The 69444-nt window shown below is 44.5% G+C and overlaps 2 protein-coding genes and 1 long non-coding RNA gene across 6 annotated transcripts in view; all 3 read left to right on the forward strand.

Moving 5' to 3' along the window:
- Positions 1-17644: 17644 nt before the first annotated feature.
- On the forward strand, positions 17645-20923 carry LOC131907103 (sperm motility kinase X-like). Its single transcript, XM_059258059.1, is given in 3 exon segments — positions 17645-17770; positions 19831-20764; positions 20766-20923. Coding segments are annotated over 2 exon segments (882 nt in total). The 5' UTR covers positions 17645-17770; positions 19831-19924; the 3' UTR covers positions 20808-20923.
- An 875-nt stretch (positions 20924-21798) lies between these two features.
- On the forward strand, positions 21799-29026 carry LOC131907104 (uncharacterized). 3 transcript variants are annotated; one of them, XR_009378288.1, is made up of 6 exons: positions 21799-22026; positions 22368-22539; positions 23060-23253; positions 26132-27560; positions 27891-28191; positions 28878-29026. It is a non-coding gene; the product is annotated as an uncharacterized LOC131907104 (long non-coding RNA). The 3 variants fall into 3 exon arrangements; XR_009378287.1 differs by having other exon boundaries at positions 26132-26284; positions 26390-28191; XR_009378286.1 differs by having other exon boundaries at positions 26132-28191.
- A 29387-nt stretch (positions 29027-58413) lies between these two features.
- Positions 58414-69444, forward strand: part of Dusp11 (dual specificity phosphatase 11) — a 14498-nt gene continuing 3467 nt past the window's right edge. Inside the window, exons 1-5 of one of the 2 annotated variants that reach the window (XM_059258061.1) lie at positions 58414-58670; positions 60907-60982; positions 61524-61655; positions 66668-66791; positions 67977-68037. In XM_059258061.1, the coding sequence (XP_059114044.1) occupies positions 58570-58670; positions 60907-60982; positions 61524-61655; positions 66668-66791; positions 67977-68037 (494 nt within the window). In that variant the 5' untranslated portion in view covers positions 58414-58569. Of the gene's footprint in view, positions 58671-59690; positions 59826-60906; positions 60983-61523; positions 61656-66667; positions 66792-67976; positions 68038-69444 lie in introns of those variants that run through there. The other variant, XM_059258062.1, reaches the window with a different exon arrangement.

The raw sequence follows: 69444 nt of genomic DNA on the forward strand, positions 1-69444 counted from the left end.
ACCCAAGACTTCCTGCTAAAAACTCAAAGAACTCGTATTTTTTTAGGTTCCTGTCTTTCCTTCCTGTCACCAGGTTTGCAGTGTCTTGTGAGGAAAATGACTGCAAGGATGAGAAAGCAATGTTAGCTTGAAAGATGCTCCTGAAGGGACACAGGGTCCCCATGATTTCTACACTCTGGTGATCTTCGATGGACGGGACAAAATAAAGGACCCAGCACTGTCGCCCTTCGTGACCCGGTCAGCAGCGTGTGTGCAGGAAGAATTCTGTTTCAGGAACAATTTAGACTGTGGCCAGAGCTGGCTTGTAACTCATGGTCATCCTAGAATTGCCATGAACCAGCAGCAATCCTCCAGCCTCAGCCACTTTGGAGCTGGAGTTTCGCCCAGACACTCAGCTAGGAATTGCTGCTACAATATATGTATAGAATGCTCATTTTGTAATTGTCAAGCAACGTCCATGTTCAAGGAATCGGAGAAAAAGGAAATACCAAAGGTGTCTTTCCTGATAGCTGGTCCTTCTAGTCACATCGTGTCCCAGCCTCAGTTTACTTCCTGGTAACCTACATGCTCACTAAATCCCTGTTTGCCCTGCACTGCAAAATTCCCACTCTGAATCTCTTTTTAAATTTATTTTTAAATAGTCTTTGGCTCCCTTCAGCATTCAGTCCCAAACTACCTGTTACTGTGGTAATATCTCCATGCTCGGTGTTCTCCCTTTTATTTTATTCTCTCCTTATTTTTCTATTTTCTCGTGGTCTCCAGGTCCAGGTGGCCTGTGCCTTCAGTAAAGAGCCCAAACTTGCTCCTCCAGAGCATCAGCCTCCTCACTGCCCTGTGTGCCTCACCCCTCTCTTTAGTTCTCTTTATCTAGACAGAAGACTCCAAACATTAGGAATATTGTTTTATTTCCTGAAACTCCTTGATTCTCCTGCCTCTGGCTCTGAAGGCTTGAGATTACAGGGGTGTGCCACCGGGCTCTGACTAAACTCTTTAAGAGCTTATTTGGAATGTCTCCAGGGTTGTGTAGGTACCTGTAAGTTGTTCACAAAAAATGGGTGACCTCCTCCACCAGGAAGGTGCCTGACTTTGACCCAGTGTGTGGTGTCAGAGGGAGCACAGCTGCTCCTGTGCCCTTGACTGTAACAAACAGTCCTGATCTGCCAAGGGAGGAAGACTTTCCTCTACCCTCCAGTGTCAAGGAAGACACAGTGCTGCCACGGAGCAGGAAGGGACATCTGTCTAGTAAGTCAGCCAACCTTAGCTGCTGATTGAACAGTGGCACATGTGGTAGCTGATCCCCCACCCCCACCCCAATACCCCAAACTACTATTGATCAGCATCAACTTCAAAATGCTAGTGTTGAACAGTGGGTGGAGGGCAGCTGCTGACATGAAGCATCTTGGAGCTGAGTGTTCATTTCTGCATACCCAGATCTCTCTCTCTCTCTCTCTCTCTCTCTCTCTCTCTCTCTCTCTCTCTCTCTCTCTCTCTCTCTCTCCTCTCTGCTTCAGCTAAAACAGTCCCAGGAACTCCCTGGTTTCCATGCTCCTAAAGACTCAATAACTTAGAGAGCCCTGAAGCCTTCCAGCATGGCATCTCACCAAGGAAGGTGAAGACACATTTAGTGAAAGAGAAAATGCTCTTTCCAGTGTCACAACCCTAGACAATGTCAGAGCCAAGGCCACAGTTAGGGCACCAGATCGTGGTTCAGAGCTTTCCCTTTTATCCCACATTGTTTCGACTCTTCCAAGTGTAGTGGTCTGTCTAATAAATTGTTAAAGTTTCTTTCCCTTCCTTACATCATCAACATGGGGATATGAATACAGTGTAGAAGTTGAATAATGGGATGGAATATGGTTTGTTAGGTTCAGAATAATCATGTGTGTCCAGGATCAGAGATGCTGAACATTGAGGCAAATTTGGTTTGTCAGCTCCAGGGGAACCCCAAGACTCTATCAGGTGCTGATTGTCTGAGGGGGAGAATGACATCATGAAGCAGGTGAAAGCCAATAGGAATCTCAGAAGCCATGTATAAAAGGGACAGAGTGGACACCCTGCAGGAAGGCTAGAGCAGCCCTATGGCTGCCGTCTGGGCAGCTGAAAGCACACAACCCAGACATAACAGTTCCCTTTTCCAGAGAGAGGCACATGTTTCTTACGAGTGGTCATTGACCAAGTCATTTATCATTGACTTGTGATGTTCACTTTCAAATAGATAACATCAGTGTATGTTGTACGGACAGATTAGGTCCTTGCTGGGGAAGAAAGGAGACCTCCAGACTGAGTAAAAACGGTCATTCTGAAAGCTTGTCATTCAGTCTGATTTGCAAACTGACAGCGGCTGCCATGGACCAGAGGATATGTTTGAAAAGCTCCTTTTGTGGCCCAGGTAGTAGCTCAGCAGTTAAAAACACGGACTGCTCTTCCATGCCATCTAGGTTCCTTTCCCAGCCACCATTTATTAGTACACATCCACAGGTAACCCCAGTTCCAAAGGATCCAATGCCCCCTTTTAGCCCCTTTGGACACAAGACATCCACGTGGTGCACCTCCATATGTATTTTTTAAAAAACCACCTCTAAACATAAAGGGAGGAGAGAGGAGAGTGGGGGAGCTCCATTGGGAGATCAGTTGAGGAGAGTGATGTTCCCTAAGTGTAGCTGTCTAGGGTCCAAGCCTCTTGTCTGCAGATCTCCTATTCTCCTCGAGCCCTACCTTACTTGAGCTGGGCTGGGTCAGGTCATCCTCACATTTGTTTCTTGTCATTTCTATTTTTCTGCCTAACTGTAGGAATTGTTCCATGGATAAGTCCTGACTTTGCATGCTTTGCATACTCGCGGAAGGACCTACGAAGATGAGTACTGCACGCGTAGATCCCCATTCATCTTTTCTAGTTAGGGTTCTCATGCTTATCATGAAGTAGGAATTCTTTGTGTGTCTATATGTGGAAGAGCTGGTAGTACAGAGACAGGGCTTAAAGAGCTATAATATTTTCAAACTTGTTTGGTTTTGTTTCTAGCTCAGCACCATACTTCAGATACCTGTGCCTAAAACCCACAAAGCTTCTATGTAGCCCAGGCTGGCTTTGAACCCACAAATACTCCACCTGCTCCTGTCTTTTGGGTACTAGGATTAAAGGCACATGACAGCACATCCTCTGTGCAATGATTCTGTAAGTCAGGATAATCTCTATTTCCTGTGTTCTCGTGGATATCAGGAGAATGCACAGCTGCCCAGGTCAGGGTGGGTGGTATAGTAAGACCCAACTTAGTGTGGTGTGACAGTCAGCTCTCTGTCATGAAAAACACCTGAGAAATCTAACTTAGAACTTTAAAGGTTTGTTTTGCCTCACAGGCACTTGGTCCTGTGCATTATTGTCCTGTGATGAGGGGAGGATGTCGAATGCAAGGGACACTCAGTGGAGCAAGTCCCTTTTCCATCACAGGACAAGCAAGAGAAAGAGAGGCTTGGGTGTGTAGTTCAGTTGGTGGTATGCTTGCCTAGTGTGGACAAAGCCCTTGGTTTGTTTCCAGCAACTTAAAATACTTGGTGTGATGATATGTGCTCCAAAATCCCAGTGTTTGGCAGGTGGAGGCAGGAGGATCAGAAGTTCAGAGCCATCCGTGCATACAGAGCAAGTACGAGAGATCTTGTCTGTATAAAGAGAATGTGTGTGTGTGTGTGTGTGTGTGTGTGTGTGAGAGAGAGAGAGAGAGAGAGAGAGAGAGAGAGAGAGAGAGAGAGAGAGAGAGAGAGAGAGAGGAGAAAGAGGAGAGAGAGAGCTGGGTCCCTTTCAAGGACGAGCTCCCAATGATCAGAAGCCTAGGACCACTCCTAAAGTTTCCACCCTCTAGTCATAGACCTCAGCTGAGACTAAAGCAGAAGCACATGGACTTGTGTGAGCATTGCTGATCCAACACAGCCTGTGGAAAGGTCATTTTCATAGCAATTTGATGCTTCCACATGGAAGTATGCAGTTCCTCTGCTCCCTTCCCTGCCCTGCACCCTCTGTGTCCACTTTCTATGTTAGTTCTGTGTGATACCTGAGAGTTTTCTGGTGGAGTCTTTAGATGTCATAGAGACTCACATCCTTTGCAAATACAGACACTTGGATTTCTGCTTTATTTCCCTTTCATTTCTTTTACGTGTCTTATTGCTCTAGTTAAGACTTCAGGAAGAATATTGAATGAGAGTGGGAAAATTGGGCATCCTTAATTGTTACTGATTTCTGTCTTTGAGTCCATTTGTTTGATGTATTGTTGACTTTGATATGTTGAACCATTCCTGCATTTTTAGGATGAAGCCATGTCCATCACAGAGAATTACTCATTGCTGTTTTCTTGAATTCCACTTGCAAGTATTTTATTAACAGTTGTTGCATTTCTGTTCGTCTCAGGTCAATTTATAGTGAGTTGTTTGGTGCTTCAGATTTGAAGTAAAAGATCAATTTGGCTTTTGTAGTTCCTGAGAGATTTAACCACATTTGGGTGTTTTCCTGCCTGTCGGCATCTGTACCATTTGTTCTTAGGGTAACACACCAACAATTTTCTATAATTTCCAAAGGACTATTTATTCTGTTAATGTCAACTTAGAATATGCTTAATTCCTGCTTACAATCTTTTCAAAGGTAAACAGACTTTGGTAACATATGGCTTCTGTTTCCAATTAATAATTTTCTAATATTGACCTTTTTAAATTATGGGAGACTTTTCATAATTGTAAATATACATGGTTATAAAATTGACTAAATATGACATCAGCCAGAAATTTTAACTAGCAGTCATCTGCCCATTCATTCACTGAATGAATTCACTGTCATTCATTTTTTTAAAAATAACTGGCTTCAGTCAGCTTATGCAGATCTAAGTTGCTGTGAATATTACCATGAGTGAATGGAAGGTACCTCCGGAGTTATAAACTAAGGTAAACGTTTTTATTAGTGGCCACCATGAGTTCCTACAGCCTACTCAGGAACTTAGTCCACTGCTCTGACGTCAATGTCCCATTCTTTGGTTCCTCTTGTAGGTGAATCAGAGATTCCGTAGCAGGCACAGGAGCCTCTGCCTGAGTGCTGTGGGAATCTTGCACTTGAGCTCCTCTTGTCTCTGTTCTCTCTGGTGTTTCCTGAATGGAAAACCATGCTGTGCAAAGCTGTCATGGCACCTGCCGTGTGATGCCAGGAAAACTGGCCGTCAGTGGATGGGTGGGCTGACAGAGTTTGGCAATTCGACAGGATTGTTAAAAACATTAGCGCGTGTTTTGTTCTTCCCTGTATACATTTACAAGGATGTTCATTGCACAATTTTCTGTTACAGAAGATCAAAAATACAATCAACGCCCCCCCCAACACCTTGCGAACAGGCAAATGTCTGTAAATATTGGACAGGTTAAATGAACTATGGTATGTTGACTTATATTCATTATCAGTGAAATACTCTGATGCTTTTAAAACTAGCATGGATATAAATATATATGTATATAATATGTATATGTGGTGATATATTGTGTCCCCCAATATATCATGAACCCTAATCAAACTTATCTGGGGTCAGAGAACAGAACAGCCACTAGATTAGACATAGAGGCCAGACTGTGGTGGCATACACCCTTAATCCTAGCATTCCAGAGGCAAAGATCCACTCAGCTCTCTGTGAGTTCAAGGCCACACTGGAAACAGAGCCAGGCATGGTGGCACACACCTTAATCCCAGGACTTGAGATCTCATGTCTTGCTTGGGAAAGACACATGCCTTTAATCCCAGGAAGTGATGGCAGGAAGCAGAAAGGTATACAAGGCATGAGGACCAGGAACTAGAGGCTTTTAAGCTTTTAGGCTTTTGAGCAGCAGTTCAGCTGAGATCCATTTGGGTGAGGACTGAAAGGCTCTTAGTCTGGGGAAACAAGATCAGCTGAGGAATTGGCGAGGCGAGGTTAGCTATGGCTTGTTCTGTCTCTCTGATCTCTCAGAATTCACCCCAATATCTGGTTCTGTTTTTTTTATTAATAAGACCTTTTAAAATTCGCATTACATATATATATGTGTGTGTGTGTGTGTGTGTGTGTGTGTATAGTATATATGTATGTAATATTATGTAGTATATATTATGTAATATTATGTGGCCCCAGTTGGGGCCTGGACGTAGCTGGCTGTGCCCCACAAAAGAAGGGCAGAAACCACATCCCGGAATGACAAGGCGCTCTGTTCCGGTTTTGGCAGCCCTGGGTCACCCTTTTCTCCGCGGCCTCGATCTCTTCCACCTCCCAGAGTTCTCAGCGCTGCCGCTCTGCCTTCTGGGGTCTTGTCTGTCTGTCCGGACTGGGATTTGTCTTCTGTCTGTGGAGCTCGGGCCAGCACGGAAGGCAGAGGGGGGCGGCTGCCGTAATGGGTCGCTCCTTGGTCACAGGGGCCGCAGTCCTCAGGTCGCTATTTAGTTGCACAGGTTGCTATTTAGTTGCACACAGTGAGGGATCCGGTCTGAGCTGAAGACACCCTGCCCTCAGGACCAGCTGGAGAGGCTCTGTCACTTCCAGGACTCTGGAGGCGGAGGTGTCATTTGAGGGAGTTTTCCCTGCCTGTGCCGGTGGTTAGATTTACAATTTTGTTCACAGATGCTGTGAACGCTTTACTTTTTGCGACTGTCCCTGTCCTGCTCCCCTTCCCAGATTTCAAAACTCTCGTTTTATCTCCACAAGTGAGGAACAGCTGAGCCAGGCATGGCCAGACCGGCCTCTCTCCACCCCAGAATTCATCAAGTCCTTTGTTTTATCTCCACAAATGAGCAGTACTTAAAACCCAGGATGGACCGACTGCCCTCTCCCTGTCCCCAGACTTCAGTAAGTTTTATCTCCTGGATATCCTTAGAGTCTGGCAGCGTCCCTCCTTCCGCATCCCAGCCAGAACTTGCCTGACCTGCTGAGACCGAGTCCTACACCTGTTGTCCATTTATCTACTCTCATTTCACCCTGATGCATTTTTTACACAAGAAACCCTAAATCTAGTGAATTCTTTAAAATTGGAATGGAGTAGGGAAATACAGGAAAAGTTTAAGAAATAAAAAGCCATCTCCTTGTGGCCTGTCACAGTAGGCTCCTCTGTTCTGGGGTCCTCTATGTCTCCAGCCCAGTCTCTTCTCTTGCCACTCAGTCCTCACTTTCTGATCTTTTTCTTTCTTTCTTTCTTTCTTTCTTTCTTTCTTTCTTTCTTTCTTTCTTTCTTTCTTTCTTTTTTTTTTTTTTTTTCCGAGACAGGATTTCTCTGTGTAGCTTTGAGCCTTTCCTGGAACTCGCTTTGGAGACCAGGCTGGCCTTGAACTCACAGAGATCCGCCTGGCTCTGCCTCCCGAGTGCTGGGATTAAAGGCGTGCGCCACCACCACCCGGCTCACTTTCTGATCTTCATGTGTACTGAATGAACCCTGCTTAGCTGTAATTCATGGACATAAACTACCCCAGCTCTAACTTTCCACGCTGACCCCTAGCGTGACTGAAGTTCAGGTTGTCTACTCCTATAAGAACTTGGAGCTTTCTACTGATGGAATTGATGTCAGTTATGTGGAGACTGAAGACACTTTTCAGTGAAAAGATGGAATATGAGCCTTTTCAGCCTGTGTGCATGTATTCATTACTCCTAATATTTTCATTAATATTTTAGGTTGTAGTGGTATTTGCATTACCTCCTTTGGGCTGAGATGGCTCAGCAGTTAAGAGCACTGACTGATCTTCCAGACGACCCAGGTTCAATTCCCAGGCATGCCAGGAAAAAGGAAGAAGGAAACACGTGACCTCTCTCTCCTCTCCTTTGAAGAGGTCACATAGGAAGGCAAGAAGCACTGCCTCCTCCTTCTGGCCATAGAGCCCAAGGTCATGGGCAGAGCAAATACCACTACAATAGGTCCAGGTTTCCACAAGTGCAACTCAGAGGTGGCACCCTGGGAGTCAAAAGTTAAGTCACTGGGATTCCCTGCATGAGCCAATCTCCCATGGTGGCACCACACAGGGGACACAAAATCTCTTCTCCATCCTCTGGCCACAGCTGACTGGAAGCTCTGACCATGGAATTTAGTGTCAATCTGATTGGATGGAATATCATTTCTGGGTGAGACCATGAGGTGTTTCTAAGGAAATTGATATGTGGGTCCAAAGGCTTTGTGGACAAGGTCCACTCTCAACATGTGTGGGTACAATGAAGCCAGCTGAGAACCACACTGGAAAAACAGGCTGAGGCATTTCCTCTGTGTCTCTCCTGGGACTGCCATGCACTCCTCTGTCCTTAGACCTCAGAACTCCAGGTCTCCTGGACTCTGAGTTGTGGCCTTATGTTTCCTTGAGTCCTCTGGTCTCTGGCCTCTACCTTTCAGAAGTAGACCGTGCCAAGCTACCAGTGTTCCAGAGTCTCCACCTTGGAGGAAGTCTGTTGTGGGAATGCTCAGCCATGTAGGCCAATCCCTCTAAGTGCAGCCCTGAAGAACTGGACTTAGATATCAAAGGGTGTTGCTGTCATCCTGTGGTCCATGCAGAGACTTGTCTCAAGGGGAGAACTACAGAGTCCCCTCTATGGAAATGTAGGCATAGGATGACCTCTTGAGAGCCTAGGACTGCAAGGTCGTCAAGGCACACCTGCAGCCTGGAAAAGCTGCAGTGCTGAGACTCCAACTATGAGCAGCTGATAGACTAGCCGTCAAGGTCATAGCAGCAAGGTTCTGGATAGAGTTAGGTTCAGTCGCCCCTCTCCTGTTTTTCTCTCCCTTCTGAAATGGAACAGAATACCTTACTCCAATTCCTCCACTGGTGGATCGCTGACTTCACAGCCTCGAAGACGAAATGAAGACCACTTCTACACAAGGCCTTTCCAACTGGGGAACCAGAGGTGACTTAGCTGGCCTTGTGAGCATCGCACATTTCCAGCCTGAGTGGATGATGCTCATATGCTGGAGGCCAAATATTTTAGAATGCTACTTCTTCACCCCGAGTGGCTGATGCTGACTGGGAGTTACATCTTTCTGAGTGGCACTTTCTACAGTATGAGTGGTTGATGCTGATGTACTGGGGGCCACATCTTTTTTAATGGAACATTCCCCAGCATGAGTCACATCTTCATAAGTATCTTCTAGGTCATGCACCTGTAGTAGCTTGGTGGGTGGGATTTCAATTACTAGGCCTCAGTCTTTGTGGATGACCCTGATGGGATGGAGTCTACCTCCTCACAGGGATTTTTCTGCACTAGCCACCACAGCCTAGTTGGACCAGAGTCCACCTCAATGAAATCTCTAGAAAACTGTTGTTTAAACTTTTCCAACTCATGCCAGAGGGCAATATACTGGGCCAACTCCTATTCTTGATTCCTGTACAGAGAGAGAAAATATTTAGACTTACAGTTTATATCTCAGGAAAAAAAAGTCTCCTCAGCATGGAGAGTTCAAAAACATAGTTCCTTGTGGTCTGATTTTCCAGCACAGAATCCATGCTCCCCTGGATACCCTGAGAGCCATGGAGCACAGCCCCCACATCCTTACTGAATTACCATATATCTGTCATTATGAGCAGCTAAGTCTAATATCCTTAATACCCCACTGCTCTTTTTTGTGTTTGTGTGTGTTCATATATATATGGGTGTGTGTGTGTGTGTGTGTGTGTGTGTGTGTGTGTGTGTGTGTGAGTGTGGAGCATAACCATCTACTTTAAGTGTCCATCTTCAGTTGTGGTCTACTTTATTCTTTCTGGGAGAGAGCCTTTCCCTGGTGTTGAATCTCAGTGATTTGGAGGGACTTGCTGGCCAGCACGGCACCTGTCTCTCCCCTCCAGTGCTGGGATTACAAGTGTGCACCACCCTCCTGCTTTATCACCAGCATTGTCGTCAGCATGGTTGGTTCTCGGGTTCTGGCCTAGAGCTCAAGTCCTCGAGCTGCCTGGAAAGCACTTTATGGCCTGAGGATCTCTCAAGCCTGAAGTCTTGATGCACCTTCATTGTCTGTGTCCAATAACCTGTCATCTACAGTTCCACTCTGTAGCTTTGCCAGCATGTATATTCTGTATCCCAGGCAAGGCTGAACAGGAAGCATTACACCCGCTGGCTGGCAGTCTATTGGATTTGAACTGAAAATAAAGCCTCCATTTTTTTTTCTGATGAGCACATGAATTAAGTGACATTTAAAACAACACAAAATACTAAGTAATAAACTTCTTTTACTCATTTGGAGATATATGATACAGAGCTGTTCAGCCCTGTTGACCATCAACACCAGCCCAGCAGACAGCTATAAATTAGTGTGTTGCTGCCGATGGTATGTATTCTTGCCCAACATGGGAGCACTGCCCATTCCTAGGTGTTTCTCCACGAGCTAAAACTACCTATTCCCAACAGATCCACTGCATACTACTGGGAAAGTCAGTGACTACACAAAACTTTGAGGATAAGTGCATGATCCAAAATTCCCACTCCTGATCTGAAACACTTTATGCTCTGGTGACAATGTTCACTGTGGTCAGGTTGCCTGCTCTTGATATGACAGAAAGGTCATAGATGTCTGTCCTCAAGTCATCCTCTTGGACACATAGGCTCAATCTGTGAGAATCCTCTATTTGGTGAGCAACTTTTTTGAGTAACTGGCCTTTATGCCCCCAAAATGAACTTTCCCATTAAATAAAAATCTTCACTGGTGTGGCAGAGCGCAACCCAGGGCACATTCTGGGAACCCAACACACTGCCCTCCTATCTCTGTACAGCTCACACTGACCTTGTCTGCCGTATGCCATTCATACTCATGGGGCTCTGTAGGCCCTGGGGCTTCAGCTGCTCAGCTTTGGGAAAGAGGATTTTATTTAGAGTCTGTGATACAAAGCAGAAATGGAGAATCAGGATAGTTCTAATGTCAGCTAAGAGAGAAAGAAGGCAGTAAGTTTACTATAATCTCTAGAGACTGCCTTCTGTAAGTCTAACTGGAAAACAAAAAGAACCCATGTTCTAGAATGAAGCCTGAAACAGGAGCTGCAAACCTGGGAAGTTTTACTACAAAATGGAAGCCAAGCTCATCCCTACCCTGAGTTTGCTCTTCTGGAGAACAGAGCTGGAGAGCTATGCACCTACTCAGTGCATAATACCCTGTGAAGATCAAGGAAATTATGCTAAGGAAATCCCTCCTGAGGCCCTGAGCTCCTTTGAGTCATGGGCAACTCTTCAGATCCTAGACTACTAAAGTGGAAACTAGACACGACAGATAAGACCTTTCCCATCATCCCCTTCCTCAGTCACACAGTTGTAGCTAGAGTTTTCCTGCCTGGCCCACAGTCAGGACAAATCTCTCTCACCTGCCAGTCCCACAGCCGCTCAGACCCAACCAAGTAAACACAGAGACTTATGTTGCTTACAAACTGTATGGCCGTGGCAGGCTTCTTGCTAACTGTTCTTACAGCTTAAACTAATCCATTTCTATAAATCTATACCTTGCCACGTGGCTCGTGGCTTACCGGCATCTTCACATGCTATTTCTCATCATGGTGGCTGGCAGTGTCTCTCTAATTCAGCCTTCCACTTCCCAGCTTTATTCTCTTCCTTGTCCCGCGTACACTTCCTCCTGCCTGACTACTGGCCAATCAGTGTTTTATTTACCAACCAATCAGAGCAACACATTTGCCATACATAACATCCCACAGCACACAGTGCTCTTGTCACTGGGACTTTAGAAGTCATTTCTTCATGACAGCCTTGAAGTCTTGTATTCATGTGCCTACTCAAAATGGTGAACAGCTCAAGAAAGGGCTTACTGTGATGAGACACAGTATCAGGTTTTCTTTTAAGCTACCAACCAGCTCCCAAATCATGACATGGTGTAGTTGTAAGTTTTCCTGTGTGCTGCACAGTCCTACAGCTGCTCAGACCCAAACAAACACACAGAGGCTTATATTATTTTCAAACTATATGGCTTAATGGCTCAGGCTTCTCACTAGCTAGCTTTTACACCTTAAATTAACCCATTTCTATAAATCTATACTTTGCCACGTGGCTTGTGGCTACCGGTACTTTACATCTTGCTTCTCATGGCGGTGGCTAGCAGCATCTCCTCTGCTCTGCCTGTCTCCTTCCTCTCTCTCTAGTTGGAATGTCCCCCTAACCTTATTCTGCCTCACCATTGGCCAAACAGCTTTATTTATCAACCAATCAGAGCAACACATATTCATAGCATACAGGAAGAAATCCCACAGCAACATGGAGACTTAATATTAGTATATGAATGCTCAGCCTTATCTTAGCTATTATTTTAATATGAGTACAGGCCATCTAGGAAGGAGCAGTAGAGGGACAGAAGACTTGGGAATGGGGGAGAAGGTCTGAAGGCCAAGCCTCAGAGCACAGTCCTGTAGTTGGATTTTTCTTTGGGCTGCCAACTAGCTCCCAAATAAAGATATGGAGACTTGTTATTAATTATGAATGCTTAGCCTTAGCTTGTTCCACTAGCTCTTATACCTTAATTTAACCTGTTTCTCTTCATCTATGTTTTGCCTCAGGGCTTTTTAACTTTCTTTTGTTCTCTATGTCCTACTCCATGTGTGGCTGAATGACCACAGCCTGGCTGGCTGGCCCTGGGTGTCTCCTTCTCTTTCTCCCTTGTTCTCCCTCTCTTTTGAGCTTAGATTCCTCCTCCTACCTATTTATTCTCTCTGTCTGTTAGACCTGCCTATCCTTACTCTTTAGCTATTGGCCATTCAGCCTTTTATTAGACCAAGAATTCCCTCAGTTGTTTTATGGCTGGGTTTCCCAAGATAAGGAACATCCTTGCAGTGACTAGAAAGGCTCCCTATGCTTGGGGTTAGCATTAAGACATAGGAATCGGACCTTTTGAGGGAGATTTGGAGCTTAGAGGGGGGAAACATTACATTCACATGAGGCTAGTTTTTGAAGAGTTAGAATATGCAGTCATTAAAAAGATCTTGAAGGACTGAATTCAATTCCTCTCTTAACCATGTGGGAAGACACAACACAGAACCACAGTAGATGGGGAAAGCAGTCCTCACTCCACCCACAATCTGCTGGTGCCTTAATCTTGACTTGCCAACCTCCAAAAGCACAAGTAATAAATTTCTATTTTTTTTATAACTTACCCAAACTCAGGAATTTTTGGAGATCAGGAAGAAAACAGAATGCCGGGATATGGCTCCATCCACTACAGCTATGGGAAGGATGATTTGCTGTATAGATAATTCTCATTGACTTTTTTGTTTGTTTTTGTTTTTCAAGACAGGGTGTCTCTGTGTAGCCCTGGCTGTCTTGAAACTAATTCTGTAGACCGGACTGTCCTTGAACTCAGAGATCCATCAGCCTCTGCCTCCCAAGTGCTAGGATTAAACAGGGGGAACACCACCACTCAGCAACTTTTTTTTCTTGCTCATTTTCAATTTATCAACTATCAACTCACTGGGATACTAAGAATGATTATTTGGATGAGAGTGCAGGTGCCCATCAGGGACTCATATGTTTGAGTTTTTGTATTTGGTTCTAAGATATTGTTTAGTAAGGATTAGGAGGTGTGGCATTGTTGGAGAAGGTATGTCACTGAGAATGGGCTTTAAGGTTTCAAAAGTACATGCCAGGCTCCTCAATCTGTTCTGTTCTGTTCTGTTCTGTTCTGTTCTGTTCTGTTCTGTTCTGTTCTGTTCTCTTCTCTTCTCTTCTCTTCTCTTTCCTTCTTCTTCTTCTTCTTCTTCTTCTTCTTCTTCTTCTTCTTCTTCTTCTTCTTCTCTCTCTCTCTCTCTCTCTCTCTCTCTCTCTCTCTCTCTCTCTCTCTCTCTTTCTCCCTGTCCTGCAGATTAGAATGTAAGCTCTTAACTGCTGCCTTAGCTCCATGCCTGCCAGCTGCCATGTTCCCTGCCATGACAGTCATGGGCCCTTCTAGTATTCTTTCTTGATCTATGTCACTTTCACTTTGATTTATCCCTTTTCCACAATTAAAAAACATGCATTAGTTTATATTAACTGCACATCATGAGTAAATAATCTCACAGTGACATTTCCATACATATCCATGAACTTTGAACACATTTCTCGCATCTCACTAACTCCTGCCCACTGATTCCAAGTCTCCAGTGCTTCCCTTTTTATTTCAGGCCCTCTCACTCTATGTTTTGTGGATTCCTAGTCCAAGGACTGAGAGGCCACATTTGATGGTCTTTCTTTTTTCTATTTTTTTTTGGGGGGGGGGTGTTTGTTTTTTTTTTTTTCAAGACAAGATTTCACTGTGTAGAACAGGTATCCTGGAACGCATTCTGTAGACCAGGTTAGCCTCAAATTCAGAAATCAGAGTGGCTCTGCCTCTCTAGTGCTGGATTAAAGGCATGCATCACCACTGCCTAGCTAGACGGTGTTTAAGGAAGGGCACCCATTGTGTCTGTGCTTTAGGAAAAAGTTTCCTCCTAGGTGGTTAACTTAGGCTGGCAGGTCAAAAGTCATGGCTCTGAGCAGGTCAGAGATGAGATTCCGTTCTTTTCATGTTATGTATGGAACAAGGCAGCTGAAAAGAATTCAAGAAGAGAAACAATGAAAGTCTAAAAAGAGCCTGTTCTTCAAGGAAGAAAAGAACTTTCCTTGGTGGAATTTACCACACCCTGTCCCTCCACCATCTTCTGTCCTTCTGTCTGATGGAAGCTGTCCTTTAATGGGTCATTTTCATTTTCTAACTTAAGTGGGGGTGTGATTACAGGACTAACGCTGTGTGCTATCACGCACAGAGGGTGGGGACAATAATGATTTTGAAGCAAAGGATCAGTTCTGCTGGCCAAAGAGCTCAACGAACACGTCCAGGAACAAAACTACCTAGTGCTGGAATCATGCCCAGTACTCCACAGACCCACCCCAAACACCTGTCCCTTGGAAAGGAGGGGACATTTCATTGACAAGGACAGTCTTTACCTGGTTTTCCCAAACCTGGCCTTGAACAAAACTCATTATCTTTTCTTCGCTTGTTTATCCAGACAGGGTTTCCCTGTGTGTGGCCCTGGCTGTCCTGGAATTCTCTCTGTAGACCAGGCTGGCCTTGATCTCACAGAGGTCTGCCTGCCTCTGCCTCCCAAGTACTGGCATTAAAGGCATGTGCCACCACTTCCAATCTTAATCTTTCCATCTTTGGGGGGAGGTGGTGGGTAGCAGAACCTTCATGGTTTCAACCAACACCAAAGCCCTTCAGTCTCCTTCCTGTATTTCCCAGGTGTTGATGATGAGGGAGGGCCTATCCTCTGTGGCTTTCAGAAACCTAATACCTGATAGAGAACTGGCAAGTAGGACTTCAGTGCCCATTGCTGGATGGTACCCATGTCTCCTTTTCATCATGTGATGATTTGGTTTGTTAGAGTTGCTAGCCAGTGCCTAAGTGTGGAATATGTAGACATGTGATGCCTTCAGGTGGTGGGAAGGTTTTCTTGACAGAAAACGTTCTTCTTGACCTCTTGGAAACTTCCGTCCAGTTTCTTTGGCTCATGTCACATAGCTGGTTCTGGGTGGGTCCTGTGAGGTCCATCTGATGTGTAAAACCAATGACTTCTGATGGGAGGTGACAGCAGCGTCGCTTCAAGAACATGGAAAAGGCTGCCCACCGCCCTCCCACCTCAGTTGTTGATGTCACACTCACTGTGTCCATGCCCTGTGTCTTACAGCAAACGATATTTCTGAAGCAGTGGGAACCTCGATCATGTACAAAACAAAAGCAGCCCTTGCTCTTCTCTTTGCTTTTGCTTTTTGGTTTAGTGAGACAGGGTCTCCTGTAGCACAGGCTAGCCTCAAGACCACTGTGGAGCCAAAGACGACTTGAACATCATGCTATTCCTCCTGCCTCCACTCTCCTAGTTTTAATAATTGCACGTGCTCACCTTTATGAGACTTGGGTTGTTTCTCTGTCAGTTTAGTGGCCTCACCTGAATCTACTGATATTTTAACTACCATCGGTGCCCTGAGGCCCCAGAGGCAGCACCCCACCATACAGCCCGAGGCCTAGCTGGATTTCTGGTCCCACTGGTACCAGCTCAGCCACAGCCGCCAAATGTAAGTTTTAACTAAGACTATTGTTCTATTTACCAATAAGGACTCAGGAATCATATGTTGGGGAGAAAACCTAAACCTGCTAGATAACAGAGGTCGAGAAGCAACCAGAAGACCTTCCTTTTTGGCCAGAGACCCAAGGAGAAAAGTGTCTCTACACTTGTCCTAAACCAAAAAGACCCAAATCTCTAAGTCCCTCCCTCCTCCTTCCTGTACATCTCTCTATCCATATTCCTGGCTCCTCCTTCCTCTCTAGGCTAATTCCTGTCAACTAGTTACTGGCTCCACCCCCTGACCCAAGGTTAATTTTATTAGCAGTCTCTGAGTTTCTCAATGCCACCAAATATCCCATAACACTTCCTGTTTTTTCCCATTGAGCTCCTATATAATGTACATCAGCTGCCCTGAAGGACTCCTCTCAGGCTGGACACAGCTAGTTGTATCATGTCTAATTGTGAGATGTGTGTGTGTGTGTGTGTGTGTGTGTGTGTGTGTGTGTGTAGTGTAGTGTAGTGTGTGTAGTGTGTGTATAAGTGTGAGTCTGTGTCTGTGTCCTACCAAGTCTCTGTTGAAACATCAGTCACAAAACAACAGTATTAAGATCTGGGGACTCACAAGCACTAAAGACCTGCCACACAGCAGAACATGTGGCCTTTAGAAAAGGGCTTGATAGACTGAGTTCATGCTTTTCCTTGACCATGAGGGAATACATACAAAGTACCAATTAGAGTTAGAAAGCAGCCCTGTCACACACTCAGTCTATTGATATCTTGATCTTGCTTTGCCAATGTCCAGATGCACAAGCAACCAATTTCTGTTGTTTATAAGGGACAAACTAAGGCATTTTGTTTGAGAGCAGAAGGCCTAGGGTGCCAGGATAGGGCTCCATCTCCTACACATGTTGTCTGTAGGGTTCTGGCTGACAAGTTCTTGATCATTTTGAACATATCAGGCCACTGTCTTCTGGGATCCTGGACTTTGGTGAGAAGACTCAGGAACAATGGGGACCATGAGACAAATGGTGTCAACTTTCTCTCAGCCCCACAGATGTTAGTCCTAAGTCCTGGGGTGCCATGGAAAACAGTATTTTCTCACAATATCCCAATGTAGTCAGGAGCTGTCATCCTACAGGACCCAGCAATCTGAGTTAAAGAAAAATAAGTTGAATTCTTTGAGAGTAGACATGATGAGTTATTACAAACTTGTCACCGAAGGCTAGGGTCCAAATGAAGAGCAAAACCCTATCCACCTACTAAGGGGAGACTATCAGTCTGTAACCGAGGCAGGGCCAATGCTCTGGAGCCATTGTCATTCTTATGACTCCTTGTTTTTATTATTAAAGTGGAAGGGTCCTTGTTAAGGTTTGGGTGTCAATGCCCCACCAAGAATCGAGTGTTTGGACACTGGTCCCACCAGGTGACACCATTTGGGGAATTTTTGGGTCTCGGGACGTGGGCTAGCAGGAAGAGGTGGGTCACTGGGCAACACTGAGGACAGCCATTTGAGTGTAACCAGGCTCCTCAGGCCCTACTGCCCCACTGGCCAGACCAGTGAGCTGTGCCGAGCCCTCATTGGTCCATTTCTTGCTGTGATGTCACAATGACAGACACTTGTGCACTCACAGCTCTGGCTGAGGCTGCCTCCTGTCCTCACAGTGCAGGAGCTGTCGGTTGGTTGGAGAGAGGTGGTGTTCGGCACTGGAGAAAGAAAGAGTTGACTTGGACTTTCGGGAGCTGTTGGACCCCGACACTGTGAGTTTCTCTCCAAGTCTGTTGACTTTATTTGGTTTCTTGTTCTCAGTGAATTTGTCTATTGCTTTATTTTTGCACTTACTTTTTCATGTTCTTTATTATCTTCTATTTGACTTTCTATTCTTTTTGGTGTGTATGGGGTAATTCAAGACAGGGTTTCTGTGTGTAGCTCTAGCCTTCCTGGAACTCACTCTGTAAACCAGACTGGCCTTGAACTCAGAGATCTGCCTGCCTTTGCCTCTTGAGTGCTGGGAATAAAGGCATGTGCCACCACTGCCCACCAGTTTTTATTCATTTTTAGGCTATGTTTACTGAGGTAGAATATTTTGATATTTTTATTTTATGGGTGTGAGTATTTTGTCTCCATGTATGTCTGTGCACCACGAGCCTGGTACCCGTGGAGGTCACAAGAGGGAGACAGATTAGCTGAAACTCAAGTAACAGGTGATTGTGAGCCACCGTGTGGCTGTTGGGCACCTACCCGGGGTTCTATGAAAGAGCAGGAGGTGCTCTGAAACACTAAATCATCTCTCCAGCCCCCGGGTGTTTATCTTTACCTCTTCATGTATTTTTGTCATGTTTTCCTTGATTTATTTCTCCTATTTCAAGCCTATTCTTGGTATAGAATATGGCACATAGAAGCGATTTAGTTATGACAATCACAGGAACACCTGTAATGCATTTTGATCACATTAATCATGTGATTAACCTGTGCTGTTATGCTTTCTTCTCCCACTTCCTCCTCCACTTTCCTAGTAGCCCCTTTTTAAGTTGACGACCCCCTCCTGCTCCCAAATCCCACAGAGGAGAGAAAACAAGCAGCACATTTGAAGGACTGGCTTTTCCCAGGTAAAGCATCTGCTCCAGTCTGTCCTTGTTGAGAGCCCCAGTTTCATCCTGTGTGGCTTCCCATGGCTTGACTGTGGCACTCTTGCCCTTCATTCCGTTTCTATATTGTGTCATTTGTCCTCTAAGCATGCAGAGCAATCCTTGCAAGGATCCTTGTGAGTGTGTTTTAACCATCAAGTATGGCCTTATTAATGTGTTATGGAATTTAATGAGAAGTATTAGTACTATTATGAAGGACTTTCACATCCATGTTCATCATGGAAACAGCCTTTTTTTCTTAATAGTGTCCTTCCCTGGCTTTGGCATGAATGAGTTTGGAACTGTTAAGTCCTTTCTATTTTGTGCAGTTTGGAGGCGCGCTGACATTTGTTTTTTAGGGGCTGGAATGACTCATCAGTAAATGCCTGGTCCTGGGCTTTTCTGTGCAGAGTCGTTTTTCATAAATACTTCAATCTCGTTGAAATTTCTCAATTTCATCCACATTTTCCAATAAATATGGGTTTAAAAACAGATTAATTTGGGGGGAGGGTAGTTGGAGAGATGGCCCATCATGTACTGTTCTTACAGAAGACCTAGGTTTGCCTCCCAGCACTCCCATGACACACCATAACTGCCTGAAAGTCCACTTTTAGGGGATCTGATGACCTCTTCTGACCTTCTAGGTCATAGAAAAGAAATAATACAAAAAGACTTTTATCACTATTTTAAGTTATGTATAGTGCCTGTGAGTGTTCACGTGTCTGTGTACGTGTGCCCACATGGGCACATGCACACAAATGTATGGATACCCTCAGAGGCCAGAGGTGTAGGATCTCTTAGAGTTGGAGTTAGGGCAGTTGTGAGTCACCTGACCTGGGTCCTGGGAACCACATACAGGTCTTCTGAACTCCTGAGCCATCTCCCCACCCGGGCACTCTGGGTTAGGGGGTGTCTGTTGTCATATCAACTGTTCTTGCACCTGATTTTATTAGTGCCTTCTCTCTCAGTGAGTGTTGAGTTCAGGTAAGAGGATGATTTTCCTTCCCAAGAAGTGGCTCTTAGCTTCTGTGACCCCTTGTTTTATTCTCTGTTTCTGGCTGATTCCTAACAACCCAATCTGTGTTTTATTCTGCTGTCTGCTGCTTTGGAAGGTGCTTTCTTCTCTTCCTGAGCATTGAGTCCCTGTTAGGTTGTCTGAAGTATCTCTGACTTTCTTTTCCTTTTGGATGTAGGAATTTGTATTGATAAACAGTCTGGGCCTGATTTGGACTGTTTAAAAATCCCCATTGAGGGCTTGGTTCTAGCTGTATCAACGAGGACCCAACCATGGAGCAGGGCAGGGAGGCCCACTGCTCTGCTGAGGAGACCTTCACTGCTGACTATAAGATGATGATGACCCTGGGCCAAGGACATTTTTCAGAGGTCAAACTGGCCTTTCATATCCCCACCGTATCCTGTGTGGCGGTAAAAATTCTTAGAAACAAGAAGAAGTATGCCTCACTTATCAAAAGTGAAATCAGCATCATGAAATCCCTTGCCCATCCTAACATCATTAAATTGTTTCATGTGGTCCAGACCAGAGAGACCACCTACCTGGTGATGGAGCATGCATCAGAGGGAGACCTGCTGCATCACGTCCTGGAACTGGGGGCCTTAGAGGAGAGCGAGGCTCGAAGGCTGTTTACCCAGATAGTGCATGCCCTGAAGTATTGCCATGATAACCTTATCATCCACAGAGACATAAAGGCCAATAACATCCTCCTCGACCACAGGGGTAATGCGAAGCTGTGTGACTTTGGCCTCTCTACTAAGGTCATCCCTGGGCAGAAACTTGGTCATTTCTGTGGCACTTTACACTACTGTGCCCCAGAACTCTTTGGAAAGGAGGCATATGATGGTTGTGCCACTGATATTTGGAGTTTAGGTGTGCTCCTCTTCTTCATGGTGACTGGACGCTTTCCCTTCAATGATTACTCTTCTGTGGGGGTGAAACAGCAGATCCTCACTGCAGACTTCAGGGTGCCTCAGCATGTTTCCGTTGATATTCGAGATCTCATCCTCAAACTGCTGATTATAAACCCCTACAGGAGGCTCACCATAGGCCAAATCATGAGGCATCCCATGGTCAAGAGCAGCAAGGCACATTTACCACCTACTTCTACCCAGTCTCTCCCAGGTACCCCAAGCCCTAGCATTGTCAAGGCCATGACAGTCATGGGGTATAAATCTGAAGAAATCATTGAGTCTCTGAGAGACCAAAAATACAACCAGGTGATGGCCACTTACCTAATTCTACAGCACCAGTTACCTGGGGGAGACTGCTACCATCACCAGGAGAAACCCGCGAGAGCAATGCAGCCAGGCCTTGACCTCAACCTGGCAGATCTTCACACTTTCCCTGTGTCCTTGGGGAGAGCTACCGAGCCTGCTCCCCCCACCTTCACCTTGCCATCGAAGACCAAGGAGAAAGATGAGAAGAATGCCAGGCAGGGTGGCACAAGGCACAGCATGCCTGCCGCCCTGTGCTGCCAGCCAAAGAGGACCCACCCTCCCCACCTACCCTACCTGGGCTGTCTTGTGGCTGATTCCCTCACGAGCAGCAACCTGGAAATCACTGAGTATTTCACACTGTCTGAGATCGGGTCATTCGGTGGTCACTTGGCCAATGTCCAGCCATCTCTCTTTCCAGACACCTCCTCTCCTAGGCCACACCAGAATGAGAGTACAAGTGACACAGACAACATGATCTCCTGCAGTTCCCAAGAGGAACTCTGGAGCTCCCAGGAGGCATCTCAGTATTTCACCCCCACAGGCTCCTCCCCTTGGGATACATTGCAGGAAGAGACCATGACCCAGGATGAGGCCATCACCCATGAAGCCACCAAGACCCAGGAAGGGACCATGACCCAGGAAACGTCCATGACCCAGGATGAGGCCATCATCCATGAAGCGGCCATGACCCAGGAAGGGACCATGACCCAGGATGAGGCCATTATCCATGAAGGTACCATGACTCAGGATGAGGCCATCACCCATGAAGCCACCATGACCCATGATGAAGCCATATCACAGGAAGCAATCATGACCCAGGAAGCAAACATCATGATCGTAGAGGCCATCATTCGGGAGGCAAACATCACCCCAGAAGCCACCATGACCCAGGTTGAGACCATCACACAGGAAGAGGCTGTCATTCTGGATGTGGCCATGACCCAGGAAGTGATCATCACCCACGGCCAGCCCCAGGATGCAGGCCCAGCTTCTTCCCGAACCCGGAGGCGTCACAGCTGGAAGGAGGTCAAGAAAACAATCATGAACTGCCTCAGAAACCTCTGTTGCTGCTGCCTGCTTCCTGCAGAGAGAGGCCATGCCTCCCGCAACAACCTGGCTCCAAAGGGAAGGGATCATGGAGTCACCCCCAGAACCAGGTGGGTGCACTTACTTCATTTTATTTGTGCTTCTCCTCCTGTCCCTTGTGATAAATGATGCCTGTGCCCACTCGTGCACACTTGTGAACCTAACAACCTGTCACTTCAGAGAGACCAATCCCAGAGAATCCCCTCAAGTGTGACCTCAGGCTTTTTGAGCTACAAGTGGACAGCAGAGATACTGATGAGAGCAGGGAGAGCAGGAGGTGGGGCAAGGCCAAAGGAGGCAAAGATCCCATGGAGGACCAGTGGGGTGCTTAGGCACTGCAGGGCCAGCACAGTAAGTCCTGTGTGTTCCAAAGCCACTAAGAGTCTCCTTCCTGTGTCTTTCTGCTTTGAAGTCCTCAAGAGGTCAAGCCCCAGCTCCATGGCTTGTGAACCACAGGTTGGGGACCAGTCTGGCTGAGAATCGGACAGCCCCATGGGAAGCCAGGCCAGATGTCTGGGAGGCAGTGTGGATACAGGCCCCTCCTGCAGAGGAAGAGCTGTCCACCCCAGCGCAGATCTCTCCAGGTAAAATCCCAGGCAGGAAGGACAGGCTTTCCACAGGGTCTTGCTCAGAGGGGGAGGGCTGAGGTGTAAAGGGGCCCTAAGCTGTCTCGGGGGAAAAATAGCCCCTCTCCCCCTACCTGGCTAAACATCAGAGATTGCCCTCTGGGTAGTGACTCTCCTCTGCTCCCTGTTTCTGGGCAGAGAACATGGCCTTCTCCATGAGGTGAGACTTCTCTCCCCAGGGAGAGTATTTCTAGTCAGCCTGTTTCACCTGCCCCAAGATGGGTTCCCAGGTAGAGGATGTGGCCTACAAGCAGCCCTGTAGGACTCCTCTAGAGGGCAGCCTCCTGCCAACCTTTCCCAAGAACCCCCAAAAGTCATCACAGCAAGTTACATTGCTTGAGTCCTCAGACCCAACTCAGAGCAAAGCTTGGGACAATCTCTACTGGGGAGTGACTCCAGGGCCGGCTGAATCTCCTCTCTCCATCAATTCTGCCCTCTAGTTACTCACCTGCTGCCTCTCCATGCTTGCTCCTTCAAGGCCACCATTCCCATTGGGAACTGGATTCTGCACTCACTACCACGTGCCACACCATGAGGGAGTGATAGGTGTCGTGATATGGATCGAACCAGAAACCCTTATGAAGGGGCAGCAACCTGCTGTGGGCCCTGCCTCGTGCCAGCCCAAGTCTGTACTCAGAGGGCATATCTGTAAGGTCACTTGTTCTTGCACAGGTAAGCAGCCTTTTGCACATCCTTTGGGTGAGCTTCCCAGAAACCTCCCCTCTCCATCCCACAGTCACATTGGTAAGGCCTCAGCTCATATGTTCTTTCTCCTTAGACGGTGCCAACATGCCACAGCATGAGACCCGGAAAAGTCTGTGTGACTGATGTGGATGGTACATCTGTCTGTGTCTCCACTAATGTGACATGAAAACAAGGGTCCTGTGATGATAATTATGCTGGGATGGCTTCTGTGTGTCTTGGTAGTGTTCCAGCACTATGAGAACACATCTATCTTATCTGCTTGGTCCTCTGAGCAACACTAAACTCTTAGGACAGAAATTTTTTTTTGTGCTCAATCTGAGAAAGAAAGAGAATCTTATTCTACTCTGGGATGGGAAGAGCACCCCAGAACCCCATGCTTCCCAACCCACCGACAGCAACTCTGGGAAAGTACATTCCACGGGATCCTTTGCTGGCCTCAGCCACTGGATCTGCTCAGACGAAACAGAGGAGGACTTCTCAGGCAACTCTGGCCAGTCTGGGAGGGAGATCTGGCCTCTCACATTGTGATCCCCCTAAGACAACTGTATTGTTCACCTGCCCCCTGGAATATAAAGCCACTGGTGAGTATCTGTCTCTGTCTCTGTCTCTGTCTCTGTCTCTCTCTCTCTCTCTGTCTCTCTTCTACATGAACAACTTCCAGGCAGGTCAGCTGTTCTGTCTTAAACTGGACCCCCAGAGAATCACTGAACACTGAAGATCGCTATAAACAGCAAACCCAAAATGCAAACATGAAATAAAAATTGCAATTGATTGAAATAGATATATGAAATTAAAACCAACCAACCAAAAAAACCACACATAAAACCTTGAATAACCCACCTTAATAACAGTCTCACAGAAGCATGCTAAGGGAACACATTCCACCTACAACCAAAGATGGAAATTGGCTTTCATTCCCTGACAGGTGTATTAAGGTATCACACGCACACTTCCATTTTATTTTCTGACATTTGGTTCTGTCTACTTTGGTCAATAGAAATAGTATTGCTACAAACTGTTTCCATCTGCTGGTTTTAGTGTTCCCACAGAGTATTACCCTATAACTCAGGCTCAACTGAATTCAGTATGTAGTCCAGGCTGGCTTTAAATTCTTGAGGATCCTGCGGCCTCAGTTCCTCTTAGGTGCACTGGAACACTGTTAGCATTTGTGGTTTAGTCAAAGTCTCATATATCCCAGGCAGGCCACTCTGTAGCCAAAGATGACCTTGAGCAGGATCCTCATCTTCTTGTCTCTAACTCCCCAAGGCTGAAATTCCAGTTTTGAGCCACTCTGCCCTGTTAAGTATGAAAAGCTCAAGGCCAGTATAGGCAGGAGTGAGTTGCAGGCTGAGTGGAATCCCATCTCAAAAAGAACATGGAAATTCTGAACATTTTGAACTATCAGAGCTGGACACGGGCTGGGGAGATGGGGGGATGGCTAAAGCGCCACAGAGAAAGGAAGGACTGTGTGAAAACAGGATGTGGCCGTGTCCTTATGTCATCTGAGGCCTGGTGCTGAAGAGAGGCAAGTGTGGGAGCTTGCTTGCCTGAGGTCAGTGAGACACCCTGTCTCGAAAATGAAGGTGAAAGCCGGTGGTGGTGGAGCACCCTTTAATCCCAGGACTGGGAGGCAGAGGCAGGCAGTTCTCTGTGAGTTCAAGGACAGCTGGTCTAGAGAGCCAGCTCCAGGACATCCAGGTAAACTCAGAGAAACCCTGTCTCAAAAACAAACAAAAAGAATTAAGGTATGCCGGGTGGTGGTTGCATATGCCTTTAATCCCAGCACTTGGGAGGCAGAGCCAGGTGGATCTCTGTGAGTTCGAGGCCAGCCTGGACTATAGAGCAAGATCCAGGACAGGCACCAAAACTACACAGAGAAAACCTGTTTTGAAAAAAACAAAAAACAAACAACAACAAAAAAGTAATTGAAGTGCAAAAGCATTTGAGCATTTGATGAATATTCCTTGTCTACATGTGTGCTCATAGGTTTAGAATAGAATAGACAGACAGACAGACAGACAGACAGACACACACACACACACACACACACACACACACACACACACACACACACCCCTGTGGTCACGCATGCATCATGCACAAACACACACACAATATGCAGAGTTCTCCACCCTGTCCTTACCCATACCCCTCACTACTGTCTATTCCTTATACTCATGGCCTTTTCTTTTCTTTGCCAAAGCACATGACTCTTAAACCCCACGGTGGCATAACTACCAGTCCCCTCTAATGAGGAATCCTCTCATTTTTTTTCTCTCCTCTTGTTTTGACTCTGGTTTTCTGTCTGTAGTCCAGGCTGCCAAGGACTGGAGACCCTCCTGCCCTCAGCCAACTGATTGGAAGGGATACAGGTGTGCACCTGGTCTTAGTGTGTTTGAGGGGTTTTGTTTTTTAAATTATCTATGTAGCGGTGGATGACCTTGAACTTTTTTATATATTTTTTTTTATGCACATTGGTGTGAAGGTGTCAGATCTGCTGGAACTGGAGTTACAGACAGTTGTGAGCTGCCATGTGGGTGCTGGGAATTGAACTCAGGTCCTCTGGAAGAGCAGCCAGTGCTCCTAACCCCTGAGCCATCTCTCCAGCCCAACCTTGAACTTTTAATCCTTTTGCCTCTACCTACCAAATGTAGGGACTACAGGAATTCCTCACCAAGCCTGGTTTATTTGGTCCTGGGGACAAGAGCTGTCCCAACTGAGTCACACCTGTAGCTCAGGCTAGCCTGGGACTCACTATGTAGCTGAGAAGACCTCCTGATGGAATTACAGAGCTACACCGTTGACCCTGAACTTTTTCTCTCTCTTTTTCTTTTAACCTTTCTAGCTGACCTAGTCTTTTTATTGAGAGTCTTTTGAAGTACCACAAGCTGAGCTGTATCCGGATGCCGCTCTTCTTCTGAAGCTGGTGAGCTGTGATCTGGGCAGGAGGGAGGGAAAGGAGGCTGTCCCAGTCCCATGCCCTCTCAAGGACACTCAGGTCAGTATACAGCAGTCCCTGGACTGCCACCTGTGTAGCCGGGCAGCTTTGAAGGATGTTCTGACTAGCGGCCCTCAAGTTGGTCTCATCTAACTCTCTATGCAGCTCCGTGGGACAGGATGGAAGGCACAAGCCTCAACCAGCCCATGTCCAGACCTGCAGCTGATGACCCTATGAGAGGGAGCCTCACCCCCACTGTGTAGCTGGAGAATTTCTCTCCAGCTCCCTCTAAGTCCTGCCAGTCCCGGAACCCACTTATAAAATAAACACACAGACTCTTACATTATTTAAACTGCTTGGCCATTAGCTCAGGCCTATCATTGTCTAGCTCTTACTCTTATATTTAGCCCATTTCTATTAATCTTTACTTTGCCATGTGGCTTGTGGCTTACTGGTACCTTATATCTTGCTTGTCATGGCTGTGGCTGGCAGGTCTCTCTGACTCAGCCTTCCACTTCCCAGAATTCTCTTCTCTGTTAGTCCCGCCTATCCTTCCTGTCTACTGGCCAATCAGTGTTTTATTTACTAACCAATCAGAGCAACATATTTGACATACAGAACATCCCTCGCCCCTCGGGAGATCTCATACCCCTCACATTTAGCCAGTTCTAGGGAGTTTGTGCATTTTTCTTAAGACTAGATGCCAGAGCCAGGGTGAAGGTGTATGCCTATAATCCCAGGACTCTGGAGGCTTAATCAGGAGACTAGCCATAAATTCAAGGCCAGCCTGGGCTATATAAGGAGCAGTAGTCTAGCCTTGGTGGCACTGTGAGATTCTCTCTCTTTCTAAAACAGAAAGTGAACAACAGGACTAGTGTTCCGTGTGCCTTGCATGCACACTGGTTCTTGGCCCTGGGTTCTTGTCCAGCATAAAATAAAACCAGGTGGAGCATGCTGAGAATCCCAGTATTCGAGGGTGGAGACAAGAGGATCAGGCAGTTAAGGTCATCTTCCAACATGGAAGTCAGAGTTGGAGGTCAGTCTAGGAGGAATGACACTCTATTTTAAAAGTAAACAACCCCTATCCCCAAATCTTAATACCCAAATCTAAACAGTGACATGGCAGCCCATAACAACCACATATTCTGTGTGAATCAGAAGACCTTTCTGATAGAGAGAAGAAAGTCGGGCATCTAGATGTGCAGTGCAGTAATTTTTTTCCCTGTGACTCCATCTGGAACTGGCCTCAGCATTGAGTTCATCCCCTGTGCACAGCACTGAAGAGCTGTTCAACAAGTACTTCATGCTGGCCCTGTGGGAGGCACTGGGGAGCTGTGTAAGTAGTGCTCCCTGTTGATCCTGTGGGGGGCAGTCAGGAGGAAGGTTTGGAGAGCATGGAGACCCCCATCTGTGCCAATAGGAAAGGCAGGAAGGCTGCTGGCCCTGCAACCTGTCAGAAACTCTGGTGTTGTGCTGCCCCCTTGTGGCACTTCTATACCAGTTCCGTGTTAGTGCACCTGGTTGGTAGAGGTCCTGCTTCACCTGGTGCCAACCACTGGGGTGGTTGGGTGGGTTTGTGGGTGGGGTGGGGGTAGGCTTGCACCGCTATACCCATCTAACGTGATTTTGTCCTTCCTTCTTTCATTCCTTTTCCCCATTATCACAGTAAAGGAACAAATACTTTTCATAGCTCTGCTGACCACGAGATGGCCTTGAAGAAATTGCATAGACACACACTGCTGTTCCTGGCTCTGTTGTTTATAAGGCTAGACGACTGGGCAGTGAGTCAAGAGTGTGAAGTCGACACTCTGGGTGATTTCAGAAGCATAAGAGGACCGGGACAGTGACTGTCTGTTTTTACATTACCTGCTTCTTTCGTGAGATAGGAATTCGTTCCCCAGAATGCAAGAAAAAGGACGAGCAGGCTTGCTGAAGCTTGTCACCCCAGCACTTGGAGATGAAGACAGGTGTATCTCCTTTTTTGTTTTGTTTTGCTGTTGTGATTTATGTATTGGGTTTGTTTGTTTGTTTTTTCCAAGACAGGGTTTCTCTGTTTGGCCCTGGCTCTGTGAACCAGGCTGGCCTTGAACTAACAGAGATCTGCCTCTGCCTCCCAAGTACTGGAGTCAAAGGCATGTACCACCACCGCCTCCATTTGATGCAGGTGCATCAATCTTGCTGGCCTTGAGAAAGCCTGTGTCCAAACCACAATGTGTACAGCATCTGTGAATTGACATTTGAGGGAATACATGTGCTACATACCTACAAGTTTGAGCATACACGTGTATGTATTCAAGGACACACATGCACAAGCACACAAGTGTAAACATATAATGTGTGAGTGATCTGCACACATACTGAAGTAAAAATAGTGATAAAGAAGCACAAAGTTACTTACAGAACCAGGTAGCTTTTAGGAAAACTTGACCTGTGCAGGAGCATCCTAGTCAGCAAGACCTAGGAGAATGAGACAGGGTGATGCTGCTGAGAACACTGGGGTGGTCCTCTCTGGATGCTCTATGGTTGGCAGAGCCCAGCAAGCCAAGATTTGGAGACTCTTATTACTGCTGAGCAGATTCCAGTTAGTGGGCTGACAAGGTGATCCCAGCTTTGTTAGCACTGTGGGTCACCTGGATGTCTCACCTCTCTGCAGCACGAGACGAGGTGCCTCTCAGAAGCTGAGGAGGATGGCCCTGCACTCGGGAGCAAAGGCCACCTTGATCAATTTTACTGGCATTAACCCCCCTGCAAATCATTGCAATATGTTTACTATGTTGGGAATAAAATGGCATTGTTAAATGAGCTTTTTGTTGTTTTGAGACAGGGTCTTTGTAGCTCTGCCTGGCCTGGTACTATGTAGCGCATGGTGGTGTTAAATTTGAGGCCATGTGCCTCGGCTTCCCGAGTGGCTGGGATCACAGGTGTGCCTCATCACTCCCTCTTCAATACACACTCCTTCCTCTTTGTTTCTGTGTATGTGTCTCTGTCTGTCTCTTCTGTCTCAACAAGTGTATCACATACCCCAGCTTATCCTTGAATTTGTGATGAAGCAAGAGGTGCCCTTGAATCCTGAGTCTCCTGACTCCAGCACTCACTCACACTAGTTTTATGTGTCACTGGGGATCAAACCAGGGTGTTGTGAACACTAGATATGCACTCTTCACACTAATCCACATCTTCAGCCTATAATGCGCCCTTTTCTTCAACTTTTGACAGTTCTCTATTTGGACTACTATCTTTTGAAAATAATATTGCTGATTAAAAATGTAAGCGTAGGAGAGTATAGCAGAACGATAATTCCAGTGTAGGTGGCGCCATTCATGTCTCCTTTATGGGCAGCTCAGTGGTGGGTAGCTGTGTGATGCTGTTCATGTCACTGTTAAAGCTCAGTGGGCCTTGTCTGTCAAGTGATAGTACCTCATCCATTATGGTGTGAGAAATCTGTAGTGGAAATTCATTCCACCAATTAGCTTTGAGGTATAAGTCTTAGGGCATGGCTTCTGATCCCCGTATGTGATCACTTTTTTTTTTCATTAAATTTTCTATTCACTTTTACATACCAACCACAAATCCCCCTCTCCTCTCTCCTCCCATCCCCCAGCCTCCCCCCAATACATCCCCCATTCCCACCTCTTACAAGGCAAGGCCTCCCATGGGGAGTAAGCAGAGCCTGACATGCAGTTGAGGCAGGTCCAAGCCCCTCCCCCTGCACCAGGGCTGAGTGAGGTGTCCCACCATAGGCACTGGGCTCCAAAGAGCCCGCACATGCACCAGGGAAGGATCCTGATCCCACTGCCAAGGAGCCCCTTAAGCAGGTCAAGCTGCACACTGTCTCGCCCATGCAGAGCCACACTTCTTAGGGTGGATTCAGACACCTGGATCCATTTGCTCCCCGGCAGAATGGACGACGGCTGTTTACTTGGGTCTGTGTTTGTGACTGTATCTCCCCCGTTATTACCTTAACAAATCCTTGTTACTCTCTGAAACAGACTCCCCTGGATTTTTCATAATAAAACTCAGCACTTCTTCTTGTCTTTAGTGCTCTGTGTTTCACGGATGATTATTGTTGGGTGCACACGAACACCAGGCTGGTCCTTTTCCAGTGCTTGTGTAGGGCACAGCATCAGAGACTACTTGACTTGGACTCCATTTTCATCATTTTAATGCAGAAAATGTGTCTTACGGTATTGTAGTGGTGACTCGGTGGTTAAGAGTGCTTACTGCTTTTTCACCGTAACTCCAGCTCTGCAGAGAGCCATATGTCCCTTCCGGTATTTGGGGACATGGAGTTTCCCTTGGACCTGACAACTCACACACATAAAATAAAAATAAATTAAAATAATAAACTCCCAGTGCTAGAAAGGGTTTAGTAGAGTCAGGGTTGCCAACACTAGGGTGCAGGGATATGCTTGTTTTAGGAGGTTTATAGCCTGTGTCAGTCTCTGGGGTTCCAGCTAATGGTTCATCCTCAGGTTCCTTCAAGGCCTTACATAGGAATTTAGCTACCATGCTAAGCTGGGAAATCCAGATTCCAGAAGTTCCTCCATGACCTTGCCTTAGGCAAGCAAGATAAAACACCACCACATTCTACATAAACAAATGCAGCATAAACAAATGCAATACACCTTTACATAGTTAAAGTAATATTCTGCAACATAAATGTAACACATCTTTATGTAGTTAAAGTACTATTCCACAACACAGCCCTCCTTCCTTTCTTACAGGTATTTGAAGACAGGTCACTAGATTTTATGAATGACCAAGTAGCCTGCCAGGCACACTGCTCAGGTTGACCATGCTGCTAACAGATCAGCAGCACTCCAGGGCATGATGATTCGGTGACCTTTTTAAAAAGTCAGCCACTGTTTTGCATGTGGTACTAACCATTTTAAAATTTTCTAGGAAGTGCAGCCATTGACCTCTAGTTCATGGAATGCTTCAGATCTCTTAAAAGGTGAGGATCTGACTTCCAACAAGTTTTCAGAAAACTGACCTGGCGTAAGTTAAACACCACTTTTACAAGCCAGTCAGGGCAGCAGGACACACAAATAAAGTACTCATCACACGAGGTTCTGTCCCCACAGCAGAGTCAGCGGATCCATGGCACAAAAGCCTGAGGACGTGGACAAGGGGACACAGCATTCTCTATGGTGTTCAGTGCTCCAGACTCCAGACACCTGTCCACCAGCACTGCCTCAGCTGACCAGTGAGCTCCAGTCTCACTCCTGTGTGGCTGACCCAGACACAATGGGGACCACTTCTACACAAGTCTTTTTCCAAGTCAGGAACCTGTGGTGACTAACCTGGCCTTGTCAGCATCACACTTTCCCCGGGCTGAGGGGCTGATGTCGATGTCTGGGGGCTAACTCATCAGAGGCTTCCTCAAGGTCACATCAGCAGTGTTTTGCTAGGTGTGGTTCCTACAGAAGAGACTTCAGCCTTTGTAGATGACCATGATTCAGCAGGACCCACCTCCTCCCAGAGATTTTTTGCTTCAGCAACCCCTAGCCCAGTTGGTCAATTGTTCAGCTAGATTTTGTAGAAGGTTTTGGATTTCTTGTCAGAAGGCAACATTCTGCACCCCTTCCTCCTCCTCCTATAGAAAAGAAAAGGATTTAGGTTGATACTCCACATCTTAGAAGAAAAAGCCTTGTCAGCATGGAGATGTTCAAACTGTAGTTCTTTTCTGGTCTGACTTTCCAGCTCAGAATCCATGCTCCCTGGATACCCCTGGAGCCATGAAACACATCTGCTAGTTCCTTACTGAGCTACTCTATAGCTGTCTTCAGTAACAGGTCTCACTCTTCTCAGGACCGTGTACGTGCGTGCGTGAGCGTGTGTGTGCATGTGTGTGTGTGTGTGTGTGTGTGTGTGTGTGTGTGAGCGTGTGTGTGTGTGTGTGTGAGCGTGTGTGTGTGTGTGTGAGCGTGTGTGTGTGTGTGTGCGCGCGCGCGCGTGCGTGCGTGTGCGTGTGTGTGTGTGTGTGTGTGTGTGTGTGTGTGTGTGTCTGTGGTGTTGACATATGCATGCATGCGAATGTGTTTGCAAGTAAGCGTGAATGTTAGCCATCAACTTTTGGTGCTGATCTTCAGGTGTAGCCTACCTTTTTCTTTTCCAAAAAAGTGTGCTTCATTGGTCTGGAAACTCACACCATTGGCCAGGCTGGCTGTCTCTGCTTTTCCAGAGCTGGGGTTGCAAGCATACACTACCCTGTCTGGAATTATTATTATTATTATTATTATTATTATTATTATTAATATTAATATTATTAATATTATTATTTATTAATAGTAGTAGTAGGATCATTATTATTTTATTATTATTAATGCTTGGGTTCAGGGCCTAGAGCTCAGGTCCTTGTGCTTGCCTGACAAGCACTTTATGGCCTGAGGATCTCTCAGACCTGCACTTTACTCTTTCCTGAAGTCTTGATGCACCTTCATTGTCTGTATCTGATAACCTGTCATCCACAGTTCCATTCTGTAGCTTTGCCGACATTGTATATTCTGTATCCCAGGCAAGGCTGAGAGTAAATGTTACACCCGCTGATCGGCAGTCTCTAGTGAATCTGAACTGAAAATAAAGCCTCCATTTTGTTTCTCAAGATCACCCGAATTCAGTGACATTTTAAACAACACAAAATGCCAAGTAATAGACTCCCTTCACTTGGTGCTTTAGAAATGTTTGGGGGCTGGGGAGATGGTTCAGCAGTTAAGAGCACTGGCTGCTCTTTAAGAGGACTCAAGTTCAATTCCCAGCACCCACATGGCAGCTCACAACTGTCTGCAACTCCAACTCCAGTGAATATGGCACCTTCACACTGACACACATGTGGCCAAAACACCAATGCACATAAATAAATCTTTAAAAAAGGAGAAATATTTGGAATAGAGCAGCTCAGCCCTCTGCAGACCATCAACACTTGCATACAGAACAACCCAATAACAGTGTGTGTGTGACTCCAGTGTACATTCTGGCCCCAAACCGGAGCACTGCAGAGCCCTGGACTCATCTCCATGAGCCAAAACTGACTCTCCCCAACAAGACCCACTGCACACCACTGGGAAGGTGAATGGCTACAAAAAACTTTAGGGACAAGCACAGGATCTAAATTTCTCACACCCGACATCTGAAACACCTATGCTCTGGTGAGAAAGTTCGCTGTGGTCAGGTCTCTTACTGTAGATACAGCAGGAAGTTCACAGATGTCTGTCCTCAAGTCACCCTCTTGGGCCCATAAGCTGATGTGAGAATTCTCCACATCACCACTGGAGATTGACTGTTTTGAGTCACTGGCCTTTACTCCCCCAAAATGAACTAGTCCGTTAAAATCACAGACTCCACTGGTGACCACAGCGCAGTCCCAGGGCACAGGCCGAGTAGCCTGTCATACACTCCTCCTGTCTTTCTGCTCTTCACACCAACCTTGTCTGCCAGGCGCTGTCTGTACTCCCTGGTGTACCTCTGTAGGAGGTGACATTTCAGGCTCTTGGCCTTGGGAAAATGATTTTTCAGTCTGAGATACAGCACTGACAGCAAATGAGAACAGTTCTAATGTCAGAAAAGAGAGAAGACAGGTCGGGAGAGGCAGCCATGTCTCACACATGACTTGACCCCGAACCTGCCATCCTGCTCCTCTCTGCTGCTCTGCAGCGCCAGCTCCCCTCCCCCAGTGCTGGGGATCTGAGGCTTCTGTCTGAGCAGTTCTGTGCTGCTCTGGAGATTTTAGGTCGGCCACCGAGACAGGGAAGAGCCACACTGAGGATGTTCTTTTTCATCGCGGTGACTACAGGTGTTCAACATTTGCTGCATTTCAGCAGTTTCTCAATAAAGAGTTTAAGGAAAGAGCTCAGAATGACGAAGATGTACGGAAAATGTCAAAATGAGGCCCTGAGATGTGACCTCTGTATGCAGGGTTCCAGGGGTGCATGGAGTGAAAAGAGGCACACCTTGAAAGCCCTTGTCCCCATATCTTGAAATATGATTTGTTGTTGTTGTTGTTGTTGTTGTTTTGAGACAGGGTTTCTCTAGGTAGTTTTGGTGCTGGTCCTGGATCTCACTCTGTAGACCAGGCTGGCCTCGAACTCACAGAGATCCACCTGACTCTGCCTCCCGAGTGCTGGGATTAAAGGCGTGTGCCACCACCGCCGGGGCTGAAATATGAATTCTTTCTGTGAATATATGTGGAAGATTTAGCAGTATAGAAATATGATCTAAACCAGTGAATTTTTAAAAAGCATTTACTTTCCTTTTAGCTTAGTGTTGTATTTCAGATAGCCCGCTTCCATATTATACCTATATACATATATGTATATATATGTATATATATATATTTCTATAAGCCAAACAAGTCTCTATTTTATCTATGTTCTAATGGAAATCAAGAGACTCCACAACCACCACAGGTTAAGGGGGAATGCTATAAAAAGATTGAGAGAAGTATGATGTTGTAGTCATTATCTTTTTATCATAAAAACACCGGAGATAGCTAGCTTATAAATAGAAAGTGTTGTTTTGCCTGATAGAGCGGGAGATTTCACATAACAGTCAGTTATGGGAGGATGTCACGGCAAGGAGCAGTCAGCGGAGCAAGCTGCTCACCTCAAGGCCTGGGCAAAGAACAGGAAGTGATGTGGCTCAGTTGGTAGTGGTCGCCTAATATGCATGAGGTCCTGGGATCCCTCTTTAGCACTTTATAATACTAGATGTGTTGCGACACATGCCTGTAATCCTATAAGTTGGTAGGTGAAGGCAGGAGGATCAGACGTACAGACATTCTTGCCTATGTAGCAAGTTCGATGCTGAACTTCTTGCCTTTAAAAAGATGGAGAGTGATCTTGGTATGCTGGTCCATGCCTTTAATCCCAGCACTCAGGAAGCAGATGCGGGTGGATCTCTGTGAAGGCAAGGCGGGCCAGGTTTACATAACAAGTTTCAGGCCAGCCAAACTTACACAATAAGAAAAACCCTGTATTGAAAGAGAGAGAAGTGGGGGAGGGGATGGTCTTATTTCTTCAATAATGTGCTAATGACTGGAAGTCCTGACCCACTTGGATCTCGATGGTGAAAGTCCCTGACTTGTGCTTGGGGGCTTGGGCCTTGCCCTCCAAAGCCCTTACCGCACACCTCATGCTTTCCTGGGGACATCTAAGGGGAGAGAGTCCTCCGGGAGGAACTGTGGGAAGGGAAGTGTGGGAGAGGGAGCAGCGTCCTCCATTGGGTGTCCCCCGCTGCTTGCTCACCTGGCTGTTCCTAACAGGCTGGAGTCCAGGTCCAGGGCATGCCCTCACGCCCCGCCCACCCCCATCACCTCCCAGCACCCATGCAGCCACTCTCTGACGCGTGGCGATCCCGAACCCACGGGTGGCCAGGAAACCTATAGGTGGGGACGGGTGCGTCTGCTGAGCCCCCGGGCTCTCTGGGGAAGGTGTGGAGAACTGTCAGGGAGAGCTTGAGCTCGGGGAGGGCGGAGGAGCGGTGGAGGAGAAGCCCAGCAACAGTTGAGAGTTTGAGGTTTGGGTCTCGCTGTCCCTCAGTTCCCAATGAGGAAGGGCCACGCACGCTGTGCAGCAGGGTCGCTGCGGGGGCCGGTGCTGCTTCTGATCATTCCCAGAAGGTTGGCTACCAAGCGATTCTGGACGGCGTCAGGGCAGGGGCGGGAGGAGCAGGGAGTAGAGACAGGCGATCGGCGCGTGGGCTGGGTGGCAGAGGGTTGGGGCGGGAGGAGGGCTTTCGAAAGAGAGGGGTTTTAGGAGCCGAGTGAAGAGAGGTCAGCGTCAGAGTCGGGGCCAGCAGGCTGGCTTGTGAGGGGGTGGGGCAGCCAGTGGGTAGGCGGGGGCTCTGGTCTGCAGTGAGTGTCAGTTCCCGGCCCGACGGCCAGGGGTCGGCCGCGCGCCGGAGTCCGGGCAAGTGAGTCCGCGAGTGGAGCAGGGACACGGGGAGTGGGAACCTGTGAAAGGCTCTGTGCAGACATTGGCACGCAGCAGGTGTGGCGGCGTGTGGACGTGCGGTGTGAGGGGGCCTTGTGTCCCGCGTCATCGCTGGGCAGCTTCGAGTAGGTCCGTGTCGCCGGTTGTGGTGGCGCACGCCGGTAGGATTTGCTGAAGGAGGCGAAACATGCCCCGTTCTGTAAATCTGGAGAAGAGCCGTGGCTGGCAAACTCACAGATTCCCCAGGGTGACCTTACCACAATTACTGTGCACAGTGGTCATATCCAACTGCCCTCTGAATTGACATCTCTGCACTCAGAGGTTGGTGAGCTCACAGACCTCATCAGAGAAGTTTCTTATCCCAGGGAGCTGTGTTAACATTGGAAACAGTCATAATGTAGATAGTGTCTGTGGAGTTCTCAGGCATATATGTGAGAGTTATAGTACACCTTCCTCTACGTCTCAGAGATGTTTCTAGAAGAGGATGTGTAAAGATTTTAAATTCCAGAGGTCAGGGAGGATTGAAACAGTGTCTTCTGGGCATGAGAGTCCTGAGGCACTAAAGAACTCTGAGGTCAAGCCAGTCAGTCTTCTCGCATGGAAGGGAAAGGTGCCCACTGGCCCCTCCCCTAACTGAGAAGCTGTTGACAGTTGATGGCTTCTACAGGAGAGTCAGTTCTCTTTAGGGTGCTGATGCTGGATATATTGAGCAAAACTTAGTGGGTGGCCCCACACCCATGAGCATATGAGAGTGAAATCTTGGCCTAGGTATGTCATTTTAAAAAAAAAATACACCAATTTTGGATGGCTGAGTGTGAAATCAGAGAGGGTTTTGGAGAAATGAAGGGGCATATGGTCAAAATACAATATATTCGTGTATGACATTCTGAAGGAGTTAATTTAAATGTAATGCTGAAAACTTTGTTGTTTAGTGCTATTAAAATTCTTATGAAATCTTTTCTCTTTTAAAGGAAAAGTGGGAGACACTCACTGTCACTGAATTCTGCTCTGTGACATTGGAAGTCACTGTTACTGCAGTTCAAGTTCAGCTCTATGCACACTGGACTGAAGAAATGGCTGTGGAGCCAGATGATTGGTGGGGCTCAGTGATGCTTGTCAACCATTTTCTTGGTTCTTCAGAAATGTGAAATGCTGCCGTGTGATTCTTTTTTTTAAAATTAATTAAATTTATTTATTTATTTATTTTACATCACGACTGCAGTTTCCCCTCCCTCCTCTCCTCCCACCTCCTTCCCTTACCTCCCCTCTGCATGCTCCCCCACCCACCCACTCCTCCTCTGTTCGTGTTCAGAAAGGGGCAGGCCTCCCATAGATATCAACAAAACATGGCACATCAAGTTGTGGTAGGACTGAGCTCCTCCCCTTGTATTAAGGATGGGCAAGGCAACCTAGTATGAGGAATAGGTTCCCAAGAGCCAGCAAAAGCATTAGGGGCAGCCCCTGCTCCACTGTTAGGAGTCTTACAAGTAGACCAGGTTACACAACTGCCACATATATGTAGAGGGCCTAGATCAGTTCCATGCAGTCTCCCTGGTTGTCGGTTCAGACTGTGAGGTCCTATGAGCCCAGGTTAGTTGACTCTGTGGGTTTTCTTGTGGTGCCCTTGACCTATTTGGCTCGTACAATTCTTCCTCTCTTCAGCAGGATTCCCTGAGCTCTGCCTAGTGTTTGGCTGTGGGTCTCTGCATCTGTTTCTATCAGTTACTAGATGAAGCCTCTCTGATAACTATTGGGCTAGGCACCAATCCATGAGTATAGCAAAATATCATTAGGCATCATTATGTTGACTTATTTTTTTTCTCCACTTGTGTTTGGTTTTATCCTAGGTCTCTGAGCCATCCAGCCTCTGGGTCCTGGCACTCCAGGCAGTCTCAGGGGTAGGGTCACTCTCATGGCATGGGTCTCAGGCTGGACTAGTCATTGTTTGGCCACTCCCACAATCTCTGCACCGCCCTTACCCCTGCATATCCCATAGGCAGGACAGACTGTAGGTTGAAGGTATGTGGCTGGGTTGGTGTCCTCATCCACTGGAAGTCTTGCCTGGTCACAGGAAATGGCCAGTTCTGGGTACCACATATCTACTATTGCTAGGAGTCTTAGCTGGGGTCATCCTTTTGATTCCTGGGAGTTCCCCTTGCACCAGGTTTCTACCTGATCCTGAAATGCCCACCCATTCCAGTCATCTCTTTCTGTATTTTCGCCCCCCACCTATCCCCCAAACTTATCCCTCAGGTTCCCATCCCCACCTGCCCTCAAACCACCCATGAGATCTATTTCCCCTTCCCAGGGAGATACTAGCATTCTCCCCTTGAGCCCTCCTTGTTACCTAGCCTCTCTGAGTCTGTGGATTATAGCATGGTTATCCTTGACTTTGTAACTAATATCTACTTATAAGTGAGTACATACCATGTTTGTCTTTTAGGGTCTGAGTAACCTCATTCAGGATGATTTTTTTTCTAGTTCCCACCATTTGCCTGCCAGCTTCATATTTTAGTATAGTAGGGTCATATATATATTTAGTATAATAGGGACAGCCCTAAGCATCCTTATTCAGGTTGAACTGGGGCAACCGGGAGCTTTACTAGGTGATGATCTAATTTACAATGTAATTGTAACCTCCCATGCATTTGTTATAATTTTCTTCATAGTCATACCAATAATAATAATAATGATGATGATGATGATGATGATGATTATCATTGTTTTTAACAGTTGAGTAATACTCCATTGTGTAAATGTACCACATTTTCTTCAGCAGCTTTTTGGTTGAGGGACATCTAGGTTTTTTACAGGTTCTGGCTATTATAAATAACGCTGCTATGAACATAGTTGAGAAGGTGTCCTTGTGGTATGATTGAGCATCCTTTGGATATATGCCCAAGAGTGGTATAACTGGCTCTTGAGGGCAGGTCAATTCTCAGTTTTCTGAGAAACCACCACATTGACTTTCAAAGTGGCTGTACAAGTTTGTGCTCCCACCAGGAATGGAAGAATGTTCCCTTTGCTCCACACCCTCGCCAGCATAAGCTGTCACTTGTGTTTTTGAACTTAGCCATTCTAACAGGTATAAGATGGAATCTCAGAGTCATTTTGATTTGCATTTTCCTGATGGCTAAGGATGTTGAATATTTCTTTAAGTGTTTCTGGGTCAATTGAGATTCTTATGTTTGAGAATTCTCTGTTTAGTTCTGTGCCCTGTTTTTGAGTTGGATTATTTGGTTTGTTGATGTCTAGTTTCTTGAGTTCTTTACATGTTTTGGAAATCAGTCCTCTGCCAGATGTGGGGTTGGTGAAGATCTTTCCCTATTCTGTAGGCTGCTGATTTGTCCTATTGACAGTGTCCTTTGCTTTACAGAAGTTTTTCAGTTTCGTGAGGTTCTGTTCATTAATTGTCCATCTAAGTGTCTATGCTACTGGTATTCTATTCAGGAAGTTGTCTCCTATGCCAATGAATTCAAGGCTCTTTCCCACTTTATCTTCTATCAGGTTCAGTGTAACTGGATTTATATTGAGGTCTTTTATCCACTTGGACTTGAGTTTCATGCAGGATGATAGATATGGATCTGTTTGCATAGTTCTACTTGTCGACATCCATTTATGCCAGTGCCATTTGTTGAAGATGCTTTTTTGTCCCCCATTGTATAATTTTGGCTTCTTTGTAAAGAAATCAGGTGCATGGGGATTTACATCTGGGTCTTCAATTCAATTCCATTGATTCACCTGTCTGTTTTTATGCCAGTACCATGCTGTTTTCATTACTATAGCTCTGTAGTATAGTTTGAAATCAGGGATGGTGATACCTCTGGAAGTTCTTTTATTGTACAGGATTATTTTAGCTAACCTCGGTTTTTGTTTTCCCACATGAAGTTGAGTACTATTCTTTCAAGGTCTGTGAAGAATTGTGTGGGGATTTTAATGAGGATTGCATTGAATCTGTAAATTGCTTTTGGTAAGATTGCTATTTTTACTATGTTAATCCTATCAATCTGTGAGCATGGGAGATCTTTCTATCTTCTGATATCTTCTTCAATTTCCTTCTTCAGAGACTGGAAGTTCTTGTCATACAGGTCTTTCACTTGCTTGGCTAGAGTTACCCCAAGATATTTATATTAGTTGTGGCTATTGTGAAGGGTGTTGTTTCCCCAATTTGTTTCTCAGCCCATTTGTCATTTGTATATAGGGGGGCTACTGATTTTATTGAGTCAATCTTGTATCCAACCACTTTGCTGGAGGTGTTTATCAGTGATAGGAGTTCCCTAGTGGAATTTTTAGGGTCACTTATGTATACTATCATAACATTTGCAAATGAAGATATTTCGACTTTTACTTTTCCTATTTGTATCCCCTTGGTCTCCTCCAATTGTCTTATTGCTCTAAGACTTCAAGTACTATATTGAATAGATATGGAGAGAGAGAACAGCCTTGTCTTGTTCTTGATTTCAGTGGAATTGCTTTGAATTTTTCTCCATTGAATTCAATGTTGGCTATTGGCTTGCTGTACATTGCCTTTATTATTTTAGATATGTTCTTGTATCCCCGATCTCACCAAGAATTTTTATCTTGAAGGGGTGTTGGATTTTGTTAAAGACTTTTTCAGCATTTAATGATATGAGCATGTGTTTTTTTCTTTCAGTCTGTTTATAAGGTAGATTACATTGACAGATTTTCGTATGCTGAACTATTCCTGTGTCTCTGGGATGAAGTCTATTTGATCAATAGTAAATGATCTTTTGGATGCGTTCTTCCATTCAGTTTGTGAGTATTTTATTGAATATTTTTGCATCAATACTCATGAGGGAAATTGGTCTGTAATTCTCTTTCTTTGTTAGATCTTTATGTGGTTTGGATATCAGGGTAAATATAGCATTATAAGGTGAATTGGGCAATGGTTCCTTCTGTTTCTATTTTGTAAAACAATTTGAGGAGTATTGGCATTAATTCTTCCTTGAAAGTCTGGTAGAATTCTTCCCTAAAACCATCTGGCCTTGGGCTCTTTTGTTTGGGAGGTTTTAATGACTGCTTCTATTTCACTAGGGGCTATAGGTCTATTTAAATTGCTTGTCTGATCTTGATTTAACTTTAGTAAGTGGTACCTATCAAGAAAAATTTCCATTTCTTTGATTTTTTTTTTCAATTTTGTGATGTACAGGTTATTCAAAGATGACCTAATGACTCTTTGGATTCCCTCAGCGCCTGCTTTTCAGATTTTGTTCATTTGGATATTCTCTGGCTTTTAGTTAATTTGCGTAAGGGTTTGCCTATCTTGTTGATTTTCTCAAGGAGTCAACTCTTTGTTTCATTAACTCTTTGTATTTGTTCTCTTTGTTTCTGTTTCATTGATTTCAGCCCTGAGTTTGATTATTAATTGATGTCTGCGTCTCTTGGATGTGATTACTTCTTGTTCTAGAGTTTTCAGGTGTGCTGTTAAGTTGCTAGTATGAGATCACTCCAGTTTTTTTTTTTTTCATGTAGGCACTTAGTGCTATGAACTTTCCTTTCATGAGCACTTCCATTGCATCCCATATGTCTGACTATGTTGTGTATTCCTTTTCCTTGGATTCTAGAAAGTCTTTACTTTCTTTATGTCTGTCTCAACCCATTTTCATTCAGTAGAGAGTTCCAAGAGTTTGTGAGCTTTCTGTTGTTTCTGTTGTTGATGATATCTAGCTTCAATCCATGATGTTCTGATAGGATGCAGGGAGTTACTTTAATTTTCTTGTATCTGTTGAGATGTGCTTTGTGTTTGAGTATAGGGTCAATTTTGGAGAAAGTTCCATGAGGTGCAGAGAAGAAGGTATATTCTTTTGTGTTGGTGTGAAATGGTCTAAAAATATCTATTCAGTCCATCTGTTTTATAACATCTGATAGCTCCAGTATTCATTTGTTTAGTCTTTGGGTGGATGGCATGTCCATTGGTGAGAGTTGGGTATTAAAGTCTCCCACTATCAGTTTGTGAGGTTCAGTGTGTGATTTAAGTTTTAGTAATGTTTCTTATGCAATTGTGGGTGCCCTTTTGTTTGGGGTATAGGTTTTAAGAATGGAAATATCATCTTGGTTGAATTTTTCCTTTCATGAGTATGTAATGTCCTTACCTCTTTTAATTAGTTTTGGTTTGAAGTCTGTTTTGTTAGATATTAAAATTGAAGTAGATGCAGAGATCCACAGCCAAGCACTGGGCTGAGCACTAGGAGTCCAGTTAAGAGAGAGAGGAGAGATTATATGAACAAGAGGGGTGGTGAAGATCATGACGGGAAACCCACAGAGACAGAAGACCCGAGCTCCTGAGAGCACATGGACTCTAGACCAACAGCTAGGAGCCTGCATGAGACTGACATAGGCCCTCTGTAGGTGGGTGACAGTTGTTTAGCTTGGTCTGTTTGTGGGGCGCCTAGCAATGGGACCAGAATCTGTCCCCGGCACATGAACTGGCTTGTTGGAACCTATTCCCTATGGTGGGATGCCTTGCTCAGCCTTGAAGCAGCAGGGAGGAACTTGGTCCTGGCTCAACTTGATATGCAATGCTTTGTTGACTGCCATGGGAGGAGACCTAACCGTTTCTGAGCAGTGGATGTGGGGGTAGAAAGGAGCTGGAAGGAGGGACCAGGAAGAAAGGAGGGAGGGGAAACTGTGGTTGGTGTGTAAAATAAATTTTAAAAATTAATAAAAAAGATGTTAAAATGGCCACATCAGCTTGATTCTTAGGTCCATTTTCTTGAGATGAGGTCTAAATGCAGCAGAAGGATGGATTCTATTTTCACATCCATTCTGTTAGTCTGTGCCTATTTATTGGGGAATCGAGTCCATTGATATTGAGAGATATCAATGACAATGATCTATTACTTGTTGGTGGTGGTCCTGGTGGTGTGTGTGGATGTGTATGTGCTTCCCTTCTTTTGCTTTTGTTGGGCTGAGATTATTATTTCCTGTGTTTTCTTTTGTATGGTGAACTGTAATACCCAGATCGCAGGGACCCCCAAAAGACCACCACAGAGACCGAATCCCACATGTAAAAGCAAAGAACCTTTATTTCAAGCTCAGCACTTGGTCTCTCTGGCCAATGCAGGGGTGAGAGCAGAGAGCCCCAAGTCCAGGCAGCGTGGGGTTTTATCATAGCAGAGGTTGGGCTGAGGGGATTTCCAGGGTTCAGGACCCTGATTGGCTGACATTTGTCTAGGGGAATAGGGAATGTTTGCAATGTCAGGTATTTCCCCTTAAATGTAGGCCCTCCCTGGGTGGAGTCAGCTCATGGCTTCTCCTGGATCGGGGTGTTTCCTGCCAGTAAGCCTGTCACAAAGCTGAGTCTGGGGCTCTAAGCCTGTCACGGCAGTTGTGTGGTCGAGCTGTTCTGAGCTCCCCACATAGAACCTCCTTAGGGTGGAGTTTCCCTTCTAGCACCTTCTGTAGGGCTGGATTTGTAGATAGATATTTAAGGTAGTCTTTATCATGGAAGTTTATTTTCTCCATCTATGATGATTGAAAGTTTTGCTAGGTATACTATTCTGGGCTGTGGTCTGGGATGTCTTAGAGTCTGCAACACATCTGTCCAGGTCCTTCTGGTTTTAGAATCTCCATTGTGAAGTCAGATACAATTCTAATAGGTCTGCCTTTATAAGTTACTTGGTCTTTTCTCATTTCAGCTTTTAAAGTTCTTTCTTTGTTCTCCATCATTAGTGTTTTATTATGTGCTGAGGGGATTTTCTTTTGTGGTCCAATCTATTTGGTGTTCTGTATGTTTCATGTACCTTTATAGACATTTCCTTCTTTAGATTAGGAAAATATATGATTTTGTTGAAAATATTTTCTGGGCCTGAGCTGGCATTCTTCTCCTTCCTCTATTCCCATTATTCTTAGGTTTTGCCTTTTCATAATGTCCCAGCTTTCCTGGATGTTCTGTGTCAGCAGGTTTTTATAGTTAATGTTTTCTATGACCAGTGGATCCATTTCTTCTATCGAACCTCAAATGCCTGAGATTTTCTCTTCCATCTCTCATATTCTGTCTGTGAGGCTTACATCTGTGGTTCCTGTTTGCATTTCAAAATTTTTTATTTCCAGAATTCTCTCAGTTTGTATTGCTTCTATTTCCATTTTTAGGTCTTGAACAGTTTTGTTTCCTTCCACCGTTTGTATTTTCCTGGATTTCTTTAAGGGATTTCTTTGTTTCCTCGCCTCGTCTTTTCCTGGCTTTTTAAAAGGTATTTATTCATATCCTAAACTGTTTGTTTGTATCTTCCTGAATTTCTTGAAGGGATTCACTAAAATCTTTAAGTACTCCACCACTATCATACAAGTGGCTTAAGGACTTTTTCTTGTGCTCCTGCTGTATTGGAATATTCTGGACTACTGTGGTATGCCAGCTGAGCTCTAGATGGAACATGTTGCCCCGGATGTCTTGATTGTATTTTTATGCTGCATATAGGCATCTGGGATTGGGATGATTATAGATCTAGGAGCTGGTTTCCAGATTTGTCTTTGTTGGGTAGGTGTTTTATGGTTTCTGTTGCCTCTCTGGATTTTTGGAGAGTGTGATGGCTGTGTGTTGACTGATAGGGCAATTTCTTCTTATCTTATAATTGTGGTCACTGAGGAGTCCAGGTAAAATGTGTTTCTTGATATTGGGAGCTGACACTTGGGAATGGGGGATAGGCTAGGGATTTGAAGTGGTTCACAGGAGTGAGAAGAGCAGAGTGTTCAACCAGGATCTGCTTATTTTGTTTCTGTTTATTATGTTTATTTCCATATCCTTGGAATGGGAAGGGGTAGACGATGAAGAGAGGTTTCCCCAGAGGGTCTGCTATAGCCCTGGATCTGAGACTCAGGGATTGGATCTAGAGGAACAGAGGGAGACAGGAAGATCTACAAACAGCCCATCTGCTTCCATGGTATGAGTGGTCTGTGGGTTAGCAGGAGGGGCCTCATGGAGTTGGGGACTGGGACAAAGCATATGTGGGGAGAGGGAGGTTAGGAGGGGAAAGGCTGTAGGACCTAAAGGAGATGTGGGCGAAGGGGGAAGGAAGGTTGCAGCAGACGTTCTGTCCCAGTGATAGGGATGAGCCTGGGGTTTGGAATTTGGAGGAGAGTGGGGAGAGGTGAAGGTCTTTACTTAGCTTACCTGTTTCCCTGGTCTGCTCAGCAGGTGTGTTCGTAGGGAATGTCTGCTGGTGTTGGAGACTGGGATAGTGGGATGTGTTGAGGAAGGGAGATGGAGCAGATCTTTGTGATCCATTGTGGAAGGGGTCAGAGAGGAAAGGGACCCTGCAGCAGGTGTTTTGCTACAGATTAGGGAAAGCAACTTGGAGATTGGGACTAGAAGAGCAGAAGGAGAGGAGAGGATTTGCAGTCAGCCTATCTGCTTCTCCAGGAGGAGTGGCCTGTGGGTTGTCAAGGGGTGGCTGCTGGAGTTGAGGGCTGGGATAAAGAAACAAGTTGGGGGGAATCAGGTTAGAAGGGAAAGATCTGTTGGAACCACAGTAGATGAGGGCAGGGGACAGGAAAAGGGGAAGCAGGTGTTTTGTAGCAAAGTTGTGGGGATGAGTCTGAGAGACTGGATCTAGAGGAACACAGGAAGAGATGAAGATATGTAATAGATGAAAATTTGCCTGATCCCTGTCAGGAGTCCATTGTACAGAACGCTTTTTGGAGCTATTTCATGTATAAGATAGAGCCTTATAAGCTACTAATTTGAATTAACTTATAACTGAAATTTTATTGAATATTCTTTCTGTTTGACCTCTCGCTTCTTTAGTGTCCAACACAAGTAACACTCATCAGTGTAACCTTTTGGGAGGTTGGCAGACGTCCTTGGTTTCTGATGTGCTGGTGCACATTCCGTTTGTTCTTGATCCTCCCTGTCAATGAGTAACATTGAGGTCTGGTGTCAAGAACGCATGCCTTGTGAGTCAGTGTGCTTCCATCTATAGATAAGGCTCTTATTGCAGATATTAGGAATGAAGCCAGGCGTGGTGGTCCCTGAATCTCATCACTTGACAGAGAGAGACAAGAGGAGCAATGTGAGTTGAAGGCCAGGATGGCCTGTGTACCAAAACCTGGTCTCAAAAATAAAACCAGGCCTTACAAATAGACAAAATACTGATTGATTGAACAGTTATACGTGTCAAATATTGAAAACAACATGTTCAGTCTGCTATTGTTTGAGCACTCAAGGTCCTAATATGTTTGAGCATATTACCTAATGTGCAGTAATACAGGCATTCCTTGATCTAGCCAGAGTGTCTCATTTCATTGGTTTTTCCACAGTGAATTATATACACCTCAAAAGCTTTCTTTCTGACATGGACCAAGTATCCACATGATTTGCATAAAAAGTAAAAAATGCTATATTAAGCATGTGGATACCACAAAAGCATTGTATGTGCGTTTGAGGTGTGGGAAGATAGTTAAATGTATATGTAAATATAAAAGAATTTTTACAAACCATATTCATAGGATAATTGTTGACTTTCTGGGGTCTGATACACTCAGTATAAATCTGAAACAAAAGGCCAATCAGATTTCTGCTGCTCCCATGAGAAGTGAGCATACTTACAATCCTCTCTTCTGTGTTTCTCTCCTTCCAGATGAGGGCAGCATAGTAGGGATGGATTTAATATGAGAGACGGGGCTTGAGGAAATGTGTGGGTGGAATGGGGTTGTAGGAGAGGATAGAGCATGTACCCTGGGATGTCAGCTGATTTAAAGGTTTACGATATGGGCTCCATGTCACCATGGACATGTCCAACAGGATGCTGTAATGTCTGTGGTTGTGACTCCTTGTGAGAAGAGAGATCTAGTGGGGCAGGCAGAAGTGCCCAACCAAAATAAGGACACATGAAATATGTGTCATTGCATAAACATTATAATATTGAGTCTTAAACCCAGCCTAAGACTTCCATTAAATAATTTTAAAAAATTTATTTTACCATTTTTAAAATAAAAATAAAATCACACTATTTTCATACTCCTTTTCTCTCTCTTACCATTTGAATTCTTTCACTCCCTCTCAAATTCATGGCCCCTTCTTATTTATAATTGATATTTATCAAACAAAAATTGCATAAATGTATGCCAACAATGTGCCGAGTCTGCTCAGTAATGCTTGCATGTGTATGTTTTCAGGTCTGAAAACTAGATATTGGATAGTTGGTTATGGGGCTCATCTCCTGGAAAGACCAATTATTCCTCTCTCAGGAATGTTTAGTTGCCTATAGCTTGGGATGAGTCCCCGTGAGGTTTCCCCCATTCACACTAACATATCCAACGGCATTGTCCTTGTGTAGATCTTTTCTAGGCAGCCATATTGTTGTGGTTTCTTGGGTCCATGTTCCACACCATTTCTAGGAGACACTAGCCCTGCGCCTATTAGGATAAATATGGAGAATATAGTCAGGAATTACAATGGTTTAGTAAAGTGACAATAATAGGTTCTGCCATAAGATCCATGACTGCAGTAGCCATAGTAATTGACTAGTATTCCAGTAACAAATAGGCAGTATATCCCCCTCGGTTGAACAAGCCTTATCATGCAGACCAGAATCTGCCATACATGAGTGCCAGTGTTGCACCCTTTGGGACACACTGCCATATGGGTCATTTTGTGGTTAATGGGTTAATCACTGTTGAATGCTTCTGGTCCTTGGCAGTTACTATAGCACCTGCCAGGATTAAGAAAGCTAGTCCTTGTGGAGAAGGTTTTAGTGTGACATCAGCCCAAATTCTCTAACGACTCATGTCCCAAGACATTGGCATTTTCAGAAATAGGGCCTTACCTTCAATTTCTGGGAAGTGACCAAGGGAAGCAGCTCTTTTATAATATTTAAAGGACCAGACTTAATATTATACATCCCAGGGGCTCAGGAGAGAGAACTACGAAGGGCGAGGATTATTTTTGGGAAATAGAATCTCAGCACACCAAGCTGTATAGTTCACTTGCTTTTATTCCTCTGGGATAACATCCTATTTACACAGTTTCAGTTCTGTTTTTGTGCCTAGCTCCTTTCTCGCCTGATTTCTGTCTGTATTTATCTACTGTTTCCTCTAAGTTCTATCTTAATTCTCTCGTCTTAATTCTGCCTCATCTAGGTCCTTTTCATCTCATTCTTATCCAGCTAGTACTTTCCCATCTGACCCTTCCACATCTTCCATCTCGTCCACACGTTCTCTCTGGTCAAAATCCTCTTTATTCCTCTCCATTTTCCGTCTCTAAGTTCTCTCCAAGTCTCTCAGGAATCCAGTTATAAACCCAAGCAATAGCAATCTCCTGGTCGAGAAGGTCACCAGGCTTGAATTCTGTGGGGTCATAAAAGTAGGTAAGAATTTCCTCAGGCAGTGACCACCAGGCTTTCTTTTACAATCCAAAATGGGAGTGGTAAAAGAGAAAGTCAACTGAGTGCTAATGACCGGTTAGTATATGAAAAGGGGAATCTATGTGCTCAGTCTATATTCCGAGAAGTGGTTAGGTAAGAAGTTAGGGGTCAAAAACAACGTGACCATCTCATTAGATGCTCAAAATGCCTTTGACAAAATCCAACACCCCTTCATGATAAAGGTCTTAGAGAGATCAGGAGTACAAGGAACATTCCTAAACATAATAAAGGCAATTTACAGCAAGCCAACAGCCACCATCAAATTAAACAGAGAAACTCAAAGCAATTCCACTAAAATCAGGAACAAGACAAGGCTGTCCACTCTCCCCATATTTATTCAATATAGTACTTGAAGTTCTAGCTAGAGCAATAAGACAACAAAAGGAGATCAAAGGGATACAAATTGGAAAAGAAGAAGTTAAACTTTCACTATTTGCAGATGATATGATAGTATACATAAGGGACCCCAAAAATTCTACCAGGGAACTCCTACAGCTGATAAACTCCTTCAGTAAAGTGGCGGGCTACAAGATCAACTCAAAAAAATCAGTAGCCCTCTTATACACAAATGATAAAAGGACTGAGAAAGAAGTCAGAGAAACATCACCCTTTACAATAGCCACAAATAATATAAAATACCTTGGGATAACACTAACTAAACAAGTGAAGGACCTTTTTGATAAGAACTTTAAATCTCTAAAGAAAGAAATTGAAGAAAATATCAGAAAATGGAAGGATCTCCCATGCTCATGGATAGGTAGGATTAACATAGTAAAAATGGCAATCTTACCAAAAGCAATCTACAGATTCAATGCAATCCCCATCAAAATCCCAACACAATTCTTCACAGACTTGGAAAGAAAAATACTCAACTTCATATGGAAAAACAAAAGACACAGGATAGCTAAAAAAAAAATCCTGTATAATAAAGCAGCCTCTGGAGACATCACCATCCCTGACCTAAAACTCTACTATAATGCTATAGTAATAAAAACAGCTTGGTACTGGTATAAAAACCGACATACAGACCAATGGAATCAAATTGAAGACCCTGACATTAATCCACGCACCTATGAACACCTGATATTTGACAAAGAAGCCAAAACTATACAATGTAAAAAAGAAAGTATCTTCAACAAATGGTGCTGGCATAACTGGATGTCAATATGTAAAAGATTACAAATAGATCCAGATCTGTCACCATGCACAAAACTCAAGTCCAAGTAGATCAAAGACCTCAACATAAATCCAGTTACACTAAACTTAATAGAAGAGAAAGTAGGAAGTACACTTGAACGCATTGGCACAGTAGATCACTTCCTAAATATAACACCAGCAGCACAAACACTGAGCACAACAATTAATAAATGGGACCTCTTGAAACTGAGAAGCTTTTGTAGGGCAAAAGACACGGTCAATAAGACAAAAAACAGCCAACAGAATGGGAAAAGACCTTTACCAACCCCACATCTGACAGAGGACTGATCTCCAAAGTATATAAAGAACTCAAGAAACTAGACATCAAAATACTGAACAATCCAATTAAAAAATGGGCTAAAGAGCTAAACAGAGAATTCTCAAAAGAAGAATCACAAATGGCTGAAAGACATTTAAAGAAATGCTCAACATCCTAAATCATCAGAGAAATGCAAATCAAAACGACTCTGAGATACCACCTTACTCCTGTCAGAATGGCTATAATCAAAAACACTAATGACAGTCTATGTTGGAGAGGATGCGGAGCAAAGGGAACACTCCTCCACTCTTGGTGGGAATGCAAACTTGTACAACCACTGTGGAAATCAGTATGGCAGTTTCTCACAAAATTGGGAATCAATCTATCTCAAGACCCAGCCATACCACTCTTGGGCATATACCCAAGGAATGCTCAATCATACCACAAAGAAACATGCTCAACTATGTTCATAGCAGCACTATTTGTAATAGCCAGAACCTGAAAACAACCTAGATGCCCGTCAACCGAAGAACGGATTAAGAAAATGTGGTTCATATACACAATGGAGTACTACTTAGCAGAGAAAAACAATGACAGCATGAAATTTTCAGGCAACTGGATGGAACTACAAAATATCATCTTGAGTGAGGTAACCCAAACCCAGAAGGACAAACATGGTATGTACTCACTCATAAGTGGATTCTAGATATAAAGCAAAGAACAATCAGACTGCAACCTATGGTGATATTTTATTTGTATTAAAATGTTATTTGTATGTTAATAAATAAAGTTGCCCGGGGTCAGAGCTATTAGCAAGCCATAGGAAAGCAGGGCAGTGGTGGCATACGCTTGTAATCCCAGCACTTGGTAGGCAGAGCTAGGTAAGTCTCTGTGTGTTCAGGGATACAGCCAGTATTGGATACATGTGCCTTTAATCTCAATACCAACCACAGAAAACCTGGAGGTCTATACAGACAGGCCATGACGAGGCGGTCATGTGGTTGGGTTTACAACCAATGAGAAGGCAGAACAGAAACTCTATATAAAGACTTTAACACAGGAAGTAGCTCTGGTTCGGAGAGGTAGGACCACTGCAGGAGGAAGGGTAAGGTTTTAGCTCTTAGCTCTGACCTCTTGGCTTTCTTCTTTGCATTGGTTCTGTGTTTCTTATTTAATAAGACGGTTGGTTACATCTACAGCAACCCACAGAACCAGGGAGGCTATATGGCAGGGGGGACCCTAAGATGACTTTGGCTTAGAATAAATTTTGGTTTTACTCAAAATAAATAAATAAATAAATAAATAAATAAATAAATAAAAAGTTAGGGGTCTATAAAGTTAGTAAGGCTGTAAGAAAGGAGGGTCTGAGCTAAATTGTGTAAAGCTATTACTTAAGGTCCATCTGACCTAGGCGGTGTCTCCTTGCGGAATTTGCCTTAAATCAGGAGTCTAGCATGTGGTGATCTGGACTTTTATTTGTTAGTTCTAGAATGTGGCTAAGGGAGATATCTGATTCCAGTGCTGAAAGGGGAGAAACGGTTGGGCTGGGGGAAAGGAAGTCTTTCCTGAGGCTGTTCTCTAAATACCTTGAATGTGTATGTCCAGAGAGTGACCAGTCCACACTGATCACTTCTTAGGGACTTAGCACTTCTTAGGAAAAAATCAACTGGGAAAACTATGAAGGCACACATGATTTTCATAACAGAAGACAGCTGATATATATAACAAGCCAAATAATACCAAAAGCTCCTTGGAATTTGGCTTCCTCTGAAGGAATTTCTTGATCCCTTCAAGTAGTGGCTTTGCCATAACCAGCTGAGTTCTTATATTTTCCTGCAGTCCGCAGCAAGCAGCATTACCTTATTTTGTTTTGGAAGTCTCCTAAACTCCCATACATACCAGCAATCCAAGAGAGTTTTCTCATGCCAGGGTCTTTGTGTTTGAGGGTTTGGCTTGGGGGTCTTTGGTTTCAGGATACATTTTTGTCTTTTGGGGGGACTTGGTTTGTTCGGGGATTGTAGCAACAGGATTTGATCCCTGACTCCTAAGATTTAGAGTGTGTCCTGGTCTTCTATGGGTTCGTATTTTAACAGGGCTCTTTCCTATCAGCCTTTGTCCTGGGGTTCTCTCATTTAGGTTTCTTCCAGGTTCCTTTGATTTCAGGTTTAGTCAGGTGTAGTTTTGTGTTAGCTTTGAGCCCATACTTAAAATACACATGTTTAGTGGTAGGACCAACATGTAAGTCACCAAGGATCCCTGATGGTGTTTCTCACCTTTTGTTTTTGTTTTTGTTTTTGTTTTTTTCGAGACAAGGTTTCTCTGTGTAGCTTTGGTTCCTGTCCTGGATCTCGCTCTGTAGACCAGGCTGGCCTTGAACTCACAGAGATCCACCTGGCTCTGCCTCCCAAGTGCTGGGATTAAAGGTGTGCCCGGCTCTCACCATTTTTTGAACCCCCAATTTGATCCATCAAAGGTGAATGAATAAGCAATGATATAAAATCTTGGTTAAGGTGACCCAATTATCTTTAGGAAAGATGATGCCATCCCTGGAAAGGCGTTTCTGTTTCTAACTCACTGACGTTTAAACACCCTTCCATCTGATGCTGTCCCAAGTGTATTGCATTCAGAGTCTTCTAGCTTCTTTCCAGGAGTGGAAGCAGAAGGTTTAGATCTCCTTAGAATGTCACGTGATAGTTACTCCAAGAGCCAGCGAAATGTAAGATCCATGGCCTTTCTTTTCATACAGTCTGATGGACCCTCATATCTCTGAAGGGAAAGGATGTGTGCATGGGGAACAGAGTGAATCAGACCTGACTGGGAAGGGGGAGCCCTGTGACCATGGATGTCCATCTGTAAGTAAGGGACATTGATGGACAAGACAGTCAAAGCCATAGGATGTTTTCCACAGAAATCCTGCTAAGTCCCTGGGGCAATGGGAAGAATGTACATTTACCAAAGACCACAGGAAGGGAGGCAGAGGTGTATGTGGCTGGATAGTAAACATGCCAACAAGTCTGCCACCTAAACTTCACAAGATCATCAGGGACAAGTCTAGAGTTGCAACATGTCAGCCTCTAGTTCCTCTAATTGAAGGAGCACAGCACAGTTTACTGTTCCTTTAACATGAATCTGGACCTGACTGTGTTTAGGCTCCATGCATGGACTTTCACTGGGAGTGCATTCATCCTCATGTGCATTCATCCACACAGAACCTTTGTTCCGTCTCTGCCTTGCAACCAATCTTCAGCAACTCTCTGGAAATTGATGCTAATCTGATTCTGGAGCTGGAAGGTGTAGTGGGTAGCAGCTCCTCCCATTAGGAAATTTTATCACAGTGATTTCATGACTAGGGAAGCACTCCTCCCTACTTGGATCTTTTCTTTAGTTTTCTTTGGTATCTCCAGCTTAAAGATATAAAGCATGGACAGAGGTGCAGTGATCTGCAGGATGAGGTCTGAGAATTCAGATATGTGTTGTATACATGGACACACCAGGTGAGAAAGAGATGTGCTGGCTACCCACACTTGCTGTTTGTCAATGACCGCCACAGCCTGGTCTTTACATCTTCAATCCAAAGTCTGAAAACCTTTTGTTAGAAGTATAGGGAAAGGGTCAAAATGAGCATTCCAGGATAAACCATGGTTGCAGATGAACCTCATGTTTATTGAATACTATATACACAACGCTAGGGCATGAAATGCACAATAAAGAATAATATAAGACTACATGGTGCCAGGTGGTGGTGGCGCATGCCTTTAATCCCAGCACTCGGGAGGCAGAGGCAGGTGAATCTCTGTGAGTTTGAGGCCAGCCTGGTCTACAAAGCATCTACAAATCTAGTTCCAGGAAAGGTGCAAAGCTACACAGAGAAACCCTGTCTCAAAAACAAACAAACAAACAAACAAAAAAGACTACATGGCTTCAGAACTGTTTTATATACAGAAGATGATGGCAGAGGTTTATAGAAATCACTGTATAATTCCATCTTCCTTTAGGTAGACCCTGGTGAGAGTTTAAGGAATCCTCAGTAACTACTTCTAGACAGTGAACATGCCAAAAACATGCCTTCAGAGGAGGGCCTTCAAGGATTCCCATTACCGGTTAGTATTAAAATTATGTCTGTACTTGTGCTCCATCACATTCTTAACCCAATGGGTTACTTGATGTTTCTAATCAGGTCAGGTTGAGGACCAAGGTCAATAGGGAGTGGAAAGGGAACCTGGGATGTCAGGCTAAGAGGGTTTGGACCACAGTCTTGTGAGGCTTGTGAGGTTTATGAGGCTGATGTTACATAGCAGACCACTAATGCTGGTTGTTGTGATGGTTCCAATTGCCTGTGAGGTCTTGGTGTTGGCTAAGTCACACATGAGATCATCTTGTCCTGGGTCTCTTGTAGACAAGATAGTGGCTGGACAAATAACGACACTTGAGTGCAGCCCACACACCCATCATGGCAAAGTCTGCCCAGGTTGCTTCTCTGGTGTAACTCAGACATCATGAAGGCCATGTTTTGTGGTCCTGGGTCCTCCTAGTTAAGCTTATTTCTTGAGTTTGATGAAGTTAATTTTGACCCAGGTTTCTTGGTAAGTTAGCCCCCAGCTCACACTGGTATTGATTGGCTGGCAGGATCCCATTGAGGTCACTTCATGGTCTTTTCCCTTATGTCATTCTGCAGACCACCATCCCATGGTGTTAAAATGTGTCCAGCCTTCCTGGAGTCATATGTTCTGTAGGTCACACCTGAGATCAAAGTACTATCCTTGATCTGTTGTAGTCCTGATAAAACCTGGGCACAGGGATTCCTGGGTGTGGCCCACATACCCTCTATCCCAATGTATACCTGTGTTATTTAACATTCAAATGTGACCCAGATGGTCATGAAGGCTGTGAGGTAGTCTTGACTCCCTAATTTAAGCATGGTTGCCTGAGCTGGGTAAAAGGTGTGTGTAGTCTATACATCTTAAAGGTAATATGTGGAAATTCAGTGATTAAACCACGAATGCTTTTGTTAGTACAGTGGGTCCATTCTTGTTGGAGGGTTTCTTGTGGGCTAACTCACACATCAACTTCTCCTGTATTGTTTGGAGTCCAGACAGCATGTGGTCAGACTTGAAATGTGGGTGTGGTCCACATGCTCCTAAGCACAAGGTCTACCCATAATGGCTGATGGTCATTTGTGGCTCAGACACAGGCAAGGATGTCCTTTGGTCCTGGCTCCCCTGTATTGTTCATGGAGCCTGGTTTGGAAGTGTGGCCCAAACACACTTGAGGTTCTTGGTGGTCAAACAGCCCCCAGCTTCCATTGATACCCTACAAAATAAACTGGCATGAAGGTAATGCCTGGTGGTCAGACCAGGTCAGGGGCATGGCTATGTCCATTTCCTAGGTGTTGCCTGCCAGTAAGCCTGTCACAGAAGCTGTGTCTAGGCCCCTAAGCCTGTCATGGCTGCTGTGTGGTCAAGCTATTTTGAGGACCTCCTCCCTCCTTCAATAAACAGCATTCGGCATAAAAAAACAAAAGTCAAGTTACAAGGCAGTAACCAGACTTCATGGGAGAGTCCATGACAGCCAGCCAGACCTCCTCCAAGAATATAGAAAGCATTCAACACTGTAAAACTCTGTAACAATGCAGGCTTTTTTTCTTTTGTTCTTTCTCTGTTGTAGAATATTATTTTAAGGTGTGATACTGTGTCTGTCTAAAACACCTGATGGTCTATATAAAGAACTGAATGGCCAAAAAAAAAGAAATTTTGCATCTGTGTTAATTATTAGGTCTAAATTTTCTTGGGTCAGTTTAGGGTGAGTTTGTTCTCACCAAAGTATGTGCATTTAGGCAAATCTGAAGTAAAAGACCAGTTTGGCTTTTGTATTCCTGATAAACTTGTCACATTTGTGCATTAGTCTGCCTATAGGCATTTGTTTTGTTTGTTCTTTGGGCCACGTATCAAAACATTTTTTCATAAGTTCTGAACAGGCACTTCATAATTTAATGTCAATGTGGAATGTATCTACATATGTTTGCAAACTTCACTCTTCTAACTTGTAGCTTTTCTTTTCCAGCAATTTACTAATAACGTTGACCCTTTTTTGTTTTTTTTGGGGGGGGGAAGAAAAGGGTTTATTTCACTTATACCTAAACATCACAATCCATCATCAAAGGCAGGAACCTGGAGATGGGAATGAAGCAGAAGCCATGGAGGAGTTGTACTTACTGGCTTGCTTCTCATATCTTGCTCAGTCAAGTTTCTTATATCATCCAGGACCACTACCCACCATAAACTGGGCCCTTCCATATCAATGATCATCAAGAAAATGTCATACAGGCTTGCCTACAGATCTATATTAGGAAGGCATTTTCTCAACTAAGATTCCTTCTTCCCAGATATGGCCAGGTTTGTGTCAAGTTGACAAAAACCAACCAGTACCCCTCTGAGCTCTCCAGCCCCAGGAGCCTCGTTCTTACTCCTAGTTGGATATTTTCAACTACTCATGTCAAATATGAAGGTACATAAGGCTTTCAGGTACTACCCTCTTTTCTTTTGGTGGTTCTATGTCCCTGGCTCTACTAGAATTCTTCTAGTCCATTCCTGTTTTAAGAATGGAATTTCTGAAATGCGTTGACCCGTCTTTCTTTCTTTCTTTCTTTCTTTCTTTCTTTCTTTCTTTCTTTCTTTCTTTCTTTCTTTCTTTTTCTTTCTTTCTTTCTTTTTAAAAGATTTACTTACTTACTTACTTACTTACTTACTTACTTACTTACTTACTTATTATGTATACAGTGTTGTTTGTATGTATGTCTGCACACCAGAAGAGGGCACCAGATCTCATTACAGATGGTTGGGAGCCACCATGTGGTTGCTGGGAATTCAACTCGGGACCCCTGGAAGAGCAGTCAGTGCTCTTAACCTCTGAGTCATCTCTCCAGCCCAACCCGTGTTTCAATTGTGAGAGAGTTTTCAGAATTATATAGATGTGTTTAAAATTGCTTAGAATATGACTTTCCCGAAAATGTCATAGCTAATGTTCTTTTGCCCATTTATTTACTCATTCTTTCAATAACTCTGACTTTTTGTCAGCTTACTCAGATCTACAATTATCATGAATATTATTAACAGTGAATACAAGCTACATTCAGAAATTTCAAACCAAAAGCTAAAACTTATTTTCAAATTCGCTATCATAAATTTCTACAGTCTAACCTGGGACTTAGTTCTCTGCCCTGACTGCAGATGTCCTGTACCTCGTCTTCCACTTGCAGAATTCAGATATTTCCCAGCAGACACAGGTCTTTATGCCTGACATTGTGTGGGAATTTTGGACTTGAGCTCCTCTTTTATCTCTGGATTATTTTTGGTGTTTGCTAAAATATAAAGTCATGGTGTCCACAGCTATTGTGACATCTGGCATGTGATACCAGTAAAATTGGCTGTGGATGGAAAATGGGCTGAGACCATTTTTGGCAACTGGAAAGTATTGGTGGTTTTTTGTTTGTTTGTTTGTTTGTTTTGTTTTTTAAAGTGTTCGCATGTGCTTCCTTCATTCCAGTAATTCCTTGTCTAGGAATTTAGATATAGTATACACCTACAGGGACGTTCACACCACAGCGTTTTCTGTAACAGAAGATCAAAAACACAACGCAGGGCTGGAGAGATGGCTCAGCGGTTAAGAGCACTGTCTGTTCTTCCAGAGGTCCTGAGTTCAATTCCCAGCAACCACATGGTGGCTCCCAACCATCTGTAATGAGATCTGGTGCCCTCTTCTGGCCTGCAGTCATACATGCTGTATACATAATAAATAAATCTTAAAAAAAAAAAAACACACACACACACACAACGCAAACATACAAGAACTCCAATCAGGCTAAGGTGTCCCATACTCTTAATTCTAGAACTGAAGAGGTAGGAGCAGGTCTACCTCTGCGATTTCAAGGCCAGATTACTCTACAAAGCAAGTTCAAGATCAGAGAGCGATACATAGTGAGACCTCGCCTTAAAACAAACAAAACTCCAAACAGGCGGAGGTGTTTCAGTTTGGGTACTTTTAATTATGTCGATTATAATCCATTAAATGTCCTGTGCCGTTTAAAACAAGAAAGAACATAAATATATATTTAAATAAGGAGAAATACATTGTATAAAACCTTTGGTGTATTTCTTTTCGACGGAAAAAGGACACACCTGTGTGAGAAAGTCAAGAATACCATAAACGATATACGAAGTGTAAACGACTGCCAGCGTCGCGAAGACCGAAGAACGCAGGGGTGAGGGCGGGCGTGCTGGACTCTCCGTTCTCTGGCCAGGGCCGTTCTGCCGGTGCAGGTAACAATGCGCGTACGTGCGATAACCGGCCTCCGGCTACAGACGGCGCTGTTGGAACCCAGGGCTGGCAGACGAAAACCACCGTCCGCGCGTCGTCTGACGTCATCACGGCGGGCCACGACGCACGCCATCCAGCGAGGCATCGGACACAGCGCTTTCTTGCGCGGGCGCCGTGGATCCCGCGGCGTCTCCTGGCGGCCTTGAGGTCGCCACGCTGGCCGCTCTGGCCCGCCTGGCGTTGGGTGGGCGGCAGGTGTGCGCCCACATGAGCCAGCGGCATTATGGCCGCAATGGTCGTGGTCGGGGCCGGGACTTCGCCGGCCGTGCCCCACCCAAGAAGAAGGTCAAAAACCTCATTCCGGAAAGGTAAGGCGCTGTGGTTTCGGGCTGGGTCGTCCCGGCTGCCGTGGCGGCCTCGCTCCCTTCCGCCTCCCAGAGTCCTCCGCGTGGAACCTCCCCAACCCCCGCGTTCTAGGGTCTCAGGGCTGCCCCGACAGGGCTCGCTCTGTGGGGCGCCGGCCAGCGCGGAAGTGCGCTTTGGGGCGCGGCTGCCGGCCTTGGGTAGTCCCTTGAGCCCTGGGAGCCGCAGTCTACAGACTGTTTAGGCGCTGTGTGAGGGAGCCGGTCCGAGCTGAAGACACCCTGCCCTCAGGACCAGCTGGAGAGGCTCTGTCACTTCCAGGACTCTGGGGGCGGAGGTGTCATTTGAGGGAGTTTTCCCTGCCTGTGCCGGTGGTTAGATTTACGATTTTGTTCACAGATGCTGTGAACGCTTTACTTCTTGCGACGGCCTGCTTCCTTCCCAGATTTCAAAAGTCGGTTGTTTTCTTTTCTTTTTCTTTCTTTTTTGTTTTTTTTTTTTTTGGTTTTTCGAGACAGGGTTTCTCTGTGTAGCTTTGCGCCTTTCCTGGATCTCGCTCTGTAGCCCAGGCTGGCCTCGAATGTAGAGAGATCCACCTGCCTCTGCTTCCCGAGTGTTGGGATTAAAGGCGTGCGCCACCACTGCCGGCCGGTTTTCTTTCCACAAATAAGGAATAGCTGAAGACAGGCTTGGCCAGACTGGCCTCTCCTCTTCCTAGAATTCAACAAATCTTTTGTTTTATCTCCACAAATAAACAATACCTAAAACCCAGGATGGACAGACCGTCCTCTCCCCATTCCCAGACTTCAATAAACACTTCATCTCCACATAGAGCAGTACCTAAAATCTAGAATGTACATAATGCCCTCTCTACCTTCCTAGATTTTAGTAAGCGCTTCCTTTTTTCTCCTGATTTTTTTTTTTGTTTTTTTTTTGTTTTTCGAGATAGGGTTTCTCTGTGTAGCTTTGGAGCCTGTCCTGGAACTCTGTAGCCCAGGCTGGCCTCGAACTCACAGAGATCCGCCTGCCTCTGCCTCCTGAGTGCTGGGATTGAAGGCTTGTGCCACCACCGCCCGGCTCTCCTGAATATTTTTAAAGTCTGTCAGCTTTCCTCCATCGTCACCCCGGTGCAGAACTTGCTTGAGTGTTCCAGAAGACAGGTGTCCATTTATCTACTCTCATTTCCTTCTAATCCGTTCTTAGCATACTTTAATATAGTCAGTTATTTAAACTGAATATCGAGTAGTAATTGGGAGACAGCTCATAGATGTAAGGTAAAGCTTGATTTTAAAAATAAAACATCAACTCTGTCATGGCCTGTCACAGTAGGCTCCACTGTTCTGGGGTCCTCTGTGTCTCCAGCCCGGTCTCTTTCCACTCAGTCCTCACTTTCTGATCTTCATGTATACTGAATGAACCCTGCTTAGCTGTAATTCATGGACATAAACTACCTCAGCTCTCACTCTCCACGCTGACCCCTAGCGTGACTGAAGTTCAGGCTGTCTACTCCTATAAGAACTGATGTCACTTGTGTGGAAACTGAGAACACTGTGCAGTCCAAGTATTGTGTTTGAGCCCTTTCAGCCAGAGTGTAGGTATTCATTACTCCTTGCAGTTTTTAATATTTTTAGTTACCATGCAAAATATGAGTCTCATTATGACATTTTTATACATGTATGTCATTATACTTTGCTCATACTCACCCCCATGAATACACCTTCCCCTTTCTCCTGCCCACATTTTGCCAGTTTCTTTCTTCCCCTAAGTAATTCACCACTTTTTTCATGTCTCATATGTATGTATGTATGTATATACATTATATATTTAAAACTAGATTCCGCATAGGAGGGAAAGCACACGCTATTTGCTCTCCTTCCCCTTTTCTGCCTCTTGTTGCCCCCCCTTCAACCCCCATCCTCTGACACAGCCCCCCCTCTGCCTTCATGTCTGATACATTGCCTTGGTATCTGATGCTAGGCTGGTTTATTAGGGGTATGAAAGCTCTGGCCATTTTGGTTTTAGGTATTTCCTGTTTTGTGTTGTCTTGCATTTATTTTCAAGATGGGGAAACAGAAGAAGAAAGTGCAGGTTGTTATTTGTGGAAAATGAACAGGTTGAGTGACAAAAGGCAGAGCAGAGTAAAGGGGCATTTTGTGTGTTCTAGGTGCCTGGTTATCTTGGAGCCTTGTTCTGTTGGGAGGCAAGGCTGACATTCAGTCTAACAAATACTGTGTGTCACAGGTGGAAAGACTATCTCCCAGTTGGACAGCGGATGCCTGGGACTCGGTTCATTGCTTTCAAAGTTCCTTTGCAAAAGGTAAAAGTTAATTCAGTATTTTTTCAGAAATCTAAATTCCCCATGGAGAACATGGAGAGCCCCACTGGCTCTCAGCCTGGTTGCTCTCTATTTTCCTGTTTTATGTCACTTTACTAACCTGAAATAAGATTCACAGATCAGTAGAATATCTCAGTTTAAGGAAAAGACAGTATAATTCCCTAGCTATAATATGAAGACTAATTATAACTTCGTTGCATTTTGTGTCCATCTGACTAAACTGGATAGTTGAGTATTGACTGTGTTGATAAGCTGGTTATTCTACTTTTGTTTTTCCCTTACCTAGTTAATGTTGACTAGGACATTCCAAAGTGATTCAGGCGGGGACATCAAACAGACACAGAAATATGTGTTCAAAGTGGCTCTTTTTTCCCCACCACCGGAAGCGAGGCTGTTAGGAGCTTCCCGAGGAGCGGACTGCCCTTTGCTTCTCATCCGTGCTCATCTCTTGGGGCTGGAGTAAATACAGAATGTGGTGCAGGACTTTAAGCAGCTTTGCTCTCTCTACCTCACCCTCTGACAGAAATTTGAAGCAAAGCTTATGCCAGAAGAATGCTTCTCTCCTTTGGATCTTTTTCATAAAATTCACGAACAAAATGAAGAACTTGGATTGATAATTGATTTAACATATACTCAGCGCTATTATAAAGCAGAGGTAAGTAGAACCTCTAAATAAAAAAAAAAAAAAAAGAATTCATAGTAATTTCATAGTTTCTGTCCTGTGCTTATGGGAAGTAACAATTTTAAGGAAAAGCAAATAGTTTCCCTAATTTCATGTTGAAATGAGATTGGAGGCCGGGCATGGTAGTAAATGACTACAATCTCAGGCTTAGGAGTCCAAGGCAGGAGGATCACAAGCTCAAGGCCAGTTTGGACTATATAATTAAGTCTTAACAACAACAACACACACACTAGATTGGAGACATGAATTGAACTATAATATGTAGTGGTTATTACCTAAGTCTCTTTCCTTAGCAAAAGCTCTGTAACCACTGAACATTAATTCCCCCTTTTCCTATACTCCTGACCCCTAGTAACCTCTTACCTGGTTTATTATATGAATTTCCCAGTATTAGTATCTCATACAAGTAGCAAATGTAATATATATTCAAATTTTTAAATTTAATTTAAATATTAATTCCATCATTTCCCTCCTCCTTCCTTTAACCCCTCTCAACCCCCCTTTTCAAATTCATAGCCTCTTACTCTTTCTTTTTTGCTATATGTATATACAAATAAATATACAAATGTAGCCTGCTGAGTCCATCTAGTCTTGCTTCTGTGTATGTTTTTAGGGCTGACCACTTTAGGATGCTTATATCTGAAGACGACTTCTCCCTCTCCCAGCAGTTCTTAACTGCCTGTAGCTCTTCCTCTAGGGCAGGCCCTCTGCAGTGTCTCCCATCCCTGTTGGCATGTCCACTGGTATTACTGTTCAGATCTTGTGTAAGCACCCACATTGTTGAATATTCATGGGTGGAGCCTTCCCTATAGCATGTATAAAATGTAATCTTGTAGCTGACATCCTGGTCTTTGGGGCTCTTAGAATCTTTCTGCCTCCCTCTTCTGAGTGTTCTTTCTCTGAGCCTTAAGATGTAAGGGCTGTGTTTTAGATGTATCAGTTGGGGCTGAGCAGCTCAGTCTGTTGTTGTCTGTATTTTTGACTAGTTGTGGCTTTTTTTTTTTTTAATAATCTGTGTGCTGCAGGAGGAAAAAAAGTACCTTTGTGTGAGTTATACTTATCTGTGGAGAAATTTTTTTGTTTGTTTTTTCGAGACAGGGTTTCTCTGTGTGATAGCTCTGGGCTGTCCTGGAACTTGATTTGTAGACCAGGCTGGCCTTGAACTCACACAGATCCGCCTGCCTCTGCCTCCCGAGTGCTGGGATTAAAGGCATGCGCCTTTTTTTAAGATTTATTTTTATTTATTTGTATGAATGTTTTTGCCTGCTTGTATATATGTGCACTGCAGACATACCTGGTGCTTGTGGAGGCCAAAAGTTGGCATTACATCCCCTATAACTGGCATTACAGATGGTTGTGAACTGCTATGTGGATGCTGGGAATTGAACCTGAGTCTTCTGCAAGAGCAGCCAGTGCTCTTAACTATTGAACCATCTCTCCAGCCCCAGTATCATGTAATACTTGTCTTTTTGTGCCTGAATTATTTCACTAATTATGTCTCCGATGTTTATTGAAGCACATACCAGAATCTTTTCTGGCTCAATATTTAAGTTATGTGTATATGCTATATTTCATGGTGGCTCCTATTTCACCCCATTCTGCCTTCCTTATCCTCCACTTTGTATGTGTGTGTGTCTGTGTGTCTATGTCTGTGTCTGTGTGTGTGTTGGGGTGGGGGGAGTGTTCTTTGTTTTGTTTTTTCATGAGAAAGAGTCTCACTCTGTGGCCCTTACTGGCCTAAAATTCATTATGTATACCAGGCTGGTTCCAACCCACAAAGATCCGCCTACTCTTGCCTCCCATGTGCTGGTATTAAGTGTGTGCATTATCATGCCCAGCATGTTCTGTCTTATTTTAAAGGAGCTCTAAACATTATAGAATTTATCTCTACATTTCTGGTATGCATGATATGTAAAATACAATACTTTTTCCTTCATATAAGTTCTTTGATGTCAGATTTGTAATCTGATAGCCCCTAAATGTCATAAAAATTGTCATTTTGAAGTTGGTTGTCATAAAGATTGCTGTCCATGTCTTTCACTTTCTGTTTGTCTCTCTCTTGAATTCTGTGCTTTGAGAGATCCAGCCAGCCTGTACTCTCTAAATGTTAGCGGTGTGCCTTCAAGTGCTGGTCGAGTCCATTGTTCTCTGCCAGTGGGCTAGCACAACCAGGTTCAGGATTGCTTTCCTTTCTCCTTCTGTTCCCCTAACCCTGGGGATTTCCTTTCCTTTCCCACTTCCTTCCTTCTCTTCCTTCCTGTTTTCTTTTGGGTTTGGTATTTAAAGCAGAGTCTTAATATGTAGCCCTGCTGACCTAATGGTCTTCCTGCCTCAGTCTCTCTCATGCTGGAATTACAGATGTACAGTACTGTACCTGCCTTGGTTCTTTTTTTTTTTTTAATTTAAATTTGAGATAGCGTCTCATATAGGCAGGGCTGTCCTCAGTTGCTGAGGATGCCCTTGAACTCCTGATCCTCCTGCCTCTACCTCCCAAGTGCTGTGATTACAGGCATGAACCACCACAGCCAGATTGATTTCCTTTTCTAAACAGTCTTTAGCTGTTTTAATGTGTTTGTGTGCTGTACCATATTCATGCTGGAACCTACAGAAGTTAAAAAAGGGTGTCAGATCCACTGGAACTGGAGTTACAGATGGCTGGAGTGGCTACATGAGTTTGGGGAACTGAACCCTCATTCTCTCTCCCTTTTTTTTTTTTAAAGATTTATTTATTTATTATGTATACAGTATTCAGCCTGCGTCCCTGCAGGCCTGAAGAGGGCACCAGATCTCATTACAGGTAGTTGTGAGCCACCATGTGGTTGCTGGGAATTGAACTCAGGACCTCTAGGAAGAGCAGTCGGTGCTCTTAACCTCTGAGCCATCTCTCCAGCTCCCCCTCATTCTCTCAAGAGCAGGAAAGGCTCTTAACTGTGAGCCTTATTTTTCTTTTTAACATGACAGTTTCCAGTGTATCTATATATTTTGAGATGGGTTCTTGCTACATTGCCCAGGCTGATCTTGAACTCCTGTGTTCAAGTGGTTCTTCTGCCTAGCCTGTTGGGACACAAGGACTACAAGGGTGTGCCACCATGCCTGACATAAGACATTTTCATAGATGGTCATGCGTCCTTCCATTAGGGGGCATATAATGAGTGGTTGTCTCTTATGGTATTAGTAATTGTTGATGACTGATCTGTTAATTCCTTTGAAGCTTCAAAAAGTTGATTTTCCTTTTTCTTTTTTCTTTTTTGAGACAGGCTCTTGCTGTGTAGCCCAGGCTGACTTCAAACTCAAGATTTTCCTGCCTCAGCCTCCCAGGGTCTAGGATTACAGGTGTATGCCACCATACCAGGCTATTCAAGGTGAATCTTATCATTCATGTTTCATTTAATGAAGTTTCTGCTTGTTTATTTACTGAGTGATGTCAACAGGATTCTTTCCTCTAGGTAACACCTTTAAAGTAATACCTTGGGTCCCTAATACCTGCCAATAGTGACTAGTGAGAGTTTAATTAAGTTTTTCTCTCATTACAAACTCTCCTGCAGTTGCTTTTTCCAGTCGGAGCACAGTTGGAGGGCCTCTCTTCAGATAGTTGGAGCTTCTCAGTTTGGCTCCTAAAACCTTTTTTGAAAAATATTCTTGAGAATTTCATACATGTATAATTTGTATTTTGATCATAACGACCCAAATACCACAGCCAATTGCTCCTGGTTTGCACTCATAATGTCATGTCCTCTTCTTTTTATGTGTATTGCCCATTTTTTTGTTTGTTCAACACATGCTTGAAGGTGCCTGTGGGTGGTAGAAGGGATTAGAGCCCCTGCAGCTGGATTACAGGTTGTGAGCTGCCTGATGTGGATGCTGGGAATTGAACCCAGGTCCTTGGCAAGAGCAGCAAGTGCTCTTCAGCTCTTTCCCTCAGTCATTTCTCTACCCTACCCCGATACCACATTTTTAAAAGCAACTCACTGAGTTCAAAATTAGTGCTGCCCAAGTGCACGTGGGTGTGAAGCCATCTTCTGGAAAATGGCCAACTACCCAGGGCCGCACCTCTGAAGAAGAAAACTGATTCTCCCTTTCCAGGTAGCTCTCAGCTGCCAAAGCTTCTCAGCTAGATTAAACCATTTCTTAGTCCTAATCTTTTGACATGTCCTGATCATCTCTGATCACTTTGCATGAAAGAGTTCTGGGCTCATCTTAACTGTTTCCTGCCCCACCTGACTCAGCCTTTGCAGAAAGCTTTGTTTTCTTTCAGACATGTGAGTGTCAGGTAGATTCATTGCTAATAGACTGACATTGTTGTGAAGCTTTTCTTGTGGACAGAGCTAGGAACTCTGTGTATAAAAATTATGATAACACTTTCCACTTAAACCCAGAGTTATGTATTTTTCACCTAACCTCTCTTTTTTCCCTAAGATGTGTGTGTGTGTGTGTGTGTGTGTGTCTGTATGTCTGCTTGTCTGTGTCTACCACTTGCGTGCAGGTACCTGCTGAGAAGAGGGCTCCGGATCCTCTGGAGCAGGAGTTACAGGCTGTTGTGAGCCATTAGGCGTGGGTGCTGAGAACTGAATGAACTACGTCCTGGAAGAGCAGCCGGCACTCTTAAGCACTGAGCCATCTCTCCAGCCCCTCACCTGCCCTTTTCTTTCTCGTGTCCACAGCTCCTTTTGCACAGCTCATTACTACTTTGTGAAGGCACAGAAAGGTGAAATAATTAGATAGAACTGTCCACATAATTTTTAGTCACACCATATATACCCTCATTCACGTGGAATTTGGTGTGTTTTGTATACCTAGTCACTGTCCTACAGTTTGAATGAAAATCAAGTGCTATTTCCTGGTTGAAACAGCTTTGTAAGAAGTGACTCTTTAGTCAGAATTGCTGTCATAGTAAGCTTATTATTATCAGTTTATTTTCATGCTCAAACATTTTATTATATACCTACAAATGAAATAATGTACATTTTCTTTGTTTTGCTTTGTAGGATTTGCCAGAAACTATTTCTTATATAAAAATTCTTACAGTTGGCCATCAGGTACCCAGTAATGACACTATTTTTAAGTTCAAGTGTGCAGTTAAAGAGTTTTTAAAGAAAAATAAAGACAATGGTGAGTCCTTGTGGTTTCTTTTTCTTTTCTGTCTGAACTCTGTTGTACATTTTGAATAGGTTTAAGACTCTTAAAATCTTTTTTATTTTAGTTATGTGTGTGTGCTTGTAGCTACATGCATATAAATGTGGGTACTCACAGAGTCCAGGGGCCTCAGATTCCCTCCATCTGAGTTATGGGCAGTTGTGAGCCATCCGACATGGTTGCTGGAAAACTGAATTAGGCCCTCTTCAAGGGCAGATGTGCTGTCAAGGACTGAGCCATCTCTCCAGAGCAGTTTCCAAACTTTTGACATTGTTAATATTCTGATAGTAGGTCTGTTGTCTCTGAAAATGGCAGCTGTTAGTAATAAAGTGTTTTCCCTCTTGTTGGCCACACAGAAACAACTTGAGTGAGAAATGTGTAATATGATGGAAGTGTTTCCCTTTTCCTGTGGTTAAGGGGTGAGATGTAGAAGATTAAGAATATCAGGGTCTGCGAGTTACATAAAGAGACAACCAGAGTCAACGGTTAGGAGCGAGTCACCTAGGAGAACAGCACAAATAGGCCAGTAGACTCTCCTCTTTGCCACACATACTTGAGGTGTTTCTGCTGGTTTTCCATTCTGAGTACACTTGTGGTTGTTACTATTATCAAAAGTGAAGGTGGGCTGAGGTCTGCAGCTTATTTGCTGAGCACTTGCCTGGCTTACATAAGCCCAGTTTCAAATTTCAGTGTTGCACACACACAAACACATTCTGGTTTCCTCTCCATGGTAAGACAAATGGCCTTGTCTGCTGCAGCTTTAACCCAATGGCTGCCTCTACAGTTTGCATCATTGTATCTAAGCAGTACTTGCAAAGTTTCCACAACAATGAATTTTTCGTAGGTGATTCTTTTTTTTTTTTTTGGTTTTTCGAGACAGGGTTTCTCTGTGTAGCTTTGTGCCTTTCCTAGAACTCACTTGGTAGCCCAGGCTGGCCTCGAACTCACAGAGATCCGCCTGGCTCTGCCTCCCGAGTGCTGGGATTAAAGGCGTGCGCCACCACCGCCCGGCTTAGGTGATTCTTGATAACATGTTTTAAAGCCACTTTTCAACATAGCAGTAATATTTCACTAATTGTGTTAGTCTGCAGAAAATTGTCTTTAACTTATTTTTGGTGGATCTTGTTTCCTTTACTCAATTCTGCATTTCCTGTTTTATAGACAAACTTATTGGTGTCCATTGCACCCATGGCTTAAACAGGACTGGCTACCTCATTTGCAGGTGAGTTGTCAACCCAAAAGCCAAATAGTGTTTGGTGTGTTTGTCTGGTTACAGTGGTAATGTAAGCTTACATAGAAATGGGTGAATTAGAGAGCAGTGTTGTCTCCACCTAGAGACTGCCACCAGCAATACCATTGTAGACTTCACAGATGCAGATAGAAGTACATCTGTGTGGCTTCAAGTACAGTAGACGTGCAGATTTACAATCTAATAGGTGGTAGGTATCTTCCTATGGAAGTATTTGGAAACCTTATGTTTTAAAGGTTATACTGGTTTTTTTGTTTGTTTGTTTGTTTTTTTTTTGCATACTGATGAACATGCAAGTCAGAAGTTTGGGGTATGATAAACTATTAGAGTGGTATGAGCATCTTTGGATCCATATGCCACTGACTCAGCAATAACCTCACTTGACATGCAGATGCTGAAATAGGATGCAGTCTGATGGCCCTTAAGAAATTGCTGTGCTGTGCTGTGCTGCTTGTCCATTCAGAAAATCCTGAGGTCTGGTTTGTGTGAGCAGTGTGGGTGCTGGTAAAGAGATTTAACTTGCCTCTGAAGAAATAAGGAAAATTATAATAATAATAGTAAAAAAAAAAAGAATATAGAACTCTCACTGTCAAGTACTGAGGGAGACAGGAACATGGTACCGTGATAGGGAGGCTCTGACCTATCTCATCACGAAGACAGTATATTCCCATGGACAGTTTGAGAGACTCTGAGTGTTGAACTAGTACTAGCTGAGTAGGGACACTGAAGAGACTGGACATAAGGCTCAGCCGAGACCCTCCAGTAGGATAGCATATACTTCGCTGCGGGGTGGGCAGTGCAGTAAGTGTGCCATAGAAGTGGAGCTGCAGGGGCAGGCGGGAGCGTTAGGCCATGCAAAGCCGTGTTTGGGTCTGTTTGGTTTTTCTTGTTGTTGAACTTTTTTTGGGTTTGTTGAAACCATCTATTTTTGCTGAGTAAAGAATGCTATAGAGAAGTAGAGGCAAGGAGCCATTAGGTTTTTGTATGAATTGAAGTGTAATGGTCACTTAGACCAGGATGGTGAGGGCATTCTGGTGGAAGGCTGTGGTCATCACTGTCAGGACCCTGGTGGTAGATTGAAGGTGAAGATGAGGGAAAAGTGGGTGACAGTGATGGTAGCCCCTGTTTCTGACCTGTACAGTTGGTTACCCAGTATTTTTAGCTGTGTTACTATTTTTCCCAGTTGCTTTATATGTCGTTGGTTCCTAATGAATACACAGTCATATTAAGGAAGCCTCCTGGTTTTTAGTTCACAAAGCATTTTGAAGAAAATGACTACAGAATCTGCCTTTTAATATTTGCCAGTTTGGTCATGTTATTAGTTATATTATTATATTAATATAAGACCTTTATTAATAGATTTCTAAAGTTGGTCAGTCT

Source organism: Peromyscus eremicus, chromosome 3 (genome assembly GCF_949786415.1).
Source record: "Peromyscus eremicus chromosome 3, PerEre_H2_v1, whole genome shotgun sequence".
Lineage (NCBI taxonomy): Eukaryota > Metazoa > Chordata > Mammalia > Rodentia > Cricetidae > Peromyscus > Peromyscus eremicus.